General features: G+C 39.1%; 1 protein-coding gene across 3 annotated transcripts; it reads right to left on the bottom strand.

Annotated features, from left to right (window-relative positions):
- Positions 1–16,088: 16,088 nt before the first annotated feature.
- SLITRK3 (SLIT and NTRK like family member 3) lies at positions 16,089–25,088 on the bottom strand. Of its 3 annotated transcripts, none has more exons than XM_080652985.1 (2): positions 24,913–25,088; positions 16,089–19,076 (listed from the first exon to the last, which is right to left on the bottom strand). In XM_080652985.1, exon 2 carries the CDS (start codon positions 19,056–19,058, stop codon positions 16,113–16,115), a length of 2,946 nt encoding a protein of 981 aa, XP_080509111.1. In that variant the 5' UTR covers positions 19,059–19,076; positions 24,913–25,088; the 3' UTR covers positions 16,089–16,112. The 3 variants fall into 3 exon arrangements, with proteins under 3 accessions (XP_080509111.1, XP_080509110.1, XP_080509109.1); XM_080652984.1 differs by lacking the exon at positions 24,913–25,088 and adding an exon at positions 23,662–24,451; XM_080652983.1 differs by lacking the exon at positions 24,913–25,088 and adding an exon at positions 23,895–24,449.
- Positions 25,089–72,089: the final 47,001 nt, after the last annotated feature.

Genomic DNA, 72,089 nt, shown 5'->3' with positions numbered 1-72,089 from the left:
TGTTTCAAATAACACCAGTAAGATTAAATTATCCTGTGGTTTGAGAAGAAGTGTGGGTGTTTTTAAACATCGCACTTTCAGCCTATATATGGAGTCCGTCTGCATTGGCATTCTGTCTTTTGCCAGGGGCTGCTGTTCAAGGACAAAATCTGCAAATAGGATCCATAACCCGGATTCTACTACGGTAGTTGTGAATGAAAAAATGTCATTTTCTTAACAACATCCCCTTGTTTGTAAATGTTGTAAGTCTTAATTATTCTTCTCTGCGGCTTAGCATGCACATGTGCTCAGAGAATAAATTATAAGCAGATCTGATAAATTAAACACATACTTAAGGCCCCGTGGAAGAGAGCAAATATAAGATTGTAAGCAGAAAAGTAAGTGAGGTCATCTTCAATACTTTTTGTACCATTCACCCTGAAAAATCTGAGTCCCAGGACCTATGACAACACAATTAAATAATTCTAGGCAATGTGTATAATCCCCAGTAATGCAAGCACTGGCAAAATATGAATAGAGTAGGAAAGATTATTCATAGCTATGAAGGAATCTTTGTTCCTTTGTTTGATTTCCTTCTACCAACTTACATGCACCCACCTTCCACCTAATGAACGGTAGACTAACTCTTAATTTTTAATATTTTAGCATGTGTACAACTCATTTCCTATTTTTACATTCAGCAGCACATTGAAACTGTCCTTTGGTTCCTCCTTCATGTTCAAGGCACATGTAGAATGAACCAAACACAATATTGAATAAAAACTATATGGTTCCAGTCAGAATATCTTGTCACTAGAGGCCCAGTGCACAAAATTTCGTACACTTGGGGGGGTCCCTCAGCCTGGCCTGTGCCTTCTCTCAGTCTGGGCCCCTCAGGGGATGTCCACCTGCTGGCTTAGGCCCACTCCCAGCTTAGGTCCAAGCTGGCAGTCAGACATCCCTCTGGCAGCCTGGAAGCCCTTGGGGGATGTCCACCTGCTGGCTTAGGCCCACTCCCAGCTTAGGTCCAAGCTGGCAGTCAGACATCCCTCTGGCAGCCTGGGAGCCCTTGGGGGATGTCCAACTGATGGGTTAGGCCTAAGCCCCAGTCAGATATCCTTATCGCTGATGTGGAGGCAGGAGAGGCTCCCGCCACCACCACTGCACTCACAACCGTCAACCCAGCTTGTGTCTGAGCGGAGCTTCCCCTTGGGAGCGCACTGACCACCAGGGGGAAGCTCCTGCATTGAACGTCTGCCCCCTGGTGGTCAGTGAATGTCATAGCACCTGGTTGTTCCCTGTAGTTCCTCTGTTAGGGTCAATTTGCATATTACCCTTTTATTATATAGGATTAGCATTAATGGCTAGATACATGCTGACATTTGTAAAATCTGGGTCATTTGGCTATGTACAGCACAAAGAAAGGGTCCCATAGCATCATGAATAGATACTGCCCTTTCTTAAGCTGCAGATGCCTCACATTTTTGGCTCAGCCAGAATCAAGTTGTATTATTTTGCCCTGAATAAAACTTATGGTAAGATTTAAATATTTTACCATCCTACATAGGAAATTAAGTGTAACTCCTTGTTGTCGGCACATTACTCTTCTCACTCTCCCCGACTTGAAGGGAATGGTTTAAAATGGATAGAGGTAACGCAAATCATAATTGAATATTTACTGCATCCCTGGGCCTTCTCCAGCATAGGAATCTATTAAATATTTATAGAAAGCAAAAATGACTTATTTTACTAAATTTGGCATTCTCATCTTCAGATATTTATTCTTAGTACTCTGAAGAGCACTATGGTTAAGAATGGACTGTACATAGGAAATTGTAATACTTATAGAGAACTTTTTTACATTAGAATTTCATTATTATATTGATGTAGTTTTCCCATTGATATTACAAAATTGTATAATCTGCCCTCTACTGGGATGATTTTCAAACTTCTTAGTATGTATTTAAGCCCTTCTCACTATGGTCCTAATTTGCTTTACTAATATCTTTATTCTCGACAACTCATTAAACCTCACCCATTTTTTAAACCTTTAGTGTCATTTATACCCTGTGCGTTTGTCAGAGTTGTGTAGTATGTACCCTCTCAACTTGGCATCTTACAGTAGAGGGTCTCTATTTAGAAGCCAATTCAGGATAGAGAAGAATGGGAACGTTATATGCATACTTTACTGCTGCCCAAAATAAGTCCTGGAATCCCTAGTTTATACTCCCATTGGATATGTCTCTGAAAAACTTCACAGAGAAAAAAAGAGTAGAACCAGAAAGAATGCCTCTCTCATCATTACCTTCATAGAAAGTTTCTTTGCAACCCGAAGCAATATTGAAATTATTTCCTGAAGATAATGATGTTGATGATAATGATGATGATGATAGACATTTCATAGTCTTACTAAGTGGCAGCCATTGATTTAAATGTTTTACATACATTATTGCTAATACGTCTTAACAAGTCTAAAATGAAACTGATGATTTTCCTACTAAATATGTTCCCATCCTAACCCTCCAGTCATGATGTGTTAATAAACACCATTCATTCAGTTCTTCAAGCCCAAACTGGAAATCATCCTTGATTCTTTCCTTTGCTTCATGACTCATTCATCTAGTAACATATCCCATTGTTTATAGTTTCAGCTTATGTTTCACATCAAGTTCTTTCTATCTTCACTGCTACTAGCTAGTCCATACCACCAGTATCTATAGGCTGGAATGTGGAGAAAATAATAGTGACACTAGTAAATGCAATGTGACATCCTGGTTGAACTTTGGAACAGAAAAAGTACATTTGTGCAAAAATTGCCTAAATTTAAATACAGTCTGTAGTTTAGCTAATAGTATTGCTCTATTGTTAATTTATTACTTTTGACAAATGCACCACCATTCTGTGAGATGTTAACATTAAGGGAGTCTGATTAAAGGATATACAGGAAATTTTCTTTACTATCTTCGCAACTTTTCCGTACATCTAAAGTGATAGCAAACAATAAATTGTTTTTAAAACCAAACTCTTTTCTTAGCTGGCATTCTAGTCCCTTCAATCCATTCTTCACAACAGCTAGAGTTGATCTTTTAGTAATATAAACCTGACCATGTAACTTAACATGTTTACGCATCTCAGAAATATTAAAACAACCTGTCCAAGATTATGTTGGTATAAATGGTTGGACAGGGATTCTCACCCACCTCTGAAGGATTTATTGTTTCTTAAGCATTATACTACTAGGTTCTCTTTATAAATTCAGCACTTATGAGGAAGAATTTGATGTCTCCCATTTTACATATATCCCATTCATGGTTTACATTTGTTCTGATTTAAAATTCTAAAAATTCCTTATCAATACCAAATAAACTGTTAGGCCAGGAGTATAAGAAAGAGTCCTTTATGCTTTTCAGCTACAATTCATTATAAACGGTTTGAGATAATGCATGATCTGAAAATTTTACAAGGTATGAGAAAAGGTCTTCCTGTGAGGTTATTGCAGTAGTTACAATTGCCTTCACCATGATGGCTTATAGGGATAGGCATTCAAAAGAAACAGACTTATGAATACAGAGAACAGACTGGTGGATGCCAGAGTGAGGGGGGTTGGAGTCTGGGGTGAAAAAGGTGAAGGGATGAGAAGTACTAATCAGTAGTTACAAAACATTCACAGGGATGTAAAGTAAAGCTCAGGAAATATAGCCAACAATATTGTAATAAATACGTATGGTGCCAGGTGGGTTCAAGAGATATTGGGAGAAACACTTCGTAAAGTAGGCGATTGTCTAACCACTATGGGTACACCTAAAACTAACAAAATAATGTGGAATGGAAACTGTATTTTTAAAAAATGGAAAGCACAAATAAAAGACACACCAGCAGAATGCCAGTAGCAGGGGTCCCTCATTCTGAATATGAAGCTTTTTTTCTCTCCGTTTTCTCTCCACAATACCTGGATCATGACTACATCCTTTTAAAGTTTGGCCTCATCCCACAATCTAGAATGTAGTGGAGAACTGAAACTATAGAAAAATGTCAAGAGTTTTTAACCTAAGAGATCAACCAAAGGACTTGTATGCATGCATATGAGCATAACCAATGGACACAGATAGGAAGGGGGCGGGGGGAGAAGGTGAGGGCATGTGCTTGGGTGTGGGGGTAGCCGGGGAGAGGTCAATGGGGGAAAAAGGAGACTTATGTAATACTATAAACAATAAATAATTTAAATTTAAAAAAATTTTTTCAAGCTATATAATTTAATTATTAGGACAAAAATGAGCACCAGTATCCCATGTCCACTGTTTAAAGGGACAAAGGCATTTTGCAGTTAAATCTTTTATCTCTGGTTATCTGTCAGATCCTCTTTAGACATTACTTTCTATTAAATCATAGTAGCTTTATATAGAGAAACTCGGACAAAATATGAGCTTACAAACAGCAACAGTCTTTTCTTACCCAATCAATCATCCCTTCACCTGATAATAGCAGGAGGCAGAGGGAATATAAGTCCCTCTAGTATTCATTTAACAAATATTTGTAGTTGTTGCAGTTTTTAAAATATATATTCTTTGTTTGTTTTTGACACTAGCCTTTTTAAGATAAGAGCATAATCCATAATGAAATATCATTGACTCAGAGCAGAATTTCCATACATAGTGAGAGGAGATCCTCGCCTATTTAAAACAAATTTGGTTGTATCACAATTTCAGAACTATAAATAATGAAACAAAAAAGAACGTTTTAATAGACAGTGCAAAAGGCTTTGTTTCTTAGATATCAGCACTCTATAAAGCTCCAATAGGACTTCACTTTGTGAGCATTTTTAAGGCATGAGAAAACTTTCTTTGAGAGTTATGATTACCCTATCTGCCCTTGTACAGCATCATATGTTACACAGCTGTTTATTCAGAAAAATTCAAGTTGATACATTTAACTTTTTAAGAAAATTATCTTTTTTATTGAAAGTATTACAGATGTCCACCTTTTTCCCCCATTGACCCTCTTCTCTCTACTCCGCCTTCACTGCACTAATGTCTGTGTCCATGGGTTATGCATATATGTATATAAATTCTTTGGTTAATCTCTTCCTGTCCCCCTCTTCCCCTCTGAGATTCCTCAGTCTGTTGCTGGATTCTATATCTCTGAATCTATTTTGTTTGTCAGTTTCTTTTGTTCATTAGATTCCATATACAAGGGAGATCATGTGATATTTGTCTTTCTCTGGTTGGCTTATTTCACTTCTCATAATATTCACCAGGTCCCTCCATGTTGTTTCAAAGGGTAAGAGATCCTTGTTTGTTTGTTTTTTATAGCTGCATAGTATTCCATTGTGTAAATACACCACAGCTTTTTATCCACTCATCTACTGATGGGCACTTGGGTTATTTCCAGATCTTAGTTATTGTAAATAATGCTGCTGCAAACATAGGGATGCATATTTTCTTTCTGATTGTTGTTTCAGGCTATTTAGGATATATTCCTAGAAGTGGGATCATTGGGTCAAATGGTAGGTCCACCTTTATAGTGAATCAAGAGATAAAACACAATTCATGTTCATAGCTTTTGTAATGTATGTATTAACTTTGTAATATATCATCATTGCATTTTTACTAATAAAATCATAATAAAGGTATGTGGGATATGGGTATAAATATAGTCATACTTATACATATGAATGTTTTCATTTAAAATCTCAATATATTACATAGTCCTAACATAAAATATTTTTAGATCTTAATTTTGGATAAGCCCACTTCATGTTTGAAGAATTTATTATCTCTACATCCCTGTTGCCATTGACTAGCAAGACACTCTTATATCTTCTCCCATCCAAGTACTAATCAGGCCTGACCCTGCTTAACTTCTGAGATCAGACAAGATTGGCGCATTCAGGGAGATATGGCAGTAGACTATGTTACATCTTCTAAGACATGCTTGGCTCCATGCAATTTATTTGCTTTGACAACAGTTTGAAATTCTGCAATCCTTTTTACAACTTACAAAATATTTGAATTATACTCTAAATGCACTAAAATATGTTTATTCAAAAAATGATTGAGTTTCGGGTCATATCTTTTCTAATAGAATTAGAGTTCAAACACAAGTATACTTCAAGGATAATATAAACTATAAACAGGATTATGCAATTTTACAAAAAGCCAAACATCCAAGACAGCCAAGGTCTAGTATCACAATGGTATGCTTCAAGTGGACTTTGAATTTCTACATGGCTATAGTTTTCATGAAAATAAAATAAATGCTTGCAGTTTATAAAAAAATCTATATGCATTTGCCTTAAATGTTTCTTATTAGACTAAATTTATGGCCAATTAAAGTCTCACTGATTATTACAGTTTTTGGTAAGATAGAGAATATGATCATAGTAGCATTTCCAAGATTGATACTTTAATAAGAACACAGATACTTTTCTTTCCTTTTTAAACTCTCACTTTACTGAAGTAAAAATGTGGTTAGCTATGCATTAAAACTTGGATCTTGAAAGGTAGTAATATATTTTATATATTCATCAACAAGATCATCCACTCAATTCTTTATTCATCATCAAATTTTACCCCACTTTGTGCACAACAGGATCAGAGACTGAAATATAGGGAGAGAGCTAGTCATGTCCTCTCACTGTAAGTGTGAAATCTTGTACTTTTGGCTGGTATCAATAAATATTTTAAATTGAATATTTATCTAAAGGAAAGTGGTATGTATAATACTTGTATGTGTGCCTTCTTTTATTTACTAGTAATACTCTTGGCTGGATTAACATTCCAGTAGAATTACCAGCAAAGTGGTAGAACCTTCAGTTAAGCTATTATAGCAAGATGATATTATCAAAGCCTACTAAATTATTGCTCTCATTTGTAAACATTTAAGCAACTGAGCACAAGCTTCACTAATACCTGGTCTGCATATGACTGGGCATGCTCCTTTTTCTGTTTGGCTACTAAAGAGGAGGATAAAACCAGGGTTAGTAGTTCTTCCTCTCCTTTCCTCTTCCTTCCTTCCTCTCCCTTCCTTCCCTTCCTTCCTTCCTTCCTTCCTTCTTTCCTTCCTCCCTTCCTTCCTTCCTTCCTTTCTTCCTCCCTTCCTTCCTTCTTTCCTTCCTTCCTTCTTCCCCAGAGATATACTCATACAACTGTTTCCTCAATCTTATTTCCTTGAATCCATGTATAAATAACTAATAAAGAAATCCATGAAAAGAACTTACTACATTCCTAACACTATCACACTTCTTACCACATTTCTTGCACTCCAAACTCCTCTTTCACTCTTCATTACATTCCAAAGAACTACCAATTTTTACAAGAACTCATAGGCCACACATATTTTAAAACTTCATTCGTTTAGTTAACAAATATTTATCTAGTGTTTATTGTTAAGGCGGGGTGTTAGAAACGATGGGAAGAAAGGTAATAATATTGCTATTCAAGAAACATGATAAGATCCATGGAACTCAGATGTTTTATCTGAATCCATTTCCAATAGCTGTGCAAAATATAGCCCCAGACACTGGGCTACAAAACATCTTGAAGACAGTCTGTGTTCTCAAGTGCTTATGATATAATTGAAAAGCCAGAATTCTTGGCACAGACAGGAAAAGTGACTGAAGGACACTTAAATTGAAATATTCTAACATACCCAAATCACCATAGAGTATATATTGTGCATAACTATTTGAGAGAGTACTCAAAACTTATTGATTATGTATCAGTAAAGGCCTATTGGATGAGGAAAATTTGAAACTAAATGTTGATGCCCATAGGAGATGTATCTTTTCAGAAAATAAAAGAATAACAGTGATTTGTGCAAACACAGAAATCAGCAAGCTGCACATACTGAAAGACAAAGTATTTGCTTGGTTTCTACTACAGGTATTTGCTGAGAACAGTAGTTCCCACAGTGAGGGTTGTTGAGTGGGCATACCAGAATTACCTCAGTAACTTTTGCCAACTGAATACCTATTGTTTTTCTCTCTCTCTCTTCATTTTCTGTTTGCAGCATGATTTTCCATTATTCTGTGATGCCTCCTTGCAGTGGAAATGGGTGAAGTATGTATGTTGCACTTAGGATAGGCAGAGTAGTTTGCAGAAAAGTTCCCCCAAAATCGCTATCTCTACCCTTCATTTAAGACAAATGGTTTATAGAAATGTTACCTTGTTTTTTTGAAATGAGGTGGGAGTAGTGAATGTGGTATCTCAGAACTGGGTATTCATGTTTGAATGAACATGAGATGAGGTGACTTATTATCAAAGTAAAGCCTTGTTTCTTTAACAAATGAAACACTAGCAGCTAAATTTCATATGTTGTTCAGGATTCTGTAGTATATCTTACTCCATTTTGACCCTTAAATTAAAACCTTTTTTTAAAATTACATCTGTGCAATCATGCATTATGTAAATTGTTACTTATTTGATAAAGATGTTAGTAAATAAAATATTTATCCAGAATTCATTTGAGCAATGTTTAGCTACCAGTTATCTATATTTATAAAGAGAAAAAAGTATATGATCCAAATTAAGGAGCTATTTCAATATCATTTACACTGTTAAAATTTAAATCATAAATATAAATAGAAGAGAATACTATTGCAAGTAATAATTTTTTTTTAAACTACATATGTTTGGCTCTGGAATAGTTGTATCTCTGGGATATAGCACATGATAGATTAATATCAATTTTTGATAAATAATAAAGTATTCTTAAATAAGCATTAATTGGTTTATGTTCCTTAAATGAATTCTGGTATGTGGCTTGGGATAACATGGCCAAAGACTTAAGTAAGTGATAAGGAAGAGTTCTTATTTGTACAGGAAAAATTACTAATTAAAAAATGAAAAAGAAGACTTCATAATTCATTTTACACATCTATACCATTAATTAAAATAAATGTTTTAATATGAATTGTTACCTTGTGATTTATTTTACATTATAATTTACTTTAAATATAGTTGGTTTAGTTACTATTAAGATTGATTTTATGTCCAATGGCTCTGTTAATATATGATAATTGAAATGGCTTAAAATCATATTGAAAGATATAGTCAACCAATATGGAATTTAAACTCTTCCAAAGATAGAACACCAAAAAGTTAAGATGAGAGTGTAGTTCAAACTTTCTACATTAAACCTTCATCAAATGGTCTTCAGAAAGGGAGAGCATTTTCATTTTTCTCCTTCTCTTCCCACTGTTCTTGCTGAGGAAGGTTTCCTGAAGGAAAATTGAGAGATTCCTGGGACTAATCATTCCACAGACAGATTCTTTATGCCTGTCAACATTTTCTAATCCACCTCCCTTATACTGGCAGCTAGAAAAATAAAGCATATAACAAACTGCTAATTAGAAATGGAAGAACAGATTTCACTTTTGAGTTCAAATCTGGCGAAGAAAAGCACAAGTAGGGAAAAAAACCAACTCAATTCAGTACATATAAAACATCCAATTTAGATAGAATTTAGAGTTTCTTCTTTTTTTTTTTTTTTTTTTGGTCTAATTACAGCATATGATTAATAGTTTACATATTGATAGACCTTTTTGTTATAAAGTTAGTTACCACAGCTCCCCCCCCAAAAAAAACCCAAACTATATTTTAATAAATTGTTTTACCTGAATTCTTGAGGGGGGGGCAAACAAATTAGAATTCCAAGCAACAATGTAACAGCTGAATACTCAGAAAATTTACACTGTAAATAAGGAAAAAATACTGAGAATGTGTGGATTCCAGTAAGAGGAGGTGGTCTTAATGCAATTACGTTTTATTTGTATTTTAATTTTAATTATACCAATATTTTGGATGCCACAGCAAGACAAAGGGCATTTCAGAGCAGAAAAAGCAAGGCTTTGAGATTTTAAAGAAAGGTTCCACATTTTTAAAGCATTTGCTGATTTTCTATTGATTTCCAGAAATAGTTCTAGTTTTATATTTGTAGGTTCTGACTTTTTTCCACCATTCTTATAAATTACAATGAAGGGAGATATGTTGAATTATTTTCTCAGTCTAGGGACAACAATGCGTGAATTGGACATTTTATCATTGGGTACAAGGACTCTCATCAATCCCTGATCTCGCCTTGCCACTTACTTTGAGCTCAATGAATGTGTGCTCAGTCACAAGAATATCTGGTACTGAGTCAGAAACAGAGGTAGAAGCAGGGCTGTCAGGAACAGTGAAAGGAAAGGGCCAGGAGGAAGAAGAGAACTTTCCCACAGGATCAGATGATACCTCTGTTTTAGCATCTTTTTTCAAAGCTAACTTTGCCACCCCCAGGTTAGGAAAATTATACTCTTGTTTTAAATGCTACCAAAAATAATTATATATTTCTCCATTATTCAAGCAAACTGTAAACTTAAATATTTGTAGTAAAATGTGTCAAAAGCATAAAAGCCCTATATTCACATACGGTATTCTAATGTGGTACCTTTCACCATCAGAACAACCTGCTAATTATTACAGTTTAATTAAAGGATTCAGTTTTGTGGGTTTTTTTTTACTAGTCATCAGCACATCCTTTATGATAAAGCTGTTTGATTTTGATACAATTTTGTGTAGTGCAGCTTCTATCAATTCATTGTACTACTCAAAAACAAGTGGATGGGTTAAATATACTAAAAACACACACACACTTAATTGGATATGTTGGGCCTTTTTTGTTACTGGGTGGTAAGGAGCAAAGCCTTCTTTTTACTAATGTTCATTTGTGTTTTAATGCTTAAAGAAAATGTAAGAGTAGGATCAACCACAAATTTATGATTATGCCTCTTTGGCTATATATCATTGAAGGTTCACCACAAGCATTTTCTATTAGAATTTTAAGAACAAGTGAAAAGTTATCTGTATCAATACAATATAGAGGAAACAACCATATTCTCAAAAATGTGTATGTTAGTTTCATAAGCAAATATTATCAAAATTAAATAAGCTACCCAACTGTCCAATCTCAGAGGGAAGGCGGGGGTAGGTGAGTGGGAAGATATCAACCAAAAAAATTGTATGAATATATTCATAACCCATGGACACAGACAATAGGGAGTTGAAGGCCTGGATTAGGGGGGATGGACTAGAAGGGGTCAATAAGGGAAGAGGGGGAACATATGTAATACTTTCAACAATAAAAAATTAAAAAAAATAAAAAAACATAAGAATACAAAATTTTAAAAAGAAGCTACCCAAAAAATCACCTCTTCACAACTAGCAACACATGGTGTATGCCTTTTCCTTGAGTTAAAAACATTTCCCCCTTCAATTTAGATTTTGTAAAGCATACTGAAAATAACTATCTGTATTTTTATTATTACTTATACTATTATACATTTTAAATGAAGGGTGATCTTAAAAGAGTAAAATAGGGTTATGAATGTATTAAATAGTATCTTTACTTCTCTTACATTGACCTTCAAGATTTCACTTTTTCTATATACCTCGATGAATTACAAAGGTCTTATCAAATAAATCTACTTAAATTGTTTCACCTATAAAATTTATTCTAGAAATAGAAAAATGAAAAAGGAGCACTTGTTTTCCATTAGACTTATGTTGCATATTTATAAGATTAATTTCTTTACTATAAAGACTTAAAATAAATCACAATTTGACTGAAATTTCTCCTCTATGATTTAAATAACAAAATGAAGAAGACTGGAAAATAAAATAAATTTTAAATTCAGAAATATTAATTACAGTGTTACTTTTTACATGTGACTATTCCTAAAGTGAAGACTCATAATTTTATCCAGCTTTAGTTGGACAGTAGCTAGACAGAAGCAAGGAAAATAAATGCATAAAACTGAAATTGTTATACATGTGAGAAAATGCCTAATTTACATGTAAGTATAATCCAGCATATATAAACTATATACATGCATATACAGAGTATATACATATATAATAGTACAATATATATGTATACACACACACGCACACACACATACATGATTGTTATTGCTCCTATTACTTTTAAAAGGCCTATAGTACATTAAACAGGATACTTATATGGTGAAATTAGTGATAGCTACTTATGCTCTGTTCACCTGAAGTTTCATAGTTAAGGATTTTGAGCTAAATATAAGTTATAGCTCAAATAACCTAAGATTGAGTATTCTTTTATCACCATTTCTTCTAATATTATCTTGACTCCTTACAGTCACGTGTCATATACTTTGAAGCATCTCATTAGTGTGTTCTTTGTCATGGCCATTTTACAAAAATGCAACATTTATTGGCTTACACAATATAACTGCCAAAGGATTGGACTGTGTGAGCAATGAATTTGCACTAAACTAATCAAAATAATGTATTTCAGTAGTTAAAGTCCTTATCTTCTGCAATTGCATTATCAATGTTCATAATGCTAAGCACAAATATTATTTTCAGATATCAAGGGTTTACAACTAACATTTCTAGGTAAAAAAAGAACTTTTTAAATTCAGTCATTAAACTTTTTCTTGTGATTTCTCTCTAAACTTTTATTTAAAATATGGTTGTCATCATCATATTTTTAGTATTTTGCAATTAGATGAAATAATACTGCTTTTAAAATAAAAATATAAAAGCATCCACATAAATAAAACTGTATATGATAATATGTCAAAACTATTACTGAATCAAATCAATATTTTACTTTCAATCATATTTCACTCACCATCTCAGAGTTACAGGGACATTACAATACATTTTATTTTAAATAGTATTACTAAAATTTATAATAAAATAGCAATGAAATACTAGCAAATATCCACTAGATCTAGGTCTGCTTATTCAAATTGACCATCACTATGAAGTGAATAGCAATGTGCATTTTTCTCAAAAATAAGCACTTTACTACAGAAAAACAAAAAACAAAACAAAAAAAAACACACATGAAATAAGTTCTAATAATAGTACCTATAATAATACCCATGGTACTTTAAGAAAACGTATCTGGTATTATAAACTAAAGTTAACTTAAGTAATTTTAATACACAGCAAAAGTAAGTGACCTAGCCAAGGGGTAGAAAACTCCATGGATGCAAAAAAAAAAAATATTTTCTTTAATACAAAATTTCATTCTCATATAAATTTATTTTCACTAAATAAATTTATTTCTCACTCAAGGGTAAAATTATTACCTATATTTAAGACAGTCTTACTTTCTGTATTTAATAAATAAAATATAAACATTATAATTATCAAGGTATATTGTAATTTAATATGGTTTATGGATACTCATTTCTCAAATGTCAAAAGCACCAGGATCATTAGGGATTGCACTTTAACCTGATTTGTATAATTTACCATGTTATGAATGTGTGCAGTTATTAAGAAAATGATGAATATTGTCAGAAGTATCTAGCTTTGCACTTTGAGTTTTTTATTATGCACATGCTTTCTACTATCCACTAAAATATTTAATTAAGAGAGATGGGAACATGATAAATCACTAGTTTGGAGGGACTCCATAGATCAGGTTTGAAAACACTTAAAGTTTAGTACTGACTTTCTGTGCCTTAGGAAAAGACTTTAAGAAATAAGAATTGTTTAAAAAGAATGAGGATAGCGAAATAACTATGAAAAGTTGACTTATGGGAAAGTGAAAAGGAAAAAAAAAATTAAAAAGAACAATAATACCTATTTAACAGTGGGTCTGATTCTCTTGCATAAGATGCGCTGCATTTCAATATTGTATGTAGAGAAATAGTGAATCCTGCCAGGGGGCTTTTCTTCATCTGAAGTAATTCCAAAATATACCTCAAATCATGGAGGACAAAAGGTTTAGGTACAATGTGCCAAATGCAAAGTAGCCCTGAAAAATTGCTTTTTATATCGATATACTTGTGTGTGTTTTTATTTTATTTTATGCATACCTATGTTGATATCCATGTATAACTAATCGAGAGAGATATAAATGTATCATAGACATTTATGGGGCTTTTTTTTTTTTAAGTACAGTGCCTTAGTTTTATATCAGTTACACAGCTTTAGAAGCTGCTGGTCTTCTTTCGTAGGGGGAAAAATGGGATGTAAGGCATCAGTGACTTGTGAATTACATTCAACACATAATGATAATTTCTACTAAGGGCAGTTTGAGGAAACACTAGCAGAGAATGCGGGGGTCAATGCACAATTCTGCAGCTCAGGGTCTATGACTCTCTGGAGCTCTGCTGCCCTCTAATGGCACGATGAGATAAGTGCCTCCCCAGCTCTGTATGGTATCCTTTCATAAGGAAGATACTGGCACCTTAAAAATCCGATTTTCTTTGGTTTCGCTCACATGTAAATGGATCATAACTTGGATTATTGTCAGATTAACTTAGAAACATCATCTTTTGTGTCATAAAGGATGAAAAATTCATCCAACATCCTCTGTCTTAGTTCAAGCATGACTGGGGCCAGTTGCAGTATGTGGTTGACAAAACCAGTAGCTAAATACGTGACTACTTTCACAGATAACAGGATTCTGACAATTGGCTCCAAGGCCTTTGATTTTTTTATCGGGGCGTGTAACTTTAGTGCACGTTTTTTATAAGAATAGCAATTTTTCTTTTCCTTTTTGTCATTTACTCTCTTAAGATGCCTGGATCCTTGATTACCTCCTCTTAATTAATTCTATGTGTCTTAGCAATATGGTTACCTTATTTTTCCCAATTACATCCTGCCTAGGAAAAGTGGTGCATCGTTGGGGTACTAAGTTTGAAATACATAATCCAAGAGACAAGAAGTAAACGGTATAAATCAGATTTTTTAAAGTCCCAATTGTATCCTGGTATGGGATGGGGTGGGGGCAGGTATAAGATTTATCAACATCACAGTGCATCAAACTTGTTAATAAACTAGCTTTCTGTATAACAAGGAAAAGAGAGATTTTTTTAATGTGATCATGAAAGGCATGGCATAGCTGGAATTTAAGGTTCAAGCTTTGTATCCTCTATATATAATGTATTATGTTTTTCAAAAACTTTTTATTAGGAAAGCTATACCGGACGCATAATCACTATACAATGATTAAACATTACCTTTACAATTTATAACTGAAATTACAGAATAAATATATGCACATTTCTTTTGAATCTGTGTGTGAGAGAAAACATTAAAAGTGCTTCCTACAAAGCTGTTAGTGATATATACCAGTTGCTTTTTTGTGTTTTTTTTTTTAATATTATATATATTTATATAAGAAAGTGCAGATGTTCTCCAAAATATCTTGGCATCAGGATGAAGTGTCACAAAGAGGATGCTCATCCCTAGGTGTGCACTCAGGCTGTGAAACCACCAGGCCTCCACTGCTGTGGGGTCCAGCTTAGAACAGGACTTTTCCTGGGTGGTAGGAAAGATGTTGTGAGCTATACACTAGGGTTGAAGGGAAGGCAGAGCTATGGGGAGGAGACAAATAGATCAAACCCGAAATAATTACATTGATTTGAATGGGAGTGGTATTTGTGTGTGTGTGTGTGTGTGTGCACACCCATGTCCCTGCACCAGAAGCAAGAGGGTTCAGGCTGCAGGTTTAGGGACATGTGGGCAGGGATCTGTGATTTGCCTGTGGGTATGTGTGGGAGCGAAAAAAGAGTGGGTGAGAACATTCGAGCAAGACCCGCCCCCTCCCTCCCCGTCTTGCAGTTTCCAGGCATGCAGCAAACTGCATTGGTAATACATGTACAGGATCTGTGCCATGATGGGAAGAGGAAAGAGAGCCACGAGTGTCAATTTGTTTTCTCCGCTCCCTGTTGAACAGAACTCAATTGGGGGGGGGGGGGGAAGAAAAGTTACTGAAAATAAAAAGATACATTGAATTTTACTTAATTAGGATCAATACAACGATCCCCAATATACCTTATACATGGCACAGTCAAAGTCTCAAGTTTCAGTATAAAAAAAATAATGGTAACATTTGCTGGCAAAAGTCTGCGAAGGCACTTCATTGATAAATGATCTCAGTATGGCCCTTCCTCCCAATCACATCGGAGAGGGGAGCACACACATCTTGTATTTTCTAGTTTCCATGCGGTTTGGGTTCCGTTCAGGGCAGGAACGTTTGTGAGAACGGATTTATTGGGAACAGTGTAAAGGGAACAGGGGATATATTTCTTTCATTTTCCTTTTCTTTTGAAAAAAAAAAAAAAGTAGTAATTTATTTGTATTTTTTTTTTTCTGTTAGAACCTATATGCTGTCTTCTCCAGGACTTCGAGGTAATCCGGCTTGGTTTGAAGTTTGGCCCTTAACTCGAGGTAATCATTTTTGGGGGTTTGGTGGTCTGTGAAGCCCTTTCCAGCCGAGAAGAGAAGGGTTTCTTTCAGCCTGGCATCCTGCTGTAAGTCTGGGTATTGTATGCCAGGGGCGTGGACGTGCAGTTCCTTTAACTTGGGCACGGTGCCATAGAGACAGTCCACGAACCCCACTGTGCAGGGCGCGGGCTGCGGCCTCTCTCGGTCTAGGAGCAGACTGCCACCCCCACAGCCTCCCCCGGGGGGGAACAGCACCACCCCACCATTCTTCTCGTGGTGGCGGAACCCAGCCAAGTCTGCCCCAGTTCCTGCACCTACCCCTGCCACCCCCCCGACTGCTGGGTGGTGGGGGTGCGGGTGGGGGTGATTCCCCGTCACTATGGTGTTGAGCTGGGAGCTGGACACGGCCAGGGCCCACTCCTTCTCCTTCTCCAGCAAGGTCCGGTAGTTGCTGTGGTTCTCCTTGGGGGGCTCGCCAAACTGCTCACTTCCCAGGAGCGCCTCACCCATGGCGGGGGGCGGCTGTGTCCCGGGACCCCCGCGTTCCACACCCCCTGCCTCCTGCCCTGAGGACACGGCCGCTTCCTCCTCCTCGCGAGGCTTGTAGATGGGGTTGTTGCACATCTGGGTCACCGGGTGGGGGATGTACTCATACACGTGGCCCCCAGGAGGGGCCTTCTCTGGGGAGGAGAGAGTGGGTCGGCCACCGCCTCCGCCCCCGCTTCCCCCGCCCCCACCGTCCTCAAAAAGCCGGTGGCATTGCATCTGGATTCCTGTAAGGTCCACACCTTCCTGCCTCTTGCTTCGAAAGGGCAGCTTCTTCCGGCGCCGGCGGAGCACATAGGCAAAGAGGCCCGCAGCCACGAAGACTGCGGAGAAAAACAGGACCAGCAGGCTGAGGATCAACACAGAAAGTGGCACCGGGCCCCCCGGGGGAGAGAACTCATAGGGCGATGCACTTGTGGGCCCCCCCGGAAGGTGAGGATCCTCAGGCTGGGCCGGGGATGCTCCCGCTGGTGCTGTGTGCATCATCTCTGGACAGAGCACTTCCAGCTCGATGGTGCGCACGTCCCGGTGGGTGAGGTTCTCGGGGCTCCTGCACAGCACATCTCCCACGACACTGACTGAGCTGATGGTTTCGATCCACTGTTTGAAGGGGACCAGGTCACAGGTACAGTCCCAAGGATTCTCATTGAGGTCTATCTGGACGATGGCATTCAAGTGTTCTAGAACACCAGCCACAGGAAGGTAGAGGAAGTAGTTTTTCCTCAAGTTGAGCCGTGCCAGGGATGTGCCCGCAAAGGCATCTGTGGGCAGAGTCCTCAACAAGTTATTGTTGAGGAATAGCAGCTTCAAGTTGGGCATGAGGCTGAAGGCTGCAGGCTGGATCTCCCGGATGACGTTGAACTCGAAGTACAAGTAGTGCAAACTCTGTAGGCCTCGGAACATGCCTGGTGTCAGTTTCTCGATATCATTGCCATTGAGAAAGAGGCTCTTTAAGTTGGGCAGGTTGATGAAGGCCCCATCTTGGACATAAGAAATACGATTGTTCCCGAGATGCAAGAGATCCAATGAAGAGAAATTCCAAAAATCGGAACGGTATATTTTCTGAATCAGATTGCTACTCAAGTAGAGTTTCTTGGCATTCAGCGGCCTTGGAAGAAGTTCAGAAATATTATTAAATCCCCGCTCTTTGCAGTTGACAGTCAAGCCAAGGTCATTGATGTGCAAATTACAGGTGCACCCAGTAGGGCATATAATGGGAATGGGTGGTCTGGTCTGGTATGGAGCAATGGGAGGTTGGTTTGGCCCAGGATAGAAAGCTTGGGATGTGGAGGGCGGCCTTGGTGTTCGGGGCTGTTTAGTGGGCTTGGGCTGCTTGTGTGAGGACTTGTATTCAACTGAGGAAGCAGTAAAATGGACAGAGGACAACATCGAGGAAGGTTTTGTTGGCCATGCGTGCTCCTTGTTTGATGACAAGTGGGGAAGCCCCAGACTGGCCTCCACCTCAGAGTCGGACAGCAAGGGACAGAGTTCTGTCTTCCGGATTTCTCGCAGGTCCTTCCCATGGAAATGGAAAGGGGTCTCACAGGTGATGTCTCCCACCAGGGCAGTGTAAGGAATGCGCTCCAGCCAGCTCTTCAGTTGCACGATCTCACACGTACAGTTCCAGGGATTTTCTTCCAGCTGGAGCTCCATCAGGCTTCTGCCAATGTGGTCGAGCATCCCTCGATAAAAAAGGACCTTCAGCCTGTTTCCGCGCAGGTCCAAATGTGTTAAGGAGACAGCCTTGAATAAATTGGTTGGAAGCATGGGGATGAGATTATCATTTAAAATCAGAACTCTCAGTTTGCTTAGGTTTCGAAATGCACCACTCTCAATACGTTTAATTACGTTGTAATCTGCTTGCAGATATTCGAGGCTCTCCAAGCCAAGGAAAGTGTCATTTCTGAAGACGTCTAGTTTGTTCTCATGTAGATACAGCCTCTTTAAAATCTTAAGACCATTGAAAGCTCCTGTTTGAATGTCCTGCAAGGCATTGTTTCCAAGGTTAATGGACACAGCGTTATTCAAATGAAGAAAACTGTTGGTGTACAATTTCCTCATTGAATTCCTCTGCAGATATAGTTTAAAAGGTCTGGACCAGAACTCGGTAATCTGGCTGATATTTGTAAATCCTTTGCTGTCACAATGTATATGAAAGAGGCTTTCTTTGACTTCACAGTAGCATGGATCAAAACAGGGCTCATCTATTTCCTCTGAGTCCTCTATCAGGGGAATCGGGGTAGTCCATCCCAGAGCAATTGTGCTTAGAAGAATAATCCACAGCATCTTCCCTCTGTGAAGCATCTCAGCTATGGAAGGTTTCATCATTCGTGGTTGATTATAAAACTGCAACAGAAATAAAGATGCAGATTTTTAGCTGTTAGTCATATGCACTATTCTAATTGACTCCTACATTGGGGCTTTTTAAGAGTGAAGTCAAAATCTTAGCAGTTGTTGAACTGACACTCAAAAGGATCTATCAACATGCCTACTTTGCCCTATATTTTAAACTTAAGAAACAGAGATATTGTATCATGTGAGGACATTATCCAGCCATACCTGGTAAAGGGCATGTCAAACGAATAAAAGAAGCCTTCGTTGTAAGCCTTCATTATAAGCTTATAGCAAGTAAGGGAATTGGTAAGTGATGCATTTAAATATAGGCAGATTCAGTAATAATGGCAATAATTTGGCCATTACACCGGCTTGCCTGTTAAAACTCACGTTGGCATCAGAGGTGCCCATTATAGATCTGATTGGAACTCGGATGAGAATAAAAAAAAGTTCTTTAAATTATAGTTTTCTACTCATGAAAAGACATGCTATTGAAGAGTGTGAGAAAGTATGAGCTCATTGCCCCCCATCTGATTGAAACTCTGATGGGAAAAAATGTTCTCTAAATTATAGGTTTCTTCTCATGAAAATACATGATTAAAATAAAAGTTATTAGATTAAAGACTATGATAAAGTATGAGCTCATTGCCCAACTATCCGATGTTGGGATGTATAAAATGATTGATATCTGAGAAAAATGTAAGATTTCTCCTAAGAAACTCTCACATCATGCTTATCGTGTCTGCTCATAACACACTGTACCTCCACTCCCTTTGCCCAAACACCGATTATTGATGTGTCCTCTAATTAAATATTTTCTATATATGTGCATCATTTGACTAAACCTTTCAGCGGTGATTATCCTTTCTAAAGAACAAGTGCATGCACTTGTCAGAGCTAAAGAGAATGACAGTGAAAGGGTGCTGGACCTGGGAGTGTCTGTATTAACAGCTCATCTGTGCCTTCATGATCAACTCAAGAACCCTGTCAAAAGCTGGAACTGGAACGGCAGGTGGCTGTTTAGAGTAGTTACAGGCAAGAAAGGGGGAAACCTTGACACATACCTGCTGATAAATGACCCATCACATGAGATACATTTCAAGGAAACATGTCATTCTTTTTTAATCCGAAGATACAAATACAGTGCACTGTGCTAATAATAAATACAGAGCGCCCCCCCCCCATGGCATTTCCCCCCTTGCCTAATGTCATCAGTATATGAAAATGCATACATACATAAATTATAATACTGCAGCTTTATTACATTGCCCTTTAAGAGTCACTGAACAGTCCATCGAAATTGAAGGGTTGTTTTTAATCAATAAAAATAAACTGGAGGTTTTTTCACATATATTTTCTCTCCACACTTGGATACATGCATTAAGGAAATAATGTATAGGGGAGTGAAAAGAATAAACCTTCACAGTCAACTTGCACAGTATGTACACAGCTGTAAGGAGAGGAGAGCCAGTGAGAAAGCCAAGAGGAATCTGCCTCAGGCATTCAATACTCAATTTTTAGAAACAATTAAATGAAAAAGAGGGGGGTGGAGAGAGAAGGCAGATGAGACCACATTGCAGTATCAGTTAGTCTCCCTTATAAAATATTAAAATCTACTTAAGTTCTTTCTTCCCCATTTTTTATTTAAAATGTTTTATTTTATTTTTGAGGTTTCTGAGATTTAGGTAAACAAGACTTCAGATATCTTTGACTTACCTATTTTGCAGGATATATATATATATATATATATATATATATATATATAATAAGCTTTGGACATTGCAGGGGGCATTGGGGGGAGAAAGAAAGGCTTGAGTTTAAGGATTCTCTCCCTCTCCCTCTCCCTCCCTTCCTTCCTTTTGCTGAAGCTGAAGCAAAGGGGTATAGATGGGGTGGGGGATAGACTAAGATAAAAAAAATAAAAAAGGCAAAGGCAGCCAGCTGGAGACGTGCTGGGAATGCAATGGGCCTTTCAATGGGCTCCTTTTGGATGCAGAACTGCCACTTGGCACACTCAGTGGAGGAGGGAGGAGAAGGGGCTGCTGCAGGCTTCCAGCCTCGCTGTTGCTGCTGCTGCCGCTGCGGAGGCTGCTTTCTCTGGGTACCAGCAGCTCATCACGGAATTGGGCACTGGGAGGAAGGCAGGGAGGAAGGCAGGCTCAGTCACAGTGCTGAACCTCAGACTTCTCTCTCTTTGGCTTCCCCCCACCCCCCAATCCCCCCAATATGTGTTGATGTGCTGTAACCCTGGAACCAGCTTTCCATGGCTTTCCACGTCACGAGAAAGGAGCTCCAAGAGGAAGGGGAATGCACTTCACATGGGGTCAGGCATTAGCACTAGGAAGCCCAGACTAGAGTGTGTGTGTGTGTGTGTGTGCGTGTGTGTGTGTGTGTGTAAGCAGGGAGAACATAAGTGGAGGGATCAAGATAAATTGTCAACATAAGAAACAGAAGGAAGAAGAACCAACCTACCAGGAAACATTCCTTTGGTGGGAAAGGTGGAGATGCTAGGGGGGAGGGCTGTAGACATTTTTTCTTTCTTTTTCTTTTCTTAACTCTCAAGGAAACTATCGCCTGAGTGGTTCGCTCCTCCAGTTCCCAAAGCTCCTTTCTCTGGTGGAGACAGGTTCAAAACTATGACTACCTTTCAGAATTATCCTTCTCACAGCACAGACACTTCTCTGCAAAGAGAGGGATAAAGGAAAATCCAGGTCTCCGAAACAGAAGAGCTGAATCTAGCTAATTCTGCTTGGGTGTCCCGAATGCGAGCTCAGGCACGCGAGCGACTTGGACAGAGTTTATCCTGCATTTTGCTTCGATCTCTTTGCACCAGGAATCCTTCTGTTGTGCTGCAGCTCAAAGCCTCTGATTGCCCCTGGATTCAACAGCCATGTGTTTCCTTCTACCTTTTTACTAACAGAGAGAAACCCGTGTTCTGGAGGGAGACAAAGAACACTTGGGTAACAAGGACACATTTCACTTGCTTCCACTGGGGAAGACCTGGCAGGGATGGGGGGGTGGGGGTGGGGGGAGTAGTATGCCTATTTGGTCCAACTATTTTGGGAAAGTGGATGGTAGAGAGTTATGAGGTGGGGATGATGACACTCAAACGGACCTGCAGTATTGAGGGGCTACCAGATTAAAGTGCACAGGAACCCTGTATGAGGAATTTTTTAAAGCTCAACTGACAGTTCTACAGTCCTCTCTGCTGGGGAACAAAATGCCTCTTCGTGGAGAAACTGGATAGGGGCAAGTGTGCAGCAAGCAAGTCCACTTAGCTAGTGGAAACTGTGCATCCATCATGGATGCACACCTCCTACCCCCCCCCCCCTCACCAATACACACACACCAATCCTGTCACCAACTCAGGGGGAAGGGAGGGACTCTGGTGGCTAAAACCCCCAACTGGATGACTGAACCTCAATTGCCCAAGGGCTCAAAGTTAGGCAGCAGAGGTGGCTTTCCCTTAAAGTTCTTTTTACAAAACCAAATTTTAAAGAAAACCAGTGCATGTGTCAATGTCTTACATCCTAAAATATATATGTAAATCCCCCAAGTCAACAGCATGTCCCTTTGATGTCAGTCATAGTCCATTTGCCTGATACTTTGCATTTAAAAATGCCAAGTACCCATTGCTCCACAGTAGCTAAGATTGGAAGCAGCGATCAGAGACCAAGTAAGCAGGTGGGCAGGATTCTGTAATATACCACGTCCTTAATATTCCAGACCCACCCTATTTCTCAGAGAGCTCTCAGGCCAACCCCAACAGCCTGAGCTCAGAACCAGAGCAATCCCATCTCCATCACCAGCTGCCAACCTCCCCCTCCCACGCGCGCGGGCGCACACAGACACACACACACACACACACACACACACACACACACACACACCACCTTTTGTACCCAATGTGCAGAGGCGGTGACTGTTTCAAGGATGTTAAGGCAACCCATGATGCTATGGAATCGATGGATAACCGGGAGACTCCCATAAGCATCCCGGAGATAGTAAAGGGCCCTCTGCAATCATTTTATCTTGAACTATATACAACCCCCCATGTTCTTGATTTGGGCCCCGTCCTAGAGGACATTTCACCCATGTCCTTTCTTTGATCTCAGTATAGCGTGTCTGGGCGATAGGAAGAGCTCCAAAAGTTGGGATGAAGGGGCGGGGGGACGACGGATCTCTGGGTTCGTCCGCTTCCTGCTGGGAGCGCCCGGCATCATTTGTCCACGGGGAGGACAAGAAGCCCTTTCTCCCCAATGGACCCGTTTCCTCCCGCTCCCTCCCCTTTGCCTGGTCCCCGAGCCCACTCCTTTCCACACATGCAAAATTAACTATTCCAATATGGAAGCAAAACTATCTCCCCTAGAACATAATTAAAATGCTGCATCATTCATTTTCTGAGGAGCTCTGAGCCTTCTACAGATCCGTTTCTCATCTGCGGTCGCCAGGCGAAAGACACAATGGGTCTGTTTAGAAATGGAAAATGATTAAAAGCCCAAGCCTTTCCCTTCTCTCTCTTGCCACCAGAGCGAGCGATCCACTGGGGGAGGGGCGCTTCGCTCCTTCACCTGCCCTATTTGATGGAGTTACTCACGATTTTCTCCTCCAGAAAGGGGGTCCGAGGTTCTGTGGGTCTCCAGGACCTCTCCTCCTACCGTCGTCCTTACAACTAAACGATCCACTTCCAAAAAGGCAACAAACCCCTAGCACCTGTGAGCGTACCGAAGCCACCGCGGCCAAACTCTCCGTGTGCTCTACCGAGCACATCCCACATCCAAGAAAGACTGGTTTCAATTAGGCAAAGTAGGGAAGGATGGCGGCCGGTACCTATCAGTGCAGAGCGCTCCCGCTCTCCGCGGTTCGCCGGGCTCCCGGGGACTTGCCCGCGGGAGCCGCAAACTCTCTGGAAGGCTGAATTGTATCCATCGTGCCGGAGCCTTGCAGCCTCTCCTCCTCCGGCCACCAACTTTCAGAGAGGCCACCGAATCACGCTGGTAATCCTAAGTGTTGCCACCTCGGAGACTTGCAGGGAAATGGTCGCTGCATACCAATGGGAGAGCGGGGCGCTCACCTAGCGCGGCGAGGCCAGCGGCGGGGAGCTCGCGACCACGGCTCTACACGCCCTGGGCGGGCGGCGGGCGGGCGGCGGGCGGGCGGAGTGAGTGTCCCAGAACTGGGGGTTCCTTTGAAATGGGAAATCTCGGAGCCCTCGATTCGGTGGTGAGCTTCGCGGTCCCGGAGAGCCCTGGCTTGGTGTGTGGGTCTCTCTCTTTCCTGCTTCCTGAAAGGTTGTCACTCCCGGCGCAATCCCTGCCCGAGGCCTCCCTGCATCGGAGACGGGACTAGCCCTCGCCTTCCCCGGGTGTCTTTGCTCTGGGTTCTTTGGGTACGTGGGAGTGGGGTTGGGTGGCGTGTAGAGGAGCGAAGAGGGTGGGAGGGGCAGGAAGGATGCAGGAAGGGGGCGACCAGATCCCAGATCCCAGCATTGGCCAGACGGCGAAGGGGGTGGGGGGTGGGGAGGAAGGAGAGAGAAAGAGGATACAAATACCACAGTATGGCTGTACACACACATTCCACTTGGAATTGGGGGACCTCGGGCAAAGCACGAAGGTGCGGCGATACTGTTGGCAGACAGCGAGCCCCCTGACAGCTCGCCATGCAAACACCCTCACTTCTCCAGCCGGGGCGGGGGGAGGGGGGGGCGGGGAGGGCGGAGAAGGGGACCGCGGAACGTTTCAGGCCAAGGAGACGCTCGCGCCGGCAGCATCTTTGAAGACTGACCTGCTTTAAAAGTGCCACTTTAATGGCCTAGGAAATCACTAAAATCGGATGACACGTTACTTACCGACGTCTGCGCCCAAACTGGGGAGCGCCGGGTCGGGGGTTAGGAAGCAATATGCCAAACGCCAGCCTGGAACCCGAATGCAAATCCATCAGCCGCCCCCAAATCGCGCACGGAGGGAGAGGCGCTGGGGAGCCCCCAGATCAGCCCATCACCGGAGCCTCCGCCAGCTTGTCCCCCGCCCCCCCTCACTCGCACCCCCGGCCCCTCCTCCGCGCCAACTGTGTAAATCAGTCGCCGCAGTCCTCTCGCCGCGTATCGCAGGCAAATCCCTGCTTAGGAAGCAAGGAAGCAAGTGATTCTCTCTCTCTCTCTCTCTCTCTCTCTCTCTCTCTCTCTCTCTCTCTCTCCTCGGTCACAAGCTGGCAGCTCTACAAAGAGAAACCCTGTAAATTGAATGACAGGAAGTCAGCATTCTGTATCTGTGGATTGATTTTAACTTTATTTGCAAAGGAGAGATGGCTGTTGGGAACATTACAGCCCAGGCCCGAGGAGGGGCGGGCGGGGGCATCAGATTAAGAGCATGTGAGCGGTATGGGTGAGCAGCATCGCTGACCGCCCCTAGAAGCGGGTTCCAAGTCATTTGCAGTGGCCCCCCACTTCCATGACACATGGGTGACAGTTTGAAAGTACACATGTTTCCTCCTCTGTTTACACTTGCTAAGAGAGAGGAAAAGAAAACTGGTATGAGGGGAGGTGTACCGGGCATTTGCTGGAGAGATGCTGGAAAATTAAGTAAAGGCGCTGGAACAATTATTGCACCTACGTGAGAAAGTATTATTACAACATCATATACCCAGTGGAGGCGACCATTACCCCCACTGCAGTCATCCTAACGCAGTCATTTAACGCTCCATTCAATCTGCAGTGTAAACCAACGCAGTTCTTTTTAATAGATCCCTTTCATCAGCGACTGGGTTGGAGAAAAGGCCGTCTCCCACTAACTCCCCAAACTGAATAGGAGGTAGTCTGGGGAATCATCTCTGGATCTCTTGCTGTTCCTTCCTGAAGTGAATGCAATAAATTGCCCAAGACAAGCGGAGTTGTGTAGTTATTGTAACTGTAGACATAAAATGAACTCGACCTTATTTTAAAAAGCTTTCAAAGGAACTCTAACTCAGCTCTTGCAAAGGAACAGTGCTCTCTGCTAATTTATATATGAAAACCTTTGAGGAACAGGCCTGGTGGTATGATTTTAGCACTTATTTAATAGATTTCCTATATACCATGTTATACTATATTGCTACTCGATGTTATATACATAAAATGCCACAAGTCTAGTGGCCATATTATCTTTATTAAAAGGAGAGGAAAGGTTAGGACTGGTCATTTAAAACCAAGGGACTGTGGAATTTGGGGGAATGTGTATGTGTGTGTGTGTGTGTGTGTGTGTGTGTGTGTGTACCAAATTCAGTATGGCAGCTATGTTGTTATGCCTAAAGTTTGAGTACTGTATAGAGTTTAGATTGCTTTTTTATAAAATAACATGTTTATTTTGTTTCCATTTTTTTTATTCCAAAATATTCAGTGTTCTTTAAGATTATTTAGATTAACAAGGTATCTACAGGGACCAAGAAAGTTATAAAAGCACTGTGATATCAAAACCTATTTTTTTAAAATACAGCTTTTACAATCTAGTGGCATGAACTCCAAACCTCGCTTCGGTATTTTCTTGTGAATAAATGCCTCCATGTGAATTTTACATAGATGAAGACATGTATATGAAAAGGACGCTTTGTCTTGGGTCTGCAAGTTGCGTTTTAAAGAGGTGTATCCAGGAAAGGTTGCAAAAGAGACCCATTCCTATAACAAATCAGTCTGATTTAGGGGAACCAAACTACATCAGTGGGCTGATGAGTCATGGGGATGTTTCTGGCCTTTTCAGGTAGTTGCTTCATTGGAGGAGAATCACTCCCGAGTATGCCATATTCTGTGTGGGCAAGTGTGAAAGCATACACATGCCCCTGAACCTCGAGGCTAGAGACTATTAGAGCCACCCTGAAAGAAATCATGCAACCTCATTCCCCAAATAGCCGAATCTCTTCAACGCTGGGGGACTATTTTTATTTTATTTGATTCTCAAGGTTACTTGTGGATGAGAGAACTCTGAATATGTTAATAGTTTTACTCTGAGCAGATGTTGGTGTGACCTGACAGGACTGGGGAGCTACAGAAGATTAAGTATCTAAGATGGGCTGTTAGTGTTGAAAGTGAGTTGTTCTTCCAACACAAATCTTTCAGGCCAGATAAAAATGTGGTGGGGTAAGTGATTGGGATGGACCTTTGAGTGATTCCATGTTGTGACTTTTTAGTGCATTCTGCAAAGGTATTTATTTACATGACCATCGTTTTAATTTAAGCCAGTGGTTGGCAAACTCATTAGTCAACAGAGCCAAATATCAACAGTACAACGATTGAAATTTCTTTTGAGAGCCAAATTTTTTAAACTTAAACTTCTTCTAACACCACTTCTTCAAAATAGACTCGCCCAGGCCATGGTATTTTGTGGAAGAGCCACACTCAAGGGGCCAAAGAGCAGCGTGTGGCTCGCGAGCCGCAGTTTGCCGACCACGGATTTAAGCAAATGTAATTTACATTGTGAAAAAGAAGAACTCTCATAAAAATAGAAACATGTTCTTTTTTTTAATGTTTCTTTGTCAATTTTTAGAGAGAGAGGAAGGGAGAGGGATAGAGAGATAGAAACATCATCAATCAGTTGCCTCCTTCGCACCTTTTACTGGGGATTGAGCCCACAACCCAGGCATGTGGCCTGACTGGGAATTAAACAGTAACCTCTTGGTTCCTGGGTCAATGCTCAATCACTTAGCCATACCAGCCAGACAAAAACCGTTCTTTATTGATGCTGCATAATGGATAAAATGAATAAAGAGAAATAACATACAGAATGTACTTTTTAGTTCAACAAAAATATGTTTATATTGCTGATATATATATATATATATATATATATATATATATATATATATATTTTTACAACTACATTACAGTATTTCACAACTTTTAAAAATGACTTGTCATTTTCCAGACAGGGACAATGGTATTAAAGCAAATCAAGTAGGCATATATATAATGTGTGTATGTGTCTAGCATATATTTTACCCATTCTGATTTAAGTAAAATAAGTAAATGTATCTTTTGAAAGATTTAATGCTGATTTAAGTGGTACTAGAGAATTTGGTGAACAATGGAGCATTTACCCAAGACATTTCCAAATTCTGTAGCAATTTATGATGACATACAGCATGCCTAAGTTATCTATAGATTGTACTCATCTGTTTTTAACTATCATGCAAGCATTCATGAAGCCTACCTCTTTCTTTCTTTGTCTATTCCAGATATTTTTTAAGCCAATAAACTATGTGTTTGGTAATTATAAAAAAACTAACTGTATCCTTATTTGATTTACTTTTGATGCCACTATTAAAACAATTGTAAATATAGTTACTACTATTTTATAAATGGTTTTATTTCTGTAAAAAAATTAAAAATATGGTAAAACAAAAAAAAATGTTTTTTAGCTTTTCTCAGTTTTGGAGATTGTTAGTATTTTTTGAAAGAATTCAAAGGATTGGACGATTCAAACTCAGTATTACATCTATCTATATATATAAAAAGCCAGCGACCAGAGCGCACTAAGGACTGGAACAACTGGTCACTATGACACCCACTGTGGCCAGTGAACCCACCTGGTCGGGAGGTGTGGCCAGCCAGCCAACCTCCTGTGGCTCCTCCCCCCAGCCGGCCCCACCCCTGATTGCCCCTTACTACCCTAATAGGGGCGGGGCCAGCCAACCAACCTTCTCCAGCCCCTCCCCCCACCCATCCCCATCCCAGATCAGCCCCCTCCCCACCCAGATCAGATCAGGGGTGTGGCTGGCCAGCCCACAACCCACAGCCCCTCCCCATGGCCAGCCCCACCCCTGATCAGCCCCCACCACCCTGATCAGCCTGTGGCTCCTCCCCCCAGCCAGCTCTGCCTCTGATTGCCCCCCACACACCAATTGGGGGTGGGGATGGCCTGCCAACCTTCCCCAGCCCCTCTCCTGGTCACTGACCCCCAACAGCCCCCCACCCCAATCAGGGGTGGGGCTCGCTGGCCAATCACCCTCGGCCCCTTCCCCCAGCCAGCCCAGCCCTGATTGGGCCCCGATTGGGGTGGGCCAGCCCAGCCCCAATACGCCCTGATTGGGGCCAGGCCGGCTGGACCCTACCCATGCACGAATTCATGCACTAGGCCTCTACTATATACATAAATGTTTATATGGGATGTTTCTATGACTCCATGGAAGAAACATGTTTGAAACATTTTATGTCATGTTGTAAAAATTCCAAGGCAATTAATCAAACTTTGTTTTTCCAAAAGTGTCATAAAATTTAATGAACCAACATTAGATTTGTGGTAGGTAAATATGATAAAATTACAAGATATTCAATTAGATATTGATCTTTTCTATCCTGTTTCGCTAAAATGTAAAGGAGCACATTATAGGCATCTGCTTCATGATACCATAGTTTATTTTTGAAGTAAATAAGTGTTTTAATCTCAAAAGTTAAGTGAACTATTTTAGGACTCCCAGCATTAATCTATTCAATATGAACAAAGTTTTCATCTGGATTAAGCATAGAAAGTTATTGCTTCTTTTATAGGAGATTTTGTAAAATTATTTGGAAGTCACAGGTTGTAAATGTTAGGATTAAAACTTCTGAGAAGGCAAAAAGAAAGCCTTAAAATGACAAAGGTATAGAGAAATTTTAAAAACATGTATTTGTTTAAATGGATTAAACTATTGAATAATACATCAGGAAATAAATGATAGGTGGAAATGTAGTGGAAATATGTAAATCACATGTTTTAGCAGTGAAGGTAGTTTTAAAGTATATAATGAGAGAAGGGAATGAGAATTATTTTATAACATCAGAGAATCTCAGCGTCAGGAGGGACTTGAAAGGTTATCTAGTCTGACCAATTATGTGATATTCAAATCCCGACTTCACAATCCCTTGCCAAATTGTTATCCAGCCTAAGCTTTAATTGCCTGTGATATGGAGCTTAATACATTTCGGGGCAACTCATTTTATTTTGGGACAATCTAACTGAAAGATGAAAAAATTAAGCAAACTGGGGGGGGGGGAGGTTTCTTTTACTTCCTATTAATTTGTTTTAGTTACCCCTTGAAGATTTGTTTTAAAATATAAGGTAATAAACTTCCTACTTATTTGAGTTAGGTTTATATTCATGCAGAGAAACTCACCTGGCAGGTAGAAATGCAGACTCAATCTTCAAGAGATGAGTTCAGGCTAGCCAAGAAGTCACTTAAATTGATAACTGAAACCATGAAACTCTTAATTTGTTGTAACTACTAAAGTGACAAAATGTTAGACGGTATTAAAATGCTTGAATGTTATTATTGAAATATTAAAAATATTTTACCTGTTTTTCATGGAAGTCCCTTTGGAGCCACATGGGAAGTTCTATGAGTGTCCTCTTAATCTACTAATTTAAAATCAACTACAACTATTCATAGAAGAATAGTATATTGGCATCAGCTAAAGAACCAGAAAGCCTAAACAATACACGCAGATATTTGTAAGTCAAATCAAACTTCTCCTGGTCTCTGCATTTTTGAAAGCTACTTGAGAACATGAATATGAAGTGAGTATTTTAAAATGAGGCTGATATAAAGCCTGATGAAAAAAAATTCTCCAGCAAGTATGGGACAAGATAAAAGATTTTAATATGACTGTGTGCTGGAATTTATAGATAATGAAAATCTTATGTACAACCATGCATTTTAAGGATATAACGAGGATATTATGATACACTGAATGTATATCAGAAAGTTAGCAATACCCAGAGTGACTTAAATCCAAAAAAGTAAAGTTTCCTTGAATTTGCCTGCCTTTCCTATATCACTATACTGAGATACTAAAGCATATACATTATTTTAGATTTTACATTCACTCTAAATCGCTCTCTGCATTTCTATGTTCAACAATTAATGTTTATTGATTCCCATATCTGTAAGCCTGTCTTTTGAATACTGAAGTTAGTGTTTTGTGGGTTTTCTTTTTCATATTTGGCTATCTAAAGGTAAATTTATGATTCCGTGGGTTCCAAATTTTTCTCATTATATCCAACAAAACACACAGTTCACAAATGAATAACCTGATTTTTCTTTCTTTTGATGATAGTGTTTTTAAGAATTTGGTGAATGGGAAAATTTATTATAAAGGTTATTTTTACCAAATATTTTAAATAACCAGAAGAAAAAATAATAAATCTGTGGCATAGCTAAGATACCATTCACTTTTTTTTTAATGTAAAAATTATCAAGTAAGGTAGAGCCTATATCGCTATATATTTATCCCTTTCTAGAAAGCATCACCAAAAATGTAAATAAAAAATAAAGATATTTGTATTTTTTCAGATGTGTTTTAATGTTGTACCCTTAAAATTTTCAAAGGATAATCTGACCTAAAACGAATCTTATTTTTTGTTTTAGTTGGATATTTTCATTGAAAGGGTAATGGTGAAATGTTTCATGAGATTTAGACAGGGACAAAGTGTTTGCTAACTTCCCCTGCCTCCCATTTTGAAACACTTTATGATTGATTTTGTAATATTTCATTTGAAATGCCATAAAAGTAGCCCCAATATGCCTACATATATACAAATGAGACATGTGTGTCTTTGTATGTGTATGGATTAGGAGGATAGAAAATTGGAAATTAATGAATTCCTTAAAAAATCTTATAATGTGATGTCTCTGAAATTGCTTTGGCTCTAAAAAGGGAGTCATGCCTAGTTTCAAAGGTTCTATAGTGTAACAAAGTAGTTATCCATAAGATATTAGAATTGATTTACATATTGTAAATATCCTTTTATTGATATTGGATGATAATGGTCATTGAGTTAAATACTTTTGGAACACAAATTTCACAAAGGATCAGAAAGTCTTTAGGAACTGACATTTTTCTATGGGCTTAGAATTAAATACCCCAGAAAAACAACTCTGGTAAATAATGTAATAGGCTGGCATCAACTCCCCATGTGCAAGCACTTTCTATCATTTCTACAAAGTTAACATGTTTTTTAATACTAATTTTAGCTCTTATACCAAAATATATAAAAATACAAAATATCCAATTCTTGAATACTTTTAATATTCCTTAGCATCTTAGGCAATCCAGTTTAAGAAAAGGGAGATTTAAAAATGATTTACATTGCTATCTCATAGAAGTTCAAGGACTGAGACAAGTATAGCCAGACTTCCTGGGAAACATAATTGGAAATTAGGCCACACTTTGTGTCTCTCAGGGTCCACATGGTCCCCCGTCACCTCCCTCACTTTCCATCTGTTCTCTACAGCAGCAAGAATGGTTCTTAAAAACATAAGTCTGATGTTATCTTATAATATTTCTCTAGTGGTTTCCCATCTCTCTAGGTAAAAGCTAACCTTCTGACACATGTTCACAAGCCCTAGGTGATCTTCTGGCTCATTCTAGATCTAATTTCATTCCTTATCACTTGCTCTTTTGATCCCACTAGCCCAGGCATATCCCTCCACTTTGCAACCTTTAACTCACCAAACATACCTATCACAGCTCCTTTGCAATTATTATGCACTTTGACCTGAACATCCTTTCTACAGATACCAGCATGCTGGGTGTCTTCCCTACATTCAGGTTTCTATTAGAAGAACACATGATCACAGAGGCTTCCCTGACCATGCTACCCTCATAACACTTCCCCATTACTTTTAAACTTCGTAACTGCTTTGCTTTTATTCCTACAGTTTTGCCACCTAATGAGATATAGTTTGTACACTGTGCATATTTACTGTCTATCTCCCATACAAGAATAAGCTTCTGAAAACAGGGACTTGGCCTTATTCATTGTGATATCTCTGGCACCTAGAACAGGGGCCAGTACATAATAGGAACTTCATATAAACATTCTGAAGGCATTAAATGAGGCAATGTTCTCTCTAAACTCTACTTCTTTTTGAGTCTGCACCATTTTTATTTCTTTCTGCTAAGCTGCTTTCTCTGCATCCGCTAGCATACAGCTCAGAATTGCTATGTGGCCTTTCAGCTGCAGTATTCTCCACCAATTGGCGACTTCTTTCTTTTACCTTAGGTCAGATTCCTGAAAATCTATTTGGACAGGCTTATTTTTCCAGTAAGGCCACAAAAACCATAAATTTCTGGCTAGTCTCTGGATGTACTCTCTCTGGTCAGGTATATTCTTCTGGTCTGATAAGGCTGAGCCACTTCACTGCATGGATGATGAGGTGTGAAGAGCTCTGGGCAGGCAGCCAGACATCACAAACATGTCTAGTACACAAAGCCATTGCAGCCACCTTGACACCAATGTTCTTTATTTTTCCAAGTCCTGCTCATGAGTATGACATCACTTCTCAATGCAACATATCTGCCTTCAGCCTCCTGATCAAATGACTTCTCTAACTTTCCTTTCTTTTGTTTCTTTATTAGATATAACTATGCATCTACAAAAATTCTCTGATGAATGTATCTATGTCTCTGCCTTGATCCTAAAGGCAACCAAATGTCCTTGCAATGCCATGTTCCCCAGGCTGTTCCACTTGTGCTTTTGAATGGCAACAAATAAATCCCATGTCTTTTTTCAGAGATCCAGTTGTAGAGACACCCTAAGGTGAGCCCCAGTGTGTCACACCTTTGCATAATCACCTCTTCTTTAGTTTAGTGTGGGAAGAACCTGTGACTTGCTTCTACCCAACAGAAAATGGCAAAGGTGAAGGAATTTGCAGATGTAATCAAATTTCTAAATTAGTTGATTTTGCATTAATCAAAAGGGAGATTATTCTGGGTCAGCCTAATTTAATCCATTAAAAATCCTTTAAAAAAAAAACCAATGCTCTCCATGATAGGAAGACACATTTTTCCTGGTGGCCTTGAAGAAGCTAAGGAAATAAATTCTGCCAAGAACCTGATTGAATTTAGAAACACATTGTTCCCTAAACAAGTCTCTAAATAAGAAAACAGCCCAATTGATACCTAGATTGCAACTGGTGAAACTTGGGGCAGAGGATTCGTCTAAGCCATGAATAGACTGCTAACCTACTGAAACTGTGATGTAATAAATGTGCTTTGTTTTAACCCACTAAGGTTATGGTATTTTGTTATGTAGCAGTAGAACATGAACACAGATTCTTTATCCTAGTTTGTGTAAAAGACTTATTTCAAGCCCCCATGTTATTTTAGTTCTTTAGACCTCACTCTATTCCTTGGACTTGGACCTTTTTGTTTTCTTGGAGCTTTACATGCTAAATTGTAGAAAAATAAATAGTTTACTTCACTTCCTTAGTATACTCCTTTTTGGGGAGTTACTATTGTCCTATATTTTCTGTTGTCTCGGTGTCTTCAGATTAACTTTAGACCCTCTTTCAGGGAATAGCACATGACCATAATACTTTCTTCCGCCCTCAGCCACATAACCATCCCCTTTGCATGTAGTGTCAACTGCTTCTGTTTCTGATGAGCATGGGCACAATGTCCTTGGCTATGAAGTTTAAATGTCTACTCCTGTCATTAATGTCTAATATTTTTATCTGTTTATGCATGTGAATATTTACTTTATTTTTTGATAAATTCATCCTTGAAATGCCAGGGAGATTTTGGACTTCCAAAATCATTAAAAATTTATGATGGAAATTTTTGTCTCATAATTTATCTGTTTGTTACATCAAAATGGTCATATATTAAAATTTACTTGGGAAAAGTTGGATATATCTGTGTTGGTTCAGTATTTATTACTTTATTATTACTTTGTTCTGCTTACAATCTTCAGCATTTGAATGTCTTGCCTTTATAAAAATTTCTATGCAACACTAATCATAGTGCAGAATATATATCTTACAATCTAGGAGTCAGTTATTTAACTCATATATTTTTATATTTCACAGTGCTAGGTGATGAGGGTATAGAGACATGAAGAGTTGACAGTCTTTTTAATTCCACCAGGACATAAATTTTCAGAGACTTTACAGAGTCGCAAAAATTATGGCTTAAATATTTGGTACGTGCACTCTTTATTTAAAAGAAAAATCTTACCTTACTTTAGAATATTTGTATAAAAAGCCAATATGTTCATTTATCATTCACATGGAAATAAACAATTGCAATAAAATATTTAAGAAACAAATTTCTTCTATGTTTATCCTGCCAGAAATTCTCAAACACTGATTTAAAATTGTAGTTATTAAGAATTTCTATTTCCTGCCTAGCCGGTGTGGCTCAGGGGCTGAGCATCCACCTATGAACCAAGAAGTCACTGGTTTGATTCCTGATCAGCGCACATGTCTGGTTGCAGGCTCAATGCCCAGTACGGGGTGTGCAGGAGGCAGCTGATTGGTGATGTTTCTTTCTCATCAATGTTTCTCTCTCTCTCTCTCTCTCTCTCTCTCTCTCTCTCTCTCTCTCTCTCTCTTTCTCTCAAAATTAATTTAAAAAACATATTAAAAACAAAACAAATCTTAAAAAGAATTTCTATTTCCCAAAGGGGCCCCACAGAATATGTAACCAAGCTCTGATCCTCATTTGCCTGGAAATATATACAATCCCTGTAGATGAGTCTCTCATTCAATAGCTTCAAAGTTGAATTTTAATTTTAAAGGAAAAGTGAAATCCCAAATCGGGATGCCTGGCGGAAGTAGGCATAGGAGTGGGAAATAGGGACAGCAATCCATGTTCATTTTGATCTGTAGGGAGTAAGGAAACATCCATAATCACATTTTTTAAATGCATATCACAGTAGATAATTTTCTAAATGCTCTATTTAATTAATTAAGCTTATATCTCATTCAGGTATATAAATTATCCTCTTTAAGGGAAAGAAGCTTAGGGAGATGCTTAGAGGGAAATTAATTCAAGGAGCTTTGGTTTAAATAGTAAAGCCATATGAACATTCTATCACAAGAGTTATAATAGAAACTCCTTTTCCTTGTTATACTCAAGTCAGTAAAATGTATTGACGAGGAACACACTAATGATTTCCAGAGGTAAGGTTTGTAATTTTTTAAAGTATAGAACATGTTTAACACCCACGCTGTGTTAGTTTAGAGGCATTGATTTCTCTTTTGGAAAGCTGCCCTCGAGTTCAATACCAAAATCCTGGAAACTTCTGGTAGAATCCAGTGTTAGTTCTCTTCCTTTGAGATGAGTCAAGAAGTCGATTATTAATTTGCCATCTCTTATTTGTACCTACATGAAATCACATACATGAAATTACTTCATTGTGAAGCATGAAAGAAATAGAACATTCATAGGCAACAGAATGAGGATTTTTGCGTTTGTTTCATGTGCATCGGAAAGTGTAAATAAAAACAGGATGCTTATTTAACAAAGAGTGTGCTGACATTCTTGTTCCACCTAGTTGCTCCAAGTTTGCTGTAGCTGCCTCTAGGCGCCTCCAGATGGCGCCCCAGTGCCCGTTCTCTCCGCCCAGTGGCCGACCAGTTGCCAGCTGCTGGGGAGAATGAGCTTGGAGCAGCAGGCTTAACCCGGCGCGGCTGAGAGGTGGGTTGCTGAAGGACTCGGAGAGGCAGCTGCAACAGGGCATCACTCATTATCCAAGTATATTCATTTCTGAGCGCAAAAGGAAGAACTTAAGCGGGCGGCAGTTGGAGTGTAAATTGCTTTGTAGTATTTTAAAGCAGCATGGATCATGGGCAACTGAGCTGGTACGTGCGAAACTACTGAATGGAATTGTGCTGGGTAGGAACCCGTGTGATCATTCTTTATGTACCAAACGTTCTGTGTCCTGAATTGTGCCCATGTGCATACACTCATTTCATTTTCACCTAGATCATGGGGGCTTGCGAGTACAACCTTTCATTTTTCCAACATGATATAATAAAGGCTTTACAGTACATTGTTTATTGATAGAAATATGATCTGAGTTATGGTCCAAAGAAACACATAATAATGGCACCAAAATACTTTTTAAAATGTTTCTTTGTTAGAGGAAATAAGTAAATTAAGTAAACCTAAACCATATTACCATGTTCTTTTACCAGATGTGACTTTTAAAATTATATATATACATATATATGTATGTGTGTGTGTGTATATATATATATATATATATATATATTATATATACACACACACACACACTACTGTGGACTTGATATTAAATCATTTTAACTATAGGTGCAGATATAAACACATCTGTAAAATATGAATTATTTTTACATCTGTGTGCTAGAAAGAAGATTATATAGCTTATTCAAACATTTTGATGAAAAATGCATATCTTATGTATGTACATTTTGTATGGTGTAATATGCCATGTGAATGTGGGTTGTGTATGTGCAAGCAATAATATGTATATGTGACTTAGAATTATTGCACAGTTATAAAAGGGATTGTGTTATATATGATGGACTTTTGTGCCTCCACATACAATTTTTCTAGCCATATAACTTAGTATGAAGATCATTTATTGCCAGAAGAAAATCTGAATTTAAAGAATGTACTTTCACTCATATATATTAAATTTCTACAGGTTCATTCAGTACTTAGCTTTCTGTGCTTTTAAATTTTGAGGGATTTTTTTTATATATGTGAACATAAAATGTTGGCTGAAGGGACTATAAAAAATAGGACTTATAGATGTACAAATGTAGATTCCCTGGACTTGAGATTACTGTAACTGCAATCCACAAGAACTCCAAAAGCTACAGAGTCCTCGAAGGGAGTTCCATTAGAAACTAGCCAGAAAAGTGAAAGATTCAAAAGTTCAGAACTACATTGGAAATAACAGAGGCTGAGGTTTTACGCAGTATCATTATTCTATAACTAATGTTAGAATGTATCAACTTGTATGCATTCTTTTGTAACAAATGTATACATGAAGCAGATACTAAATTTTATGTCTTGCCATTTCATGAAAGCAAATATAACACAATTTAACATAAGAAATATGAATTGGGAGCTATGCAAGACAATAAGCTCACCACAGCCTGAGATACCAAGAAAACTTAGAAACAGTCCTTGCCCTCAAGAAGTTGCCAGTCAAATGAGTCGAATGGACGTATTCATGAATATGATTATATAGTAAAATACAAATCAAAATAAAATAAATGCTACCATAAAGGGACATGCCCAAGATGTATGGCACTTAGATGGGTGGAGAAATCTAACTTAGAGATTTTAGTGAGGCATCCTCTCAGGGGATGAGTGAAAAGAATGCATTTGGTGGGGGAAGATGACAATGGCCAGTGAGATATTTAGTGTGTGCTGGGTACCACCTTCTTCATTGGTCTCAGATGAGCAGTGATAGATAACATTATATAAGTCAGTATGGCAGTATTGGAGATGGCCTTGAACATCAGGCTGAAAATTTTGGATTTCATCATTAGTTCATTCACAGTGCTATGAATGTGAGAGCCAGTATGAAGTGTTACAATAATTTTATAGTTTATTATCTACCATTTTAGGATATAGGTGCCAACATAAAGAAGTATTTTGTAATATTGTATCCATAGAATCTAGAAATTTCTTGAAAACTATTTACCTGCCACAGGAATGAGTGAATGAATGGTAGATGAGGGTAAGGCCAGGATTCTGTATTACTTACATTTAGTTTTTCTAATAGTCATCAATGATTAACATCCGCAAAATTCACCAAGTCTTTGAAGCTGTTGTTCCAGCCAACTCCTTCATGGCTCAGGTAATGCAAAGAAGATCCCTGGAATAGCCACTATTGATGTTTAATCTTACTCTGTTTTAACCTCTTACATTAATAGTCTTGCCTTCACATTTTTAAAAGGGTTATTAAGATAATTACACACTGCATGATTACTCAGGCAGAACTCAGGCAGAATTCACTAGCTCATCTTATATCTGTGCAGTAGACATATAATGGAGATATAACATATGTTAAGCAAATGAACTCAGGGAAAGAGTTGAAGAGTTTGAGAAATGCTTTGTACTCTGCAATATATATATATATATATATATATATATATATATGAATATATATACATATATATATATGAATATATATTATATACACACACACACACACATACACACACACACACACACACACTAGGGGCCTGGTGCATGAATTCGTGCACAGGTGGGGTCTGGCCAGGCAGGGGGAGGGGCTGTGGGCAGTTGGTCAGCCACCGCCTGGTTGGACTCCCAGTCAAATTCCTTGTCGAGAGGACAATTTGCATATTAGCCTTTTATTATATGGAATATATATATATATATATATATATATATATATATATATATATATACACATTCATACATGAATGCTCCAAATATTTGGTAGTCTCCAACTTAGTTCAAACTCTCTAGGGTCTCTTTATAATTCTAGAGTGCAAAGTGATCACCTTCATAGTTTTTTTTGGGGGGGCATGAAGGTAGCATGTTTGTGGTCCCAGCTTAATATACATAGGTAGTTCTTTTCTCTGTCCCTGAGTAATAATACCTTGTATGGACAATGACAGGCATACATAAAATATAGTGAAGAAGAAATATTTTTCATTTGAAAGTCTGACACTAAATACAAATAAACAGACATTTTAATAGGAATGTCAGTCAACTAAGTTATAAATGCATGTATAGTGTTGTACAAATAAAAGGTCAAGTGAACAATATCACTGAACCAACAACATTAAAATATAAAGTCCCTCGGACAAAAGGGGCTTTCTCCTTTTGCCCAAGAGAACCATTCTACTGTGACGATGATTTATATACCTTAATTAATTAATTTATTTTTATGATTCATCTAAAAAGATACAGGGTGGATTTTCTCAGTTTAAAGATATTTCCTGATGGGGTTCCTATGTGTCAAGCAAACTGAGGACGCAGAACTTGTTTCACTTTGAGTTCTTCTGCACAGAGTCCGGCTTTTTCTCATATCAATGTCAGTGACAAATATTTACAACAGTCCCGGTCTCTATTCTGCTGGACCCGCTGTCAATACTTTATTTGTAGCCCATGTAAAAGGAGGGAGTAAGATACAGTGACATAAGACTTTCACCTGTGCTGAGTCCTGGGGGCGCGGCCTGACCTGGAGCCTCATGGCTTAGGGAAAGCCTATCGTGTTCCAGTAAAGCTGAATATTCAGTTTCAGAGAGATAGACTGCAGTGTGCACTGCAGGTTTCCCCCCTAGTGGTTGACTCCAAGCTGCTGTGTTGCTTCTACCATGGAAATAGACTTTTCTTCATACACTGGAGCTAGTTTGGTCAAGATGCTCTAACTTGTATTTTTAAAAACCTGTTTCGGGAGAGTGTATGATTTTGTTTTAAACGATCCTTTTGAAAGATACAAATATAATGTCTTGGAAAACGTGCTGGGTACTTTTCTTTATTCTTTGGAAGGCTTGGCATTCAAAAATATGCAAATATATAATATACACAGATAATGGCAAATGTCCACGACCGGATCCCATATTGTGCTCCTCTTTCTTAGTGTAGAGAAAGGCTTTCTTCTTCCTTTGGTGTCTTACTGTCGTTGGTGTGTGTCACTGAACCAGTTTAACATGTTTTAGCCTCTCAGCCATACTGGATAACCCTCAAAGGGAGGAAATCAGTTCTGTGCTTCCTTTGAATCTATTATACTAAAGGCACTGCCAGCCACAAACAGCAATGAAGTTTGCTTGTTTTTTGACAATGAAATAAGATTAAATTCTAATTTTTTTCACACAAATTCAGATAAGTAGATCTAGACATATAGCAGTGACTTCTAAAGGGCAAAATGGAAGTCTTTAGAGAAACTCCGTTTACTGAGGATATTGCACTTGGCACCCCATGGTAGGAAGACAGTTCCGTCTCCACAAATTAACTGTTTGAAACAGGACATCTTTTTAAAATAATATTTAAAATAGGGAGGTCTCCATAAAGGCACAACGCTTGCCTTTACTTGGTAAAGCTATTTCCATCTGGAATAGACACCTTCTGGCATACCTACGTCCCTGGGGTGTTGTGTAACTGCAGGCAGAATATTGAGAAGTCAGAACTGCTGAAAGTTAGGGCAAATTAGTAGAGTTCCTAGCAGCAAGAATTAACCTTAGGAAACATTAGGGGCATTGACATGCTTTAGAGCTGTTTCTGGAGAGGGTGGGAGTGGCAGGGAGAATCATCTATTTTTTTTTAAGATAATGAGTATATTTCTAAGCATACAAGAACCTGCCACCAAAATCTATAAACATGAGAGTTAGTAGCAGCAAACTTCTATTTCAGCAAGTGCCAGAGGAAAAGAACAAAGGATTTGTGACTGTATTGCTAACAAGAGTGAAGAATGTCCCCTGTATTTCTGTTCCAAAGGCTACCTAACACCAGTGGTTCCTAAGATGCCTTCTTCTCTGGTCTTAGGCTCATCAACGATGGGAATGGGAGGGGGAGAGTAGATAGCGGGAGCTGCAGCTGTGGGCACTCAGGTCGTTTGTCACCTGGCATGAAGTTAGTGTTGGCAGCTCTGGAGTTCCAGCACGGAACACCAGCGAGAAAATGCCAGCTGATTGTTGTTTCTCACCAGCTTGCGGGCTAACTCTGACTCATTGCTCAGCTCTCTGCTGAAGTGTTGCTTCCTCCAGGGAGCTTTGCCCAACCTCTGTAGAATACCCTTAGCATCATTCTTTCTGCTCTTAGGGCCTCATGGTCTCATCCTTGCTATCATTTTTAGCACATGAAGACCTGCCTGCCCTCCTCACTAGACTAAAAGCAGGAGCTGAGTCTTGTCCAATAGTTCCCAGTGTCTGTTTCTGGTTTACAATAGGTGTGTGCATATTTATGAATATTGTCTGTTGCATAATAGTTAAATGACTATGTATGGGCTTTGATGTCAGTAACAGTGTGATGGACTGTTAATGTCACATATGAGATGAAAAGTCATTAGACACTTAGTCTCAGTGTCTTCATCTACTATCTGTGACAATTGTACACCTTCCTGATCAGGGCACATGCCCAGGTTGTGGGCTCTGTCCCTGGTAGGGGCATGCAGATCAATGTTTTGCCCCCACATTGATGTTTCTCTCTCCCTCTCTCTAAAAATCAATAAAAAATTCAAATAGTAAATTGAAAAGAAATGGCAGAGAGTAAAGGTTGACTGAGGTACGAGGGATGTGCTTTAATGTAGGTGGATTATGAACGTGAATAGACTGGATCTTTGATGCCTGTGCACAGTAATTATAAGTACACCATCTCAATTAAGAAATCTGATTGGAGTTTTGTTTTGACTTAATTTTTTTTTTTATTTGATGTGGTTTTTTTTTAAGTGTGGTATATTAGTTGTTCCTATTTTCTCCGCATTTCCATTGGATTTTTTTCCAGCCTTTCATACTGGGTAGCTGTTAATGAAATGGATCTCAGCTACTACATAAGGCACTCCTAGAGGACAGGGACGCTGCCTCATTCATACAGGGCTCCCACCCTAGCCGGTTGGTTCAGTGAATAGAGCATTGGCCTGAGGTCTGAAGGGTCCCAGGTTTGATTCTGGTCAAGGGCACATGCCTGGGTTGTGGGCTCGGTCCAAGGTCCAATGTGCAGGAGGCAACCAATCAATGATTCCCTCTCATCATTGATGTTTCTATTTCTCTCTTCCCCTCTGAAATAAATAAAAATATATATTTTTAAAAAAAACAGGGCTCCCAAGAGAGTTTTAAAGTGAATTAATTTTCAACCTTATTTTAATTATTTTTAATACATGACAGAAACACTTTGTAATTTTTAACAAGTCATATACTGGGAACATGTATTACTATTTAAAAAAAAAATAATACCAAAGGTTTTAGGACATTTTTTTTCCTATATTGTGGTCTTAGATGTGACTTTCTAAGGAAAACATTTCTCATATCTAACACCAATGTTTTCTAAAGCTGTGGATTTTTTTCAGGAATTAGTAAGCTGCCTAGTATTGATTTCTTTAAAATTATTATTAAAGGTATTAAATTCCTTGCTGTACACTCAACAACAGAAAAATTTCAGTTGTACCAATTAATTTTATGGATTGATGAATGAATAATAAAATCAATGAAAGCTAGATATATTACTGATAGAAAAATGTCATTCTTAGTTTATGAATAATTTTTTTATTAAATATTACACAGGTTTTACATAGTTGTATTTTTATTTGACCCTTGACACACAGTCTTAAAATCTTAGAGGGCTAAGCAATAGTTTGAGAAGTGATTTTCAGCATGAGATGAGATCTCTAATTTTTCAAAACATTTTCCGTTAAGGTAGATCATAACTTCCTTTGCTAATCCATCCCAATGTGCTGTTACCTGCATTATTGTGAAGTTCTTAAACCCTTTTCTAAATCCCTCCTGCTGTATGAGCTCACATCGTCTTGCATGATCTTAGTGGAGACTGAGATAAGCTAGTCATGGTCCTTTTAATATATGTCACTTATATGTTAGGATTTATGATAGAAATCTTCCCCTGCAAATATTACAGACAAGTTACCTATGTAGCCTGTGTTTTCCTGATGATTCCTTCCATAAAGGGTCTGGAGCAAAGTGTTGCATGCTTGACATGCAGGTAGCAACAAGAGGGGCTTCCCAGGCCTTCTTGCCTTCCTATTCCTATCCTTTAAAATCATTTTCCCTGGCTTTCATTTTATCTAAAAACTTTTAGCTGTCATTTCTTGACCTTCCCACTTCCACTCTTGACCAGCCCCAGTCAAAAATGAAAGACTTGGCAGCTGAATCCTTTAAAAAGCACTTTACAGTATGATTTCATATATTAATGATTTTGTATGTAAATTTCAAAGACTACTATCATCACTGTCCCTTGGGCTTGTAGTATTCACATGCAGAGCTTTGTGCAAAATATTAAGTGGGTCTATAAATAATGCAAAAGAGTAAGTTTTGCCCTTGAGATATGTATATATGTAACAGTAACAATAGCATCACCACCCACTTGCAGTATATTGAATCCCGATAACAATCCTGATGATCAATAATATTATGAATAGAGTGTGAGAAACAAAATAAAACAGGGTATCATCTGACTGAATGACCATTGCTGATCATTTCAACTAGCTGCTGAGTAATTATTTTTTGTCAAGATAAAGACCTCTTCTACCCTTTAGCTTAAAAATGTAACCTAATATTGCTGTTCCTTTAATAGATTATCTATAGCAATTTCAGCATAGTTTCCCACTATGCAGTTCTAGTTACCAAAATTTTCATGTTTTTCTCCTTATTTTCATTTTATAAGGTACCTTCTATTCTGGTATATTTATGGCCTTTTCAATTAGGTAATGTTGCTGGGGTCTCATTGATTGTCACTTTTTACACAGAATCTTCTAGCCAATGTCAAATGGATATCTCACATACAGGAAATTAGATTTACTGCAGGCTGGCTTTGTCAGATTTGTACCCATTTATTAAAGTTGGGTATAATCCAAGTACTAAATTATTCTTCTATATGCTTATGATTTCATAAGTCAATTTCACAGACCCTATTCATGTCCACCATTATATTTATGAAGAATACATCTTTTTCAACTCCGCAGGTCTCTTTTTCACTTGTTTCTTCACTATTCCAGAAAAGAAAAGTGGAGAGTCACTCTACCCTTGGAAGGACTGCAAGATTGGGCAAATTACAAAAAGCCAGAGAAATAATGTATTGAATTTTTTGTGAGACATGAAAAACTTCATCAATAAGGAAAAATGCTGTTTGTCTGATTTGATGATCCACATAATGTTGCATTGAGAAGAATATGAAAAATCTAGCTTTCTATAATTACTGGGCTAGGTATCAGAAAATGATGCTTTGCAAATTACTCTGTTATATTTTTAACTTTAATTTACTGCTGATAAACAAACCGCAGAGCTTAAGAAATTGCTCTGTTTAATTTTGCCTAAAACTCTACTTAAGCAGATCGATTACTGATTTCGATTTTATTATAAAAAGCATTGTTGAGGAGGAAATTCTCTGTATGGAAATTTCCTGTAGGGAATGAAATGTTCCAAAATCGTTGTTGTGAAATGGTTTCTTAGGATCTGATAGCAAATTAAATTATGGCAGACCTAATTTGTTACAAAGATAAATGTAAAATGCAGGAGACTGATAGAAATGAAAGAATTTCAGCCAATAAAACTCCAGGAAATATGCTTTCTTTCAAAAGCTACAGTGATGACACAGATATCTTAATTGATGTCTGCGGCTTCATTTTGATAGAGTAGTCTATTAATAACTACTCAAAATATCAGCAATGTGTGTAGGAAGGCTCATTTCCAGGTATTCAATCTGAATAGAATGCATCAAGTTATATTGCTAAAGGCAAGAATAAGGCCTGGGAAATAGCAGAATGACTTTTATCCCAGACCCCATTTTTATTTGTTTATATTTTATTTCTATACAATACACTCCCTTGTGTTCTTCCTTGTCTGCTGCATCCCACATCTGGAACCATTTGGGGTAAAGAGATCCCTGAGTGAAGAACTCCATTAAGATTAGGACACTGAAAATAAGGTTGTTGTGGTGGGACAGGACAGGCAGCTGGAAAGGTTTATTTGCATTCCAAAATACATTCATCTGCACCTGCAAGAAGGCTTTCCCCATCACAGTCAACTCCTTATTATTTAGAGAACTCTCCACTTTATGGAGATTTGGCTGTAGCCCCAGACTGGCTTCCCTGGAACACCTAACTTTGTTCTTGGCTGCCAGCAGCGTGGTCTCCTTAGCAAGAATTCATTTCAGCGTGGCAGAGGACAGTGTTTGAGTGCCTATACGTGACAGTCTCAGTGAGTCCAATTTCCAAAGGCAAATATAAAGGATGTGGGTGCACTGTTCTGTGCACCCAACAACATGCCTCTGTTTCCACCTTATTAAAAGGGATTTTGAGATTTGTGTACCATTAATATATTTCAGGGCAGTGCACACTCAAATGTATTTCATGAGGTCTCCCTTAGTTTCATTCTTAACATTTAACCAGCTGTATGTCCAATTATTTCACCCTGGTTGCATGCATTAGATAGTCAAATATTTGCTTTCCTTTCAGTGCTACCCTCAGAGGACTATTAGGTTTATAACTTTCCCTGGAGAAGTTTAAATACTTCAAACAAAAAATGTAACATAACAAATGATCCTCTCATTCCTTTAGTGGGAGAATACAACATGTGATGGCATTTTGGATTCCTGATCTTTGGATGTATTTATTTATGAAATCTAAATATTTTTAAATAACACTAAGTCACCCAGGTGTCTGGCTCAGTGGTTGAGCATTGACCTATGAATCAAGAGGTCAGGGTTCAACTCCCGGTCAGGGCACATGCCCAGATTGCGGGCTTGATCCCCTGTGTGGGGCCTGCAAGAGGCAGCCGATCAATGATTCTCTTTCATCATTGGTGTTTCTCTCTCTCTCTCCCTTTACCTTCCTCTCTAAAATCAATAAAAATATATTTAAAAATAAAAAATATCATAAAGCCAACCATAAATAACTAGTGTCTTTCATTTGGCTACCAAACAGATTAAACAGCTATAATCACTATGGTTGAGAAGAGACCTTTTTACATTTTCTATTCTTGATATATATATTCTCTCTAGGAATGTCTAGACAAAATTGAAACCTCAACCTAAATAAGATTATAGATGTTTATATAACTCTAGATCTATAATGGGACATATATAATGTTAACACTTGTCTCCTTCATCCATAAGTGAAAACATATTAGAGCTATGGACTCTCAGTCTTTAAAAAGAGATTAAAACTACTGTTTTACAATCTAACCTCCAAGGGGAGGAGGTAATGGTATGGGATGAAACTTTTGCGAGAACTTGGGCCCATATAGTTGAGCATCTTCTATGCTAATTCAAAGTTTGAACTTTTATTCATTGGACTTTTACTCACTAAACTTTTATTCACAGGAGGCTTACCTGTGGTCTCCAGTAGGATAATAGGACTATTGCTTTTGTGTTTCAGAAAGATAAATCTAGCAACAATGTGAAAGATGAATTAGAAAACTAAATCTTGTTGGGAGAAAATGTGAGACTGAACTAGGTCAGTAGCAGTAGTGACAGAAACCAAGGGGCAGATTTAGAAAGGCATTTTAGATGTAGATCAATAGACAATGGAAAATGTGGAGTTAAGGATAACTCCAAGAGTTCTAGGTCATATGATTGGGTAGCAGTGATGCCATTAATCATAATACAGAGTAACCACTAAGCTTTATTGAAAGGAAACTGGATTTTAAGGGGAAAGCAGGATAGTGGAGTGGAGATATTGAGTTTGTAGTTGGTTATGCTTTGTTCATCACATGTTGGACATATGTTTCTTAACCTTGGTACTATTGGCATTTGGGGCTGGATGATTCTTTGTTGTGAGAACTGCCTTTTGCATTGTAGAATGTTAGGCAAAATCTCCTGCCTCTACCACTAGACGCAAGTAACAGCCCTCTCAGGTATATCCACTAACATGTCTCCCGACTGTTCCAAGTATGCACTGAGGCAGGGACAAAATCATTTGGGAACCACTGATACAGAGATAGAAAGGAGAGTGGCGCAATTATGTGATAAGAATTTTGGATACAGATGAGACATGAAATCAATATTTATCAATATTGGTAAGTTAAACAATGGGAGTAGGTGAAATTGTGCATGGGAAGGATGTAAATGATTATATAATTGACCCTTGAACAACATGGGTTTGAACTACACTGGTGCACTTACACGTGGATTTTTTTCGATCAGTACCTCCACTGTTTTCTATCTACATTCGTGAGTCCATAGCTGAGGAGGGCTGACTCTGCGCACTGACCTATGTGCCATTTTATATGGGGAACCTGAGCATCCATGGATTTTGGCATCCATGGCGGGGGCAGGAGGGAGGATTCTGGAACAAATCTTCTACAGATGCCCAGGGAAAACTAAGTTTTGGGGAGTCGAACTTGTACACAGTTTTTTTTTTTACTTTATGGGGGTCAGCATCCCAACTCCTGTGTTTTTCAAGGGTCAACTATACAGTAATTTTTGCTTGAAAGCTCCAGAGACTGAAAAATTCCTAAACTCATGAGGTAAATTGAGGCAGCTTATTTTATTTTTGGATACTTTTGAATGTTTTATTGTTATTGTTCTATGTTGTTACATTTTAGCCAGATTCCTTGTATTGAGTCAAAATTAATCTTTCTGTAATTCTTTACTTTGGTTCTGTGGTATTGTTATTTAAAAGGAATATATGTATCTGGTTACTCACATGATTAAAATATATTTCTCATGTATATTTGGTCTTCATCCATAGTTTCTGGCTCACAGTTCTCAACACATTAGAATTTTCTGAGTGATAAGAGCAATGGGAGCATCTTTTATGTAATACTAGTGCCCTGGTGCACAGATTTGTGCACATTGAAAGGAAATTAATTAGAAGGTGGCCAGCGGGGCAGGATTGGGCGAGATGGGTGGACACACCCTGGAGCCAATCTTCTGCGGTCTCTCTTTGTCCAGCCGCACCTGGGGAGGCACAGTGGCCAGAAGGTTGTCTGCGGAGTGAGCTGGGTCCCTCCGGCAGGTGGGGTCCCTCAGCCTGGCCTGCGGGGATTGGGCCAAAACCAGCTCACCAACATACCTGAAGGGTCCCAGATTGCAAGAGGGTGATTCTCGGGTGATGCACCCCAGAATCGGGCTCCCTCCTCTCTGGTTCCGGGTGTGTCACCTGAGAAGCACTGCTGCCAAGTCATTGCAGCTCAGCAGCTCCTGAGTTGAGAGTCTGCCCCTTGGTGGTCAGTACACGTCATACCTACCAGATGGTTGGATGGTTGGATGGTTGGATGGTCTCTTAGTCTTTTTTTTTTTTTTTTTTGTAGACATAGATTTGGTTTCTTGTCCTCAGTTTCTGAAAGTGCTTCAGAGCCTCAAGGTGAAATGGATGTCTTATTTGTCACAAGCATTTACCACCAAACTGTGTTTATGTTAATGAAAGAAACTTCTGAAAAGTGCCTAAGTATACCGGCTGGTTGCTAGGGGGACCAACCATGAGTAGAGAGTTGGAACATTCAGTTCTACCCGGTGATTTCCAGAGAAGAGGAGAGAGGCTAGGGGTTGAATCAGTCCCCAATGAGTTAATCAGTCATGCCTCTGTAATGAAACCTCCACAAAGACACAAAAGGAGAGAGTCTGCAGAGTTCCCACTGGGGAACCAGAGTGCTTCCCCTTGCCATGGTGCTGGGCTCCACGCTCCATGAGGAAGAGAAGCTGCTTTGTTTGGGTCCTCGACCTGTGTATCTCTTTATCTTGCTGTTGATTTATAGCCTTTAACATTCTTTGTATTAAATTGGTAATTTGTGAGTAAACAAATTGGGGTTTTTTTTTTGAGTCCTGTGAGCTGTTCTAGTACATTAATCAAACCTAAGGTGGAGGTTGTAGGGACCTCTGATTTATAGCTAGTCTGTCAGAAGTTCAGGCAATGATATGGACTTGTAATTGGATCCTGAGTTGGAGGGGATCATTGGAACCTGGATGGTAGGGTCAAAAGCACAGGTAACCAGGGCTCTTGATTGGCATCTGAAGTGAATGATGGGAGTTAGCCCTTAACCTGGTGCTCTCTCTGGATAGGTAGTGTCAGAAGTGAATTGAATTGTAGGACACCCAGATGGTACCCCAAAAATTGCTTATTTGTGTAGGAACTTCCCCTCCTCCACATTGGAATTGGTACCAGAACCTATTTAGGTACTAATTTTGCTTTCCTGGGACACAAAATAAGCCTATTAGTATAAGTCAAATTATTTTTCCTAAATCCTTCCTCATATTTTAATACAACTATTGAATTAATTTCTAACATTTACTAGTATTGTCTCCTGGATAATATCCTTAACATTTTTAACTTTACTTTATATGTTATATATTGAGACTTTTTGCAACATGAACACTCTCTGTTAGATGGCAACCCTTTGAAATATCCATGTTTGACCTGTTCAGTTTAGAGGAAAACAAATCTGCAGGTTCCTGGGTTTTTATTAAAACACTCAAAATTGCATTAGCTTTTTTTCAGCCACATTGCACCGTTATCTTTTTGTTATTTTTATTTTACATGAATTTGCTGTTAAATCACATTCCATATCATCTACTAGAGATGCTTTGTTTCTAACTCAAGCGTGGAAATTTATTTTCATCCATTTAAATGTGCGTTTTTCTTTCATTTAGCCCATGATTTCAACCTTCCTGATCCTTTTGGATTATGATTTCATCATCCAACATGTTTATTATTTCTCCCAGTTTCATGCCATCTACACAGTTGATCAGACACATTCATCCAAGTCATTAATAAAAAATGAGTAGGTTAAGCCCAGAGTTAAAGGGATTACATAGTGCTATGGATTTTCTTATCAGTGTTCTTCCAGCTATATTTTACTTAAAAGGGCTTTTTACTTTCATGGAGTACTATAGACATGAGAATCATATGAATAAACATTATGTTCAACCTCTCCCAAACGACTTTCAAATGTAATCCTCATATGCCCCATGGTAAGGTAAATTGTGTTCTGGTATATTGTTACATGGACAAATTATTTTATCAAGTGATAAAAGCAGGATATAAATTTGAATACAAAAGATGGAATCACTATATATATATATATATATATATATATATATATATATATATATCAGATATAAATATAGACCTACCTTTAGATATATCTATAGAGAACACTAGAATCTTAATGACAGTTACCTCTAAAGAGATAATTATGATTGATGTTTGTATTACTATTTTCTAGTCTTAAATATTACATAATGAATTCATCACCTTTATATGAAAAAATAAATATTAAAATATACTTCTGTATTATATAAGTTTGAATCAACAAAATTAGAAATAGAATCTGAGGAGGGAATGCTTGTGTCCCTGATGACCAAAAGGCCTGACTGCTCATGATAGGAGAAATCTTTCTAAGGAAGCCACAGGTTTTCAGTATTCCCCAAGGAGGGAAGCTGGAGTTATACCAGATTTCCCATCATCAACACTCTGCCCTGCTTACAGATATCTTAAGAGAAGACATATGTGGTTAGAGAGACCAGAACAAGCTGTCAGTCAGGTGTGGGAATACACCTGCCTCCCTATTTTAACACGATTGTTATAAAGATCAAAGGAGATGATAAATGTGAAAATGTGTACATAACTCCTATTCAAGGGTAAATTGTTGATGAAAGGAGTTTAAGTTGCCGTTAGTTAAATTTGGATAAGCATTATGATTTATAAATATTCTAGAGGCCCAGTGCATGACATTCGTGAATTCGGGGGCAGGCGGTTCCTCCGCCCAGCCTGTGCCCTGTAGCAGCCCAGGAGCCCTCAGGGGATGTCCTGCTGACGCCTAAGCCACAGTAGGACATCCTTAGTGCTGCCGTGGAGCACCTCCACTGCGCTAGCCAGCCCTGAGCCCGGCTTGTGGCTGAGCGGTGCTCCACCTGTGGGAGTGCACTGACCACCAGGGGTAGCTCCTGCATTGAGGGTCTGCCCCCTGGTGGTCAGTGTGCATCATAGCAACCAGTCATTCCTCCATTTGGTCAATTTGCATATTAGCCTTTTATTATGTAGGACTATAGGCCCGATGCACGAAATTCATGCAAGGGGCTTGGCCCCTGCCGCCGTGGTGGCTGCCTCCTCTGCCTTGGCCCCTGTCCGCCATGGCAGCTGCCTTGGCCTTCATAGCCCCGGCTTCATCCAGAGGGTTGTCTGGAAGGATGTCCAGAAAGATGTCTGGTCTAATTAGCATATTACACTTTTATTATTATAGATAGTAGGACTGCTTGACCACTCTGCAGGACAAGTTGCATGTCATCTTAGTAAATATATCTTCCAACACTTCACACATTACCTTACATCTATGAGTAAATATCTTATGCATGGATAGTGAATGAATCTCATTGCTGTCTATATTGGCAAAACAGTAATGATTTGTATTAAGATAAGATAAATGGAATAATACATAGTGTTATTAAAAATTATCAAGTACTAACACTGCTTTTCTGTATCTTGGTGAAGCAGATGATCTTCTGATACTATTGCTGAGTGATTAACAGCATTTGATTTTCTCCTCTTTCTGCTTCCTAATTTTAGGTACTTACTGAGATTTTATACTTGATCTCATTGTCTCTTTATTTTATTTTATTTTATCCATTCATGTGGCCTCAAGTATCTTCTCTGTGCTGATGACTTTTAAATTAGTCTTGACTTTTTCAGTCCTAGATTTCCTGACTCTTTGCTAACCGTCTCTTCTGGCTAACTTCAGTACTCAAGTTCAGCATTTATAAAGCCTAACCTGATCCACAGCCCTGCACTGAGCACCCACCATGCAAATACACAAATAAAACACCCACTCTTTTAGGTGTGTTTTCTTTGTTGTTGTTGTTGTTGTTCTGCCTGGCCCTCTTTCTCTATCCTTTATCCCCATCATAACAAAAAGATTTTAACTCTTAATGTTTGAATCTCTGATGATATACCGAGAATGTTTTTTGTTCCTTATTTAGTTCTAAAACCAAGTTCAGGCCTTCATGATCAATAATTTGACCATCACAATTACATAATGAATGTCCCATTAATATCATTTGAGAAGAATATACTTGGGGGAAATAATTCTTCAAGATTCCTAAGCTTTAACCTTGTAGTGTGTCTCATATCATAGCTCTGGGGTTCTACCCAAAATTGATGTTTGACTTTCTTTTCCATATAATACACCTTGAGTATTATAACCACTGAAATAATGAAGCAGGCATTCAGATGAGAGGACTTGGATAGGGCTTTCAAATTCTTGGGCACAGAATGGAAGACCCACACCCACCAATGTAGAAAGAAAAGATAACTTGGCATTAACATTCAAGTAATATCAGCTTCTCTTTTTAATGGTGTCAGATGGCGGCACACCTTGGCTTTTTTTCTGTGGTCCTACTCTGGATGGTAATAAGGAAAGCCACTTGAGTCTGCCTTACATATATTTTACCTTCTTACTACCTTTACTTGACTGTCATTTAAAGGAAACATGGAATATAAAGTAAGAAATATTTAATGGAATTGGGAAGTCTTTTTTTTTTAGATTTTTAAAAATTTCTTTATTGATTAAGGTATTACATATGTGTCCTTATCCCCCCATTACCCCCCCAACCTCCCACTCATGCCCTCACCCCCCTGTTGTCTATGTCCATTGGTTAGGCTCATATGCATGCATACAAGTCCTTTGGTTGATCTCTCCCCCTTACCCTCACCCTCCCCTACCTTCCCTCTGAGGTTTGACGGTCTGATTGATGTTTCCTCTGTCTCTGGATTTGTTTTTGTTCATCAGTTTATGTTGTTCATTATATTCCATAAATGAGTGAGATCATTCAGAGAAAGCAGTATTGGATATCTCCATAGCCAGGAATGGTGAGTCAGGGGCATGTTGATTATTGAAGAAGACTTAGTCTAAATGAGATGAGAAGACTTAATGCCAAGTTGTAAAGAAGGTTATGAAGCAGTAGGTTAGCAGGTTTTGTAGTTGATTCAAAGCCATTAACTTCATGTCACTTGCCACAAATCATATTTAAAGGAGAAAAAGTAACTTCTTAATTTAAAAGTTTTTTTTTAATTATTATCTCCAAAGAAAATGTTGACAAAAGAGACAAAAAAGACATTTTGCTTTTGTTTTGTGTTGGTTTGTTTGTTTTGTTTTGTAAGGAATCCTGCAGACCTTCAAATAGAATTTAAAGATTAATATTTGAATTAAAATTACTATCTTTAAAATCTACTATTAAATCATTTACCTATGCATTTCTAATTATTTTATAGAAAAAGTAGCGAGAATTGCACATTAAATGTAAAAGTATATTTTCTTCTTAAAAAAAAGTAAATGGAAAATTATCAAAACATTTTCATTATAATTTGGGAAATGAGAGAGATAGTGCTAATTATAGTGGAAATGAAAAGTTGTTTCATAATGTTTACCCAATGCAGACATTAGTGTGGAAGATGATTTTAAGTATTCCATTTTGAAGTTGTCTTTGGGGCTTTTCTAGACTTTTACTACAATTAGTGGAAAAATAAGATTCTAGGAATCAGAGATTTTGGTCTATGGTATTCTAGCCATCCAGTGCCCTGATCTCAATTTTCTCGAGTTGCGCAACCGGTATCTGAGGTACAGAGTTCCAGTTTTAAAATAAATACTTTTTCTTACACTATGCCATAGATCCTTTATACTACTTTTCCACTCTTCAAGAACTAATCCCCATCAAGATGTGAGCTGAGAATGGTTTAGCTGTAAACCCTTCAAGGTGCAATTTGCATATTAAAAAAAAAAAACTATGTAGATTTAAAGTCACTCCAACTAATAGTCTCATTTTCCCTGAGACCATTTCTTTGGAGGAATCAATCTCTGGTTTGAAACAAGCAGAAAACTCTAGTCCAGGGGTGGGCAAACTTTTTGACTCGAGGGCCACAATGGGTTCTTAAACTGGACCGGAGGGCCGGAACAAAAGCATGGATGGAGTGTTTGTGTGAACTAATATAAATTCATAGTAAAGGAGCGGAGGGGAGAGCAAGAGAACCCTCCACTCTTTCGGCTCTGCGGGCCAGATAGAACAGCCGAACGGGCCGGATCTGGCCCGCGGGTTGTAGTTTGCCCACGGCTGCTCTAGTCAGAGTACAGAGGAGTTTTTGTAACCTTGACATAAAGTTGGCACCCAAGGACTTATCTCTGTGTTCTGCGTGTGGATAAGGGTTGAAGGGAAGCCTCAGGGATTTAGTTGTCTTTGTTATACCAAAGACCATTTGTGAAAGTCAACAAATTGAAATTAACCCAAAACAGAGGTCATTTATTTATCATTTATTAATTATATTTTATTTTAATATCTCTGAACTGTTGAGAGACAAATGGCAGAAGAGGATCAGACTTCTGTACTGGAGACTATTAACTATTTCCTTCATTAGCAAGTATCAGATGAATGGGGTGAGCCACAGAGCAGGGATAAGTAGGATAAAAAGGAGATGGTTCTTTTTCAATCCATGTGTAATTTAGAAGTATGTTTAATCTTCATATGTTTTGGGATTTCCCAGGTGTCTTTATATTATTAATTTTTAGTTTACCTCCATTGTGGTTTGAGACCCTATATTGTATGTTTTCTCTTCTTTTAATTTGATGAGGCTCTCTTTCTTTTAAGGTTGGCCTTGAGTAGGCAGGCATTAAACCAGGAGTTCTATAATTTATATGATTATATGAAGATATTTCAAACAGTATAATCTAACTTTTTATGTAAAGGTATACTCCCACTTGGCTTCAATGAGTGAAGCTGTATTTCCATTGATGAGTGCTTTTTATTTTTTCACTAGAAGCCCAGCATGCAAAATCATGCTAGAACCCAGACCCACTGCGCAAGGTGGGATCTCAGACCCCAGAATCCCAGGCGAGGCGGGACCCCAGACCCACCACAACGACGAGACCCATCAATGCACCTCCTGGAGACCGGTTGTTTGGTCATTATAGCATTATGGCATTACGGCCACAGGCTTTTATAGATAGATAGATAGATAGATAGATAGATAGATAGATAGATAATAGATAGATAGATAGATAGATAGATGTAAAGTATTTCTTTCAAATTCCTATAATCAATGAACACCACTCTTCTTTATTTCCTGAGTCTACTGTACTTAAGGAAAGTAAATTAAAAGTAAAAAAATTCTACAATATGATACCACATTCTTTTTTTCTGCTTGGCATTTCAACTTAAAGTATGTTATAGAAATGCTTTCTGAGTAATATTGAATGGATAAAAATATAAGTTTCAGATCATTTCATTATTTTTTTAATCTTCTATATATTTTACTAGAGGCCCGGTGCACGAAATTCATGCACGGGGGAGGGGGAGCGGTCCCTCAGCCCAGCCTGCACCCTCTCCATTCTGGGATCCCTCGGGGGATGTCTGACCACCTCTTGCAATCTGGACCACTGGCTCCTAACTGCTGCCCTGCCTGCCTGCCTGATCGCCCCCAACCACTCTGCCTGCCTACCTGGTCACCTCTAACTGCCCTCCCCTGCTGGCGTGGTTGCCCTTAACTGTTCTCCCCTGCCAGCCTGGACGACTCTAACTGCCCTCCCCTGTTGGCCTGGTTGCCCCTAACTACCCTCCCCTGCCAGACTGGTTGCCCCTAACTGGTCACCCCTGCTGGCCTGGTCACCCATAACCGCCTCTGCCTCTGCCCCTGCCACCAAGACTTTGTCCAGAAGGATGTCTGGAAGATGTCCAGTCTAATTAGCATATTACCCTTTTATTAGTATAGATTTTTTTAATTTGCTTTTTAAATGAATTATTTTGTAAAGTAACTACTCCTTTAAGTGATATCATGGAGCTTTCAAGTACCCTATGTTGCCTGGACATTGCAGAGTAAATAGCTTACACAGTGGTTCCTCAAAGTATGGTCCCTGTACCAGCAGATGAGCATCACTGGAACTCTTATTTGAAACTGAAATTCTCAGGCTCGTTCCCCAGAGGCACCGTATCTGAACCCCTAAGGGAGAAGTCTAACAACTCTTTTATCAGCCCTCCTGCTGATTCTGACACAGCTAAACTTTGAGAACCAGGAGATTGTAGCAATCTGATGCAGGTAATAGACATAAATTAACAAAGGAAGCCTTGTTTTATTTAATGGATTTTTTTTCTTCTAAATTACTGTTATTAGAACTTTTGTCAGTCAAGTTTCTATTATTGCTCATGATTTCTATTTCTCACATTGTTAAGTGTCTTGAATTGGAATTTTTAACAATTTTCTAGTATGTTTTCTTTGGTTCTCTCCCTGAACTTACGTTTCTATTCAATAGTAACAAGTATGAGTTTAAATCTCTTGTGATTCCATTGATTATGTTACTTAGGGAAAGTGGCTTGATTTTTCTGAGTCTCACTTTCATTGTCCATAAAAAGGAGATGATGTTACTTTGTAGATATTTTATGGCGACTAAATGATTGTACTTTATGTCAATTAGTGAAGTGGCTGACACATAGTAAGGTCCACGTTAATCTGTCTGTCTATCGACTGCCTCTCTTGATATATGATAATATATGAAAGTAACTTCAGTCTTAGATACAAATATTACTAGCTGTCAATGTAATGGTGATAGACAGTATCTGTAACATTGATATGCAGGGACAATATATTTTAACATAACTGAAACATGTCCCTTTATACTAATTTTCTAATGTTTTTTAACTGTCTTAAAGGTATTACTCTATACCAAAGATGGGACACCTTCTTTCTGCTAAGGACCATTTGGATGTTTATATTCATGGGCTATGCAAAATTATCAACTTAAAAATTTAAGCTGCTAATTTTAAGTTTTAGCCTGCTATATTTGGCCAAATATTTAAATAACTTACTCCTAATGCTTTGGCAGGGCCAGACCCCTGCTATATACCAAGTGCTTATTTTGTTAGAGATTCTGGACATACCTATAATGGTAAATTACTGCATTCCAATCTTACTTTTTTTTTACATTTTTCTCCTCACTTAAAACTACTTTGTCTCTCAGCATCCATTCTTCTTCCTTTGACTCATCCTCTAGTTTCCTTTATCAGCTTATGCTTCAGTAATTATAGCATCTTTAGTTCAGCTAAAACAGGCAAGTATATCATTATGTTTAAAGTTCAGAGTAGTACAGAAAGCTAGGAGATCATGGGTTGTATTTATTTTGATTAAAATTATTCTGGTTGTATTATTGGAACAAAAGAAATGTCATGAAAAACAGATGTAAGTTAAATTTCTTAGGTTGTCAACAAACTTCATAGCTTATTGTTTGGGCTTTCAGAAATTATAAAATATAGTGAGAAAAATTGTGAAAAGAATGACTACTGGAGACAATAAAAAACCTTTAGTTGATGAAAATGATAGAAAAACAGTAATAGGTAACATATATGAAAGTTATGCATTTTAACCTCTTTAAAAATTGATATCTTCCTTTCATCTTAAAAAATAGATATGTCAGCTGCCTTATAATTTTTTTTGTTTTTGTTTTTATTTATTTTTAAGTAAATTTATTGGGGTGACATTAATTAATATGATCAGATAGGTTTCAGGTGTGGGTTTCTATGTTACATCGTCTCTGAAAAGTTTCCAGATGCACTGGAGGTCATTTTGGTTGACCTACATATTAAATTGAAAGAAATTTCTGAGTTGAAATTTAGTGTACTAAGCTTTGTGCACATTATTCGTATGAATGAAAGTGAAACACTGGATATTCTATAAAGACATGAAAATGGGAAGGGTTTGAAAGTATTTCAGAAAAAAATAAAACAACAACAATAAATAGTATAGAAAGATTGAAACTTCCAAAGGCAATGAGTTCTAATTTTGTCAAACAAAAGGTAATATTTTGAGAGTTTTTATAAAATTAGATGAAGATGAAATGTGTGAAATGCAAGACATTAAAATTGCATATTAACTTTCTAAAGACAAAAGAAATCATGTTTTGCTTTTGTTGGACTTGCAAATCTCTAAATCATTATGGTGTTTATTGCAATTTGTTCTGAATTTAAATCTCTCTAATAGTGTGCCTAGGTGATACTGAAAATAGAGGTTTGTTATTTTTAAATGAGTTATTTCTGAAATGTGCTAGAAAGACATAGAAAATCTATTAATCTGTGTGTCTCAAATGTACTATTTTGAAAATTTTACCCAGAGAAACCCACAAGTGTGTGATGTCTAAAACTTACAAATAATATCCTTAGCATGAACATACATTAATCATACAAATTACATCCATTTTAGAATGATCTTTGTATATTATAAAACTCAAGCACCATAGAAAAAGTTGAAAATCATTCAATTAACCATTATCTTTAATTAATAGAAAGTAAATGTTAAAATTAAATGTGACTAATTCCTTGACCTGACTGTCCATAGTTCAATATTGAGATGCCTGATGTAGTTCCAAATTAGCAAATTAAATTGTAAAGTCAGAATATCAATATTTTTTTCTGAGGTTCATTTTGTCATTTTAGTCATTCCAAAAAATATGTAAAGTAAAACTGTTTTTATTAAAAGGATAGCCAGGCCAGCGTGGCTCAGTGGTTGAGTGTCGACCTATGAACCAGGAGGTAATGGTTAGATTCCTGGTTAGGGCACATGCCTGGGTTGCGAGTTTCTCTAGGGTGGGGAGTGAAGGAGGCAGCCAATCAATGATTCTCTCTCATCATTGATGTTTCTATCTCTCTCTCCCTCTCCCTTCTTCTCTGAAATCAATAAAAAAATATATATTTTTTAAAAAGGACAAGGTAGTAGATGTGTTTATCTTTACTCATTGCAGCATATTTTTCTAAATCTGCCAAAGTCCTAACAATAATAAAATTAGTTAAAAAGCTGTGTTACATTTATACCAGGGAATATTATGCAGCAGTAAAAAAGAAGAATCTCTTACCCTTTGAGACAGCATGGAGGGATCTGGAGAGTATCATGCCAAGTGAAATAAGTCAGTCAGAGAAAGACAAGTATCACATGATCTCACTCATATTTGGAATCTAAGTAACAAAATAAACTGATGAATAGAGTGGATCTAGAGACATGGAAACATGGAATAAAAAATATTTTTTTAAAAAGGAAATGATCTTACAAATGCAAAACCCCACTATAGCATGCTCCACAAAGAATCAATGAGTCTTTGATCCACCCAAGAGGTCATAAGAAATGCCAACAGTAATATTTTATGAAATGATTTCACCAAACAAGGCTACCCAAAGGAACTGAGCCTCCAGTAGATATTCAACACTGTTATGAGACTTTCTCTTTTAAAGCTTTCAGACTTAAGGGATCATAAGAACTGTAGAAAAACAAAATTGACCAGTCTCTAACAGTGGCCTAAGTAAATCAGAATAAAGCTTATTCATGCCCTTGTGCCTACCTACTTGAAACTGCAGCTGAGAATTCTTAAAACCAGTAATGGTCATATTTTATTTTCAAAATGCCTTAATTGCTTTGCTCTTTTTTTAAAATTTATTTTTATTTTTATTTTTTTATTGTTTAAAGTATTACAAATCGTAGTACATATGTCTCCTTTTTTTCCCCCATTGACCTCCCCCCGGCCTCCCCTACACCCCCAGTACATGCCTTTACCTGCCCCCCCACCCAGTGTCTTGTATCCATTGGTTATGCTTATATGCATGCGTACAAGTCCTTCCGTTGATCTCTTATAGCACCCCTCCCACCAACCTCCCCTGCCTTCCCACTTGACAGTCTCTTCAATGTTTCTTTGCCTCTGTATCTATTTTTCCCCATTTCTTTCCTTTAAAAAATCTTGCCTCTGCACACTAGAAATAAACATATAATAACAAAAAATGTTTGAGTCCCAATTTCAATGTCCAACAGTTCTGAGTCCCCGTTTCAATGTCAAACAGTTCCTTATGTGTACATGTCAGCAATGATATCTGAATGGTGGGCACATGGTGGCAATGCAGGTCCGACCCTCTCTGGTTTGGTCCTAGGCAACCTGCTGCGACGCACAGCTGCTGAGTGCTAGCGTGGCAAGGTGTTGTCAGCATCTTCCATCTCTGGACTGTTTCTCCTCTTGTCTTCGTGGTTGGAGCAGACCTGTCAATTCCTCTCTATTGCAGGAATCCACATGGTCTTGGAGTTGTTTTCTGAAAATATACAAACATATTCTCAACCAAAAGTTAATAAAGGAATCTTTTCTATATAATTGATTTGGGATCCTTTTTATTTTTGTCCAAACAATTTTCCTTTGTCTTATTTAGACACCATGTGTGTTTTTCATGGGTGTCTTGCTGTTAGCATTACAAATGAAAATTAATTTTGTAAAGTAAAAATTTTCTAGATGTAATTTACTTATAGGATATTTTTCCTTACATGATATTACCCTACTGTCTCCCCTTTTTTGATTAATGGAGGCTTTTGTAAGTTTTATAATGCAGTCTTGATAACTTTAAATTTTAATTTTTTGCACAAAAATATGACTGCTTTAGGTTCTTTGCATGTTCAAGAATTGTACCATGAGATGAACTACCAATAGAAATTTTAGTTACCACTTTAGGAACAGCTTTTTGTCCAGTACAATTAAATTTTCTTGAATATTCACTTATTTCAATTAGCCTATTTAAATTAATCTGAAAACTTGATTATTATTTTACTGTCAAATTTAATACTCTACCAACAATCTTAGTTTACCCTGTAAATATTAGTGGAAAGGATTATTTGCATTCTTGAGTAGGCCCTGAGCATTGCTGGTGCTTGGCTGGATTTAGATATAGGGCAGCTGGTGTCGGCCAAGTCTCTGTCTGTTACCTGGGCCCCAATATGAGCTGGACCAAGTCACTGTCTGTCACCTGTGTCCTGATCTGAGCTGGGCATGGGAAGCAAAGCAGCCATGGGGGCAGGAGACCTCCCTTAGATGGGGTGAGGGTTCAGGCCCTTGCAAGGTTAGGGGGTGAGGGTTTGTGCCCCACCTCTGTTGACCCCCAAGTTCTCTCTTGATGGCCCCTCTGCTACTGTGCCTGTCTTAGGTTGTTCCTTCCCTGAGGAATCTTACTCTTCTCTGGCTAACCAGTCATCCTCCGGGGCCAAGCAGGGTGATGTGAGGTTCAGTTCTGTCTCCTTGGTAGCCTATGCCCCCGTGGCCTCCACGCCCAGCACCTGCCTTGGGATCCCCTGGCCTGCTGGTGGGGCCCCAGCACTGATCACATATCTCGGGGAACTCAGGTTTCTTCTCCAGGGAGGGCCCAGCTCACAAGATTGGGCGAGAGACAGATCCATGGTACCAGCCACCATGAGGCTTCAAGCTCAGCATGAACAGAAAGCTCAGGCAACAGCTGAGGGTAATTAGATTGTGAGAAGAGGGTCCCTCTTGGCACAAAAGGCAAGAGGGGCCAATATAGAATGCTCAAGTGCCTTCCCAGTGCCTTAATTCCTTCTGAGAGGGATTAAATCATTTCATGTCCTTTTTTTTTTAAATTGCTGCCAAACATTCAAAGAATTAGTTTGTAAGTTTATTTGGGATAATTGTACAATATGCTGTTGTAAAATATCTAAAATTATAATGACATTGTAGAATAATATCATGTAAGGATATTCTTTGCTCTAGGCCATTTGCTCCTTTTCTTAACATGGTTTATCTTTACCATCTAAAACCTTGCTACTCAGCCCTAACTGGTTTGGCTCAGTGGATGGAGCGTCAGCCTGCAGACTGAAAGGTCCCGGGTTTGGTTCCGGTCAAGGGCTTGTACCTTGGTTGCAGGCACATCCCCAGTAGGAGGTGTGCAGGAGGCAGCTGATCGATGTGTCTCTCTCATTGATGTTTCTAACTTTCTCTCCCTCTCCCTTCCTCTCTGTTAAAAATCAATAAAATATAAAAAAATAAAAATAAAAATAAATAAATAAATAAAACCTTGCTACTCAAAATATGTCTGCAGACCACCATGTTTTGCTTGTTTAAAATGAAGAATTTGGGGCTCTATGTCAGCCTTCCTGAATTAGAATCTGCATTTTGACAAGTTCACTAGTTAATGCCCATGTGTATTAAAGTGGGAGAAGCATTGATCTAAAGGCCTTATCCTTAGTCTCTGGGAAAGAAGCTTCCTCTGGTGACATTTAAGATAAGGCATTTTCTTGTGACTTTCCTTGTTTCTACCTCTGTCCAGTCAATGTCTTCTGTTTTGGGAATGTCATTTTATCCTTTTAAGCATTACTGATTCAGGAAAGTTTCAAATTAGGTAAAGTCTACCATTGCTTGCATCTATTTCATATTCATATCATACTAGAGGCCTGATGCACGAAAAGTCGTGCAAGAGTAGGCCTTCCTTCCCCTGGCTGCCGGCACCGGCTTCCCTCCAGCCTGGCTTCATCAGGAAGGACGTCCAGTCTAATTAGCATATTACCCTTTTATCATTATAGATTTTCTGATTTTTCATTTGATTCCCATCCCTTTTCCATAGAGCAATAATAGCGATGTTTTAAAATTAAAATCTCTCTCTCTCTATTCTCAGTTCATATTATTCTTCTAATTGTTTACCATGAACTAGCCACAATGGCACCCTCTCTGTCAGATGAAAATACCCAATTCTTTCTCATCTCTGAGACTTTTTCCTTCTTTTTACCTCTGCTTGTAATACACTGTCACCTGCCTCTCCATGTGTATGTACTGGCCCTTCGTTTGCCCTGCCTCAGCTCAATTACCCTGTCCTGTGAGTGGTCTTTTATATAAACCAGATACTTACTTTCTATACATCTACTTTATCACTTCATAGTTCATATTACATCAAAGTACATATCATTAAGTGAAATCACGAGTTGTGGGTAAAAACTTTGTATATCATGCTCACCTCTGACTCCTGTGCCCTGAGACAGTGTTTGCTATGGAAACAAGTCCTTCGTGATTATTTGTTACATAAATAAATGAGTAAATCTCCTCCTGCTATGTTCTTTTTCTTCAGTTCAGGTACTTAACTAAACATATACTGAGCACAAACTGTGTTCCAATTGTTTGCCAAAGTGTTCGTGATACAATGAATACAATACAGTCTCAGATGCCAGGACATTCATGATCTAGAGGAGAAAGACATGTTTAATGCTGTATTAGTACACATAGGATTTTGATAGGAAAGGACGCCATTGTAGATGAAGAAACATATAAGAAGGCTGCTATGAAATAACTTAATATGATACACAAATGGTGACACTCATTGAAATTCAGGCATAATTTTATTTGAATTATTCTAATAATGGAAGAAAATCACAGGATATAAGAAGCAAGAAAAGGCAAGAAAATGCAACAGTTAACACATTACTAGAAGGGCTATACAGGAAAAATTTTAGATAATGAAAGTCAAATTTGAGTGTGCATGCAAATAACTAGGAATCTTGTTAAATGATGAGAGATTGCTTAAGCATAGCTTGCAAGATAGTCTCATGATCCTGGACTTCTCTACTCACCCCACCTGAATACAAATAAATGAGAACAAAACCATTCAAACAAACAACAACAATGTGAAAGACAGAATGTACCAAACAATTAAGGATATGATTTTATTCTGACTATTACAACTGGAAAACTGTTCATCAATGAGGAATATCTCAAAAAAAGGAGACAACTAGGGCTTTCATAAAAGAAAAGGTGTAATTGAAGAAGTGTAGAGATGGACTTTATTTTATAACTAGAGGCCCAGTGCACAAAATTTGTGCACTTGAGGGGGTGGTCCCTCAGCCTGGCCTGCGCCCTCTTGCAGTCCGGGAGCCATCAGTCAGACATCCTTAGCACTGCCGCGGAAGCGGGAGGGGCTCCCGCCACCACTGCTGCACCAACCAGCTGTGAGCCCGGCTTCTGGCTGAGCAGCGCTCCCCCTGTGGGAGGACACTGACCACCAGGGGGCAGCTCCTGCTTTGAGTGGGATCAGGTTGAAACCGGCTCTCTGACATTCCCTGAGGGGTCCCAGATTACAAGAGGGTGCAGGCCAGGCCGAGGGACCCAATGGTGCATGATCAGGGTCAGGGAGGGACACAGGAGGTTGGTCAACTGGGAGGGTCTGTGGGAGGGCTCCAGGGTGTGTCCAGCCCATCTTGCTCATTCCCGATCAGCCAGACCCCAGGAGTAAGCTAACCTACTGGTCAGAGCATCTGCCCCCTGGTGGTCAGTGCATGTCATAGCGAGCGGTTGAGTGGCCTTAGCATATCATGAGCATATTACACTTTGATTGGTTGAATGGATGACTGGATGACTGGACACTTAGCATATTAAGCTTTTATTATATAGGATATATAATAAAAGAGTGGTCTGGTCTCTTGAAATTAGTATAGCTAACAGTTTTTTGGTTCAAAATTAATTTTCTAACTACCTGAAATCATGCCATATCTGATTAAGTGATTATGTAAGTTTGATCCTGTATCTCATATTGGGTCATGTTAATAGTTATGGTGCTCTGTAACTATTTACTAATGATGACTATAATGATTTACAATGTAGCACAAATAATATTACTAGATCTTAATAGTCATTTAAGTTTCATTTAAAGTTCATATGTAAATCTATTTCTTAGAAATGAGTAGCCATATCCATTTAGAAAGGACTAAATCATGGTACTCAACAGGGGGTAATTTTACTCTACAAGGGACAGTGGAAAAGAAGACAGCTGGAGCTGGCAAAGTCACCAAGTCTGCCCAGAAAGCTCAGAAAGCTAAATGAATATTATTCCCAACACCTGCCACCCAGTCTGAATCAGTGGTGGAAGAATGTCTCAGAACTGTGTGTCTCAATTGACCACTTAAGTTTAATGGTAAAAGACCTGGTTAATGAATACAACACATCGGAAAACCTTCAGAAAAAAAGGGGAATGCTTTGTGGACCACTTGGTTCTTTCGTGTGTGTGTGTGTGTGTGTGTGTGTGTGTGTGTGTGTGTCATTTTAAAACTTATTAGTTTTTAAAATCAGTCATTTTTGATGGAAACAACATGACCAAAAATCTGTCACAGAATTTTGAGACCCATTAAAATAACAAAGTTTAATGAGAATCCTGTGTGTTCTTTTGGTCAACACTGTAACTTTCTGTTATGCTACCTAGGTAAAAGACTTCAAAGTTGCCCAGGACCTATTTCTAGTGTTATATATGTTGATACTCTACAATTGGATAGTTCTGTTAACATTTTTTCTGGGTGGACACTTCGGGGTTTTTGTTTGCTTGCTTGTTTTTCACTTTGTCTTAAAGGGAGAATCACCTATCTCTTCATGGTAAAAGCTATGGGAAGGGGTTCTGTTGGTGTAACTCTAAATAGGTTAGGACAGATAAGCAAGGAGTAACTTTGTTTATGTGTTGTAAGCTAGTTTCTAGAGGCCAAATTCTGTAAAGTCCACGTGTTACATATAACATTTTGTAGTGACATCAATATTGAGTAAATTTATTGGTATGTCAAATTTTAGTCTCTGTTTTAATGGAATGTGAATTCACATTTACAAATGCTGAGCTAGTGTTAGAACCTAAAGTGGGGCTTCAGTAGTACTGAGCATGGCCTTGCGGCAATGAATTGTATCCAAATTATAGGAAAAATAAACGATGCTGGAAGTTGGAAAAAAAAGTTGATTTTACTCACTAAAATGTATTTCATAAAAAGTTGTTGAGATTGTTTTTATTAATGCTGATAAATAATTAACTTTAACATTTTGATTACACTTATCAGAGCAAAGCTTTCAAACTTTAATGCACGTCATAATCAACTGGAGGGCTTGTTAAAACACTGATGGCTGTCCTTCATCCTTGTTTCTAATTTATAGTGGGGCCCACCATGTGCATTTATAACAAGTGCCAAGTGATGGCTGTGGTGGTCCAGGAACTACACTGTGAAACCACTGTTCTCCTAGAAAGAATACCAGCTTCAGTGATCTGCCCAGGGCTCAGGTACGGACATTCTGGGTAAACCGTTTCATCTTTTTGAACCTACTTCTTAGTAAAGCAGAGTTTGGACTGCATAGTATCTCTGACAAAGGAATATAGGCAAACTATACAGGCTGATAATGAGCATCCTCTCAAATAGAAAAAAAAATTTTGGGGGGTGGGGAAAGAATTTTATGAGAAAAGATCAAAGAAGTAAAGCAGAATAATCAATATCTACTCTGACCCAGTTCAATCTTTAAACTTTAATATCTAATCAGCCAAACAAAACCCCAGCCAGACCCATGTAGTTTAATGATCATTGTTCCTCCCTTTGTACCATCATGCCCTCACAGAACTATAAACTGCTTTTTAGAGTGTTGCTCTCCCTGAAAGCTCTGGCATTTATAGGTATTAATAAGTATTTCTGCCTCTCATTAAAGTTCCATTGAATCCTTAGTACTCTAACAGGGCTTGCCACCTCTGATCTGCTGGCTGACTCAGCTTTTGATAGAGTATTTCTGAATTCTCAAGCAACTCTAGCTTTCTGTGGTCTGTACGCAAACTTGGTAGTAGGAGAACTCAAGTGACTTTAGACTTCAGAGTATAAAATGATGGTTGGGCCAGAGGAGGGAGCTATTTACTTGAGAATCACTGACCTTTTCAGTATACAACATACAGAAGCACACTTTTCTTTGCTAGTGAAGAGCCTCATGCTAAAACATTTATTGCCCGAGTCAGCATTTTCACTGAACTGAACTGCTCATTTGCTTGAATTCGGAGAGTAAAATCACCTTATAACAGTGCCTGAAAGGATTGTACCTGCAGTAGGCCCTGTGACTAAGTAGAAGTTTGGTAGGAACTGGGCTTGAAAAGAGCTGACCTGTAAAATGGGATAGAGAAATGCTATTTGCTGAATGTAATAGTTCCTGATTGAGTGAGTTTGAGGTGCTTAGTCCTAACTCATGTAAGGTATAAATTACCTTTGATAAGAAAAGTGAAAAACAGTCTTTCTGTTTTTGTGAATATTTATCTATAGTTTAGGGTCAAATTTTCTTTGGAGTTCCACATGTAAGCATTAATTTTAACAGAATGAGTAGATTTAAATTGATTAAGCATACAGTAGTATTTTAGGACCAATAACCCAAAGACCACCAGGTGTGTGAATAAAAATGAATATTTAATTATGGCTGATAAAATTTAAAAACGTGAGACTTGCATTATATGAAATTTACCTTTAAGCTCAAGTTTAAAGTTTTGCTATATTTTTACCTTACAATGCTTTTCTATGCCTGGCCAGCGTGGCTGAGTGGTTGAGCGTCGACCTATGAACCAGGTGGTCACGGTTTGATTCCCAGTCAGGGCACAAGCCCAGGTTGTGGGCTTAATCCCCAGTGGGGGTGTGCAGGAGACAGCCAATCAATGATTCTCTCTCATCTTTGATGTTTCTATCTCTCTTCCCTCTCTCTTCTTCTCTGGAATCAATAAAAATAGATATCTTAAAAAAATGCCTTTCTGTGACAAGATATGATTTATGATATAGTGCAGAATATCTGCTAAACTTGTAATTTATAAAGTATTTCTTTATTTAATATTTATGAGATATTAACAATGATAAACATAACTTAGTTTCTAAGATATTCAATGGTTTGCTTCTATTTATACAACTATGCAAACTTTTAATAGTTAATATTTAATTGAAAATGATAGACTGAAAGAATGGAGAAAAAAAAATAGACTTGTTATCAGGAGACCCTAGGTCCTAGAGCTGGCTTCTTTCTTTCCAGCAGTATGATTGTGTACAATGTGATTTTGTACAGTGCAGTTTCTTTTATTAAATTGTTTAATCTCATGTGACTTCAATCTTTAATTTAAAATTATGTGTTTCAACTTCTAGGCCTTTTTATTTTCCATATACTTTTTTTTTTTTTTTCAAACGACCGTTGCTTAGATTTAAGCTATTTTGTAGACCAAATTAAACTGTAAGACTGCTCATATTTTAAAAACACATTGTTTCAAAAACAGATTTATATTGAAAAATATTCTAATTTTAAAGTTATATGGTTAAGAAATGCATAAATTTCCTATCTAATAAAGAGGGAATATGCTAATTAACCATCACTCCATCACAATGATGGCTGCACCCACAGCTGAGGCCAAGTTCCCATAAGGAGCCTTAACAAGCAATCAGCTGGGACCTGAGGCTACACTCTCCCCCACCCCCATGGGGCTTGACAGGGGACCTCAGGCTGGCAGGGCTTGACAGGGGACCTCAGGCCGCACCCCCCAACAGGTAGGGCTGGACAAGGGACCTCAGGCCACCTTCCACACCCAGCAGGGCTTGATAGGGGACCTCAAGGTGCGCTTCCCGTCCTGGTGCTGGGCTAAGGGACCTCAGGCTGCTCCCCCCACCCCAGTGCCAGGCCAGGGGACCTCAGGCCATGCTCCCCACGAGGTGGGGCTTGACAGGGGACTTCAGGCAGTGCCTCTCACCCTGGCACCAGGATGGAGGACCTCAGGCCATATCCCCTGCCCCAGCACTGAGCCAGAGGACCTGAGGCTGTGCCCCCCTGCCTGGCGGGGCTTGACAGGGGACCTCAAGGTGCACCCCCAGTGCTGGGTTGGGGGAACTCAGGCCATGCCCCCCACCCAGGGGGGACCTGAGGCTGCAACCCCTGCTGATGGGGCTTGACAGGGGACCCGAAGCTGTTCCCCCCTCCTGGTGCTGGGCTGGGGGACCTGAGGCTGCGCCCCCCCCCCCGGCAGGACTTGACGGGAGACCTCAGGCCATGCCCCCCACCCAGTGGAGCTTGTCAGGGGATCTCAGGCCATGTCCCACACCTGGTGGGGCTTGACGGGGGACCTCAAGGCACACCCCCCCACCTCAGTCTGGGCTGGGGGACCTCAGGCCATGCCCCCTGTCCAGGGGGGCGCAGGCCAGGGGACATGATGCTATGTTCCCTGCCTGGTGGGGCTTGACGAGGGTGGGACTAGCCAGGTCTGGATCTATCCCAATGAGGCGGGGGGGTGGGGGGGGGGCGGCCGGGTCTGAATCTCACAAGATTTTGAGGTGCATGTGGGTGGGTGGGGACTTGACTCTGGGTCCTGTGGTGAGCCCCAGACACTGACAGGAGGAAGGTTTTCATATACATTTTACTAATTTTCTTTTATCTCTGACACTTCTATTATAGAGAAAGGGCAAATAGCAATATTAAATTGTTTCCTCTAATTAATCCCCTTTTAATGTGCACGAATTTTGTGCACCAGGCCACTAGTTACTTTATAAAGTTACTTTTTTTAATTCAAATTCTTTATTGTTTAATGTATTACATAAGTCTCCTTTTTCCCCCATTGACCTCTCCCTGGCAGTCCCCAACCCCCAGCACATGCCCTCACCACCACCACTACCCATGCCCCATCTGTGTCCATTGGTTATGCTCATATGCATGCATACAAGTCCTTTGGTTGATCTCTTACCCCTTACCCCCCACCTTCCCTCATAGGTTGGACAGTTTGTTCGATGCTTCTATGATTCTGACCTTATAACTTTTGATCACTTAGTTATTTGAGAATATTATTAGTATAATTTTACTAGTATAGTTTTAATTTTATTTAGTTATTAAAATTACTATTTCTTCTTAATTCACATAATATGCTTTTATAATTACTACTAGTGGCCCGGCGCACAAAATTTGTGCACATTAAAAGGGGATTAATTAGAGGAAATAATTTAATTTGCTATTTGCCCTTTCTCTATAATAGAAGTGTCAGAGATGAAAGAAAATTAGTAAAATGTATATGAAAACCTTCCTCCTGTCAGAGTCTGGGGCTCACCACAGGACCCAGAGTCAAGTCCCTGCCCACCCACATGCGCCTCAAAATCGCATGAGACCCAGACCCAGCTGGCCCCCTGCCCCAATTGGGCTAGATCCAGACCCTGCCAGTACCACCCTTGTCAAGCCCCGCTGGGCAGGTGGTGCAGCCTCAGGTCCCCCGGCCCAGCACCAGGAGGGGGACGCAGCCTCAGGTCCCCTGACAAGCCCCACCAGGCAGGGGCGAGGCCTGAGTTCCCATGACCCAGCACTGGGGGTGCACCTTGAGGTCCCCCGTCAAGCCCCACTGGGTGGGGGGCATGGCCTGAGGTCTGCTGTCAAGCCCAACCAGGCAGGAGGGCACAGCCTCAGGTCCCCTGGCCCAGTGTTGGGGTGGGGGGCGTGGCCTGAGCTCCCCTGTCAAGCCCCACTGGCTGGTGGGTGTGGTCTGAGTTTCCCTGGCCTGGTGCTGGGGTGGGAGGAGCAGCTTGAGGTCCCCTAGCCCAGCACCAGGATGGGAAGTGCACCTTGAGGTCCCCCATCAAGCCCCGCTGGGTGGGAGGCGCAGCCTGAGGGCCCCTGTCAAGCCCTACCAGGTGGGGGCACGGCCTGAGGTCCCCTGGCCTGGCGCTGGGGCAGGGGGAGCAGCCTGAGGTCCCCTAGCCCAGCACCAGGACAGGAAGCTCACCTTGAGGTCCCCTGTCAAGCCCTGCCAGGTGGGGACATGGCCTGAAGTCCCCTGTCAAGCCCCACCAGGCAGTGGGGTGCAGCCTCAGGTCCCCTGGCATGGTGCCAGGGCAGGGGGCCCTGCCTGAGGTCCCCTGTCAAGCCCCATGGGGGCGGGGAAGGGCATAGCCTCAGGTCCCTGCTGATTGCTCTTTAAGGCTCCTTAAGGGAACTTGGCCTCAGCTGTGGGTGCAGCCATCTTTGTGAGGGAGTGATGGTCAATTAGCATATTCCCTCTTTATTAGATAGGATAGTCTAGGGTGGGAAAACTAAGATAGTCAAGAAAAAATTATGGTTTAGTTAGAATTTTTAAAGGTAAACAATGAAGTCAGTCTATATTTATACAAAAGAGGATAATGTCAATGAACTTTATATTATGCATCGCACAGTACTAAATCTTACTTTTCAGAAAGAAAGCTCTAACTGTGATCATGATAAATTGATTGATGAAAACAGAAATATTAACCACAATTTTAGTAAACTAACACCAGGTTTTCCAAACTCTAGTAATGCTTTTGAAATATTATTACACCACTCTTATTTAGACCAAGAGAGCCTTGCAAACTGCTTTTCACTTCAGTTTAGAACAGCCGTGGACAAACTACAGCCCATGGGCCGGATCCGGCTGTTCTATCCGGTTCTCTTGCTCTCCCCTCCGCTCCTTTACTTTGAATTTATATTAGTTCACACAAACACTCCATCCATGCTTTTGTTCCAGCCCTCCAGTCTAGTTTAAGAACCCATTGTGGCCCTCGAGTCAAAAAGTTTGCCCACCCCTAGGGGGCCACAATGGGTTCTTAAACTGGACCGGAGGGCCGGAACAAAAGCATGGATGGAGTGTTTGTGTGAACTAATATAAATTCAAAGTAAAGGAGTGGAGGGGAGAGCAAGAGAACCCTCCGCTGTTTCGGCTCCTTGGGCCGGATAGAACAGCCGAATGGGCCAGATCCGGCCCGCGGGCCATAGTTTGCCCACGGCTGGTAAGCTCTATGAATGCTTTGGTTGTGATTTATTATGAGTATCTAGGTTACCTGTGACTTTAAAAACATCACGTTCAGAAGCCTTCACAGAACAATCTGTTTGGTTTTGCTAATAACAAAATAGAAATATGACCTGTGATTTGCCTCTCTTGCTGAGAGGTTTATTACTTCATGGTAATATACAGATTTGGATTTTGAATTGCATTTCAGGCAATCAGAGATGTTACTACATATCTTATATTTTATGTGCTGGCAAGTGCATCATTTTTGTTTGTACATCACATCCCCATGAAGCATTAATATGATTTTCCTAAAATCA

The sequence above is a fragment of the Plecotus auritus genome, assembly GCF_963455305.1.
Source record: "Plecotus auritus genome assembly, chromosome: 2".
In the NCBI taxonomy this organism is placed as follows: Eukaryota; Metazoa; Chordata; class Mammalia; order Chiroptera; family Vespertilionidae; genus Plecotus; species Plecotus auritus.
Note: the sequence above shows the minus strand (reverse complement) of the source record. Positions and strands in the feature narration are given on the sequence as shown.

What these genes read in the sequence shown, in the direction of transcription:
- SLITRK3 (XM_080652985.1), bottom strand. Translation starts at nt 19,058, where the DNA reads ATGATGAAACCTTCCATAGCTGAGATGCTTCACAGAGGGAAGATGCTG.